Here is a 72089-nt window from a genome sequence, read left to right as displayed (position 1 = left end):
AAATACAATTTTTTAAAGTCTTAATTCGACTAATTTCAGTACCCAATGGGACTAAAGCCCTGCACTCCCAGCATTAGGCTCTGGATTTCTTCCTGAGCTGTCAGACTATTTGTTGGGGATGGAGCCTGGACCCCCACCTCTCAAGTCACATGCTTGCTCCACTGACCTATCCCGCCATCATAAAACTATCTATTCAACATGGAAACCTTGCAAGCTCACTCAGATTTGGTGACCTCATTTACAAATCAAATTGCAACAACACCAAATCCTCATGCTGTGTTTTAAGCTCTGAAATCAATTGCAGCAAGCAAGGTAAGAATTAGCTGAATGGCCCCTGGGTGGATAGGCCGAACATGTGGAGGACATCTCTGTGGTTCTCACAATCCTAACGGGTACACAGCAAACGGAAGGTCCTTCGGGAGGATCACTGAGGATCCTGACAATCCTCAAACTAATTCTTAGACTTTTGTATTTGACTAGAACTGGTGACATTTGGGAGAGTATATAGGATACTGCAGATCAAACCCTGGTCGGTCAGGGGTAAGACCAACACCCTCCCTGCTGTACTGTAGCTCCACCCAGCTAGCTTTGATATGGGCTCACTCCTTCACTTTTAAACACAAACACTGAAGGAAATCTCTTAGGAAGTCAGAGAGAGAACAGCAGGTAGGGTGACAGGGGCTGTTCCCTGAGGACCGCCCAAAGGAAGGCCTGAGGACCACCAGGAAAAACCTACAGCAACACAAGTCCCCACAACAAAATAAAAGTAATTTTTTCAGGATGCTCAAAAACCATCCTGATGATTTGAGGGAAAACACAAACGTAGAGATAGAGGGGGCAGGGTGGGAGGTGGATCTGCTGCTCCTAAATATGGAACCCCAACATTGCAGGCTGTGCAGCCAGGCTAGTAACGGATAGAGGGGGATGGGGCACGTAGGGTCCTGAACCTCACAGATGCGTGACAGATGAAAAAGAATGGAGCAAAGTGAGTAAAGCAAAGGCAGGACCATTATGATTGACAGTTTGGGTGAAGGAAGTGTAGTGTGAGCGTGACACAGAAACCTGGATCCAGGAGCCAGAGGCCTCCAGGGTCAGCAGCACCTTTCACACATTCACAGGGAATCCACACAGAGCACAGGGCCCAAGTCCAAGGAGAGTCCTCAGAAAATCATTGTGAAATGCGCTGCTGACCCTGGGGGGCTCGGGCTCCTGAATGCAGCATCTGTGCTGCGCTCATGCTGCCCTTCACTGCATGAATTGCCTGTCATGGAATGATCCTGATGTTTTCTCTCTTGGCTTTGTCTTCATTATTACTTATCTGTCAGCCATGTACAATAGTCGTGGGATTCACAGCCCTTGGCCACCCATCTGTGCTTCACCATCCTGTCTATCCAGCCTCCAGTGGTGTTGGTCCCTTTCAGGAGCTGCTAGAGTCCCCTCTGCCCTCTCTTTCATGCTTATTTTTGCCCTCAGATAATTAGCATGTTCTGTTAGTATATTGCAATTTTTTTATTTTGGTTTTTGGGCCTGGGAATTTTCAATATTTATTACTGGCCGTTTTCAGTGGTAACTTTTGTTGGTACTGAGGAATCAGCTCTTCAGCTTCATGCAAGGGAAATGCCCTACCTGCACTTCTCTCTAACCCAGAAAGAATATGTTTTGTTTTGCATTTAAAAAGTGAATGAGTGTTGGGGTCTCAGCAGCCAGTCTGAGACCCTGGCCAAATCCCCTGCCCTTAGAGACAGAAACAGGCTCTCTTCAAACAGGGCCCCAAGGCCCTGTGCCAGCACTCCACCCAGAAGGGCTCCCTGGTCGAGGAGATAGTGGGATGAAACTTGAAAGTCACCGCTTGTCTGAGCTAAGCATACCCGGCCTTGGAAAGAGGGAACATAAATCATCAATTAACATCTGTAAAGGGCCCAGCAAAATGTTTACTTCAGAGCTGATAACCAGCTGTCCATTCCACCCACTCCTCCCTAAAATTTCTTCTTTAAATATTGGTATTTGAGCTTAATAAAACGAGAGTTGTGTTGACCTCCAACTCTCCCCTCTCTGCGTGGTTCTTTCTCGATGGCGGTGGTAGGGTGGCCGCGGTGCGCAGGGGGGCAGGGCAGAGGCTTCTTCCCTTCCCACTCCCTCTCCTATAGGGAGTAAGTCCGGTGGCTGGGGGATCATACTCCAGTTTGCCGGGGTCTAATGGCCAGGATCCTGACATCTGGCGCCACGAACAGGGACGGTGTGGACGTGGACAGCAAGGACATCGCTGGAATAAGGTATGATCCCCTGACCACCCCGAATCCATGCAGTAAAATAGGCGACTGCATTGGAGATGCCAGGCTGGTAATTCTGGAAGGGGAATGCAACTGGAGCTAAAGCTCTGCCCCCTGATAGTAAGGCAGGCTATCAGAAGAGTCCTCCTCGGGACAGGACTGTTTCAGTCAATTCTCACTTTGTTTTCGCTTCTCCCCCTGCCTATGGGGTGCCTAGCATCTGTTCTGTATTGTCTCATTCTTGCTGTGTATTTTCAAAAGGCCAGCAGCAACCGCCTTTCTCCCCGCGGGCACGGGTCGAGCACTTAAATGCCACAGGGCGCTCGCCGCTAGAAAAGACACCCGTGATAGGATGAGGGGGTCACAGCCTCGGGTTCCAGATAAACTCGAGTCCCCCGCAGAAGAAAAACTGTGCAACGGGCAGGAACTCGTAAATAAGCATTCCATCCGTCACCATTTATTGCGGGCGCTGCTGAGTCTCTCTCCTCCGTATTCTTTCCTTTGCCTCGGTGGTCTCCTAGAGGGGCCATCATCTATCCTGACCTTTTTGACACTACTAGATTCCCTAACATCATGGACAACTCCATTCAGAAGGTGCATCACCTGGCTCTGAAAGCCCTTTGTTATCTGCTAAAGAGTCGGGGGCTAGAATTCTCTGAAGATAGGGCAGCTAAGATCTGGGGCACTATCCTTGAGGTGGCTCTGTGGGTTCCCACTGGGGACCTCTTCTCCTGGGACACCTGGATCAGGTCGAAAAGCTTGTTAAGGGACAGACAGAAAAAACAGGCAAAAGTCCCCCACCAGGTTTGCATGCAACAGTAGCAGATCTAAAAGCATGCTTCCAGGAGTGGCCTGGAGAGTGGGCCTCTCCAGATTCTAAACAAGCAGCTGTCTCAGGGCTGCCCCTTACTGATCAGGACATAGAAGATGAGTAGCTGAAGAAATTCTTGGGGGAGATAGACCTGAGCCTGTTCACCCCACTGCCCCTCCAGAAGGAGCTTCTACTCCCTTTTTCGACCCAAGACTGGAGAAGGACTGTTGGAAACCCCTCTGGGCCTTCCCGGTTCAACCCGGGGGGAGCCTGGCCTGCAGTTTGATATGGGGCACTTTCTTTAAGGAAGAATGCCACATGCAGGCAGACCGCAATGCTGCTGCCCAACCCCCCATCCCCATAACATACAGGCAGCAGATCAGTGGAGCGCAGGCCCCCAGCAGGCAGCCATCCCGGACCTTATCAAGATCAGGTTCGCGCCTTGGCGTTATCAGCCTGGAGGCGGCTTGAGGAAGCCCCTCTGAGGCTCCCCGGGGCGGAATGCAACAAACTACAGAGCATAGGGCCGCTTGTACGGGCATGAAAACCAGCCCCATAGATAATTGGACATGTGCTACCCAAGATTCAGGGTCCCCTAGGCAGACCCAGGTTCTAACTGCAACCTTGCAGAATCAGAATAAACTACAGAAGGGGCAACCCCCAGGCTTGTCAATAAAAGGGGGAAAAGAGACCAGTGTGCATGTTAGCATCCCCATTGTCAGCGGGGCACCACCAAAGATACCCATACTGCTGGCGGCAAGGAGTTCAAAGGACAGCTAGACTCAGCCGCAGATAGAACTATGATTAGAATTGAGGAGCCCCTTCCAGAATGGAAAGAAGTGTGTCACTAAGGCAGCCTATCCCCATGTCTGATAAGAAGATACTAGTTCCCTGCCTCAAACTAGTCTTGGCCAAGAAAGAAAAATGCTAGCATCTGACCACCTTAGGTTTCAACAACTTTGAAAAGGTTTTGCCGGCTTATATCAACAAAAGCGCTTTTTTGATCCATTTGTAACAAGCAGGAAACTGGCTGATCAGGCTGGGAAACGGGGGAGCAATGTTCCCAATCGGCCGACAGGGCTCACTTTGCCCTGGGGACTGCCCCCTCCTTTCTCAGTCTATCAGTTTTCTCCCTGCCCTTTCTGAAGGATCAGATCGATCAATCAACTGCTGATGTGTGCACATGTACATGTAGTGATTTTAGTCAGTTTATTGTTCATCTGTCTGTCTGTCTGTCTGTCTGTCTGTGGAACACTCGAGTGTTAGAGTTAGTTTAAAGTCAGCAATTCTTAGACCTGGGCAAATAAAATCAAGGGAGGTCAGAGTGATATGAAGCCCAGCAATTTAAAAGATCTAAGTATCTTTGAAACTTGTTAGATCAGGATTAAACAAAGATTTCTAATCAGAATGTGGCGCCTACAAAGAAATTAAAATTTTCAATCTAAATTTCTTATTGGAAGAACATTAATAATTGAAATTATTTTGAATTCCAGTATCTGTACTATCTAAGAAAAGCTACAGAATTAGAGCCAGAAACTAAAATGAAATAAGAGTTCAGAGAATACAAGGCTTTATCCTACAAGGTTCAGCCAATTTAATAATAATAATAATAATAATAATAGGCCATTTTATAAACAATAGAGGTACAGAAGACATTAAAATTAAGTTTTTTCATGTTTTCATAAACAGTGGCTGTTCAAGTATTTTCTTACGCTAATACCAAAGTTTGGTAAGAACCAAAGGCCTTTTTCTGTGTCTGAAAGCATGTTTGTATTATTGTAAAGTATCTGGTATAGAAAATTCATGATTTGAAATAACTAAGGCAGAAGAACTATTGTCTAAATGTGTATATTTGTTTGCATCTGAATTGGATTGTTAGAACAACTGACCCAGGGGCATCTCAGGCAGTCAACTAACCCCTGGACCATCCCTGTGTTTGTCATCCGAAAAGCCTCAGGGAAGTGGAGAATGCTTCAGGACCTTAGGAAGGTAAATGAGCGAATGAGAATCCAGGGGATCCCGTTGAGTGGAATGCCTTGGATCCCTGCCATCGATTGTAGCCTCTTCCTAACTGTTCTTGATATAAAAGACTGCTTTTTTTTCATCCCCCTACACCCAAATGATTGTGAAAAATTTGCCTTCTCAATCCCCAGCACCAATTTTTCAGGCCCAGATGAGAGATATGAATGGACAGTACTGCCCCAACGTATGGCAAATAGCCCCTCTTTTGCCAACAGTATGTAGCATCCTTATTGACACCCATACAAGAAATGACTAATGTAATTCTTTATATTTATATGAATGATGTTATAATAGGGAGCCCCAACGAGGCTGTTGTCAGTCAAGCATATCAGAAACTCCAGGAGCTCTTGAAAGAAGGTTTAGACATTTTGAAATTTTGATAAATTTCAAAAGTTGGCACCTTTTTCCATCCTTGGCACTACCCTCTGGCTCGACCATGCCACCCCTCTAAAACCCCAGCTCAGTGTACAGGAAGCCTATTCTCTCCCTGGGTTGCAAAGACTCTTAGGAGAGATTAACTGGCTCCGGGTGTGGATCCCTATCTCCTCAGGACAGCTTGCCCCCTTGTCCTCAGCACTGAGGGGACGAGAGCTGGCAGATGTTATTGAACTAGGGCCTGCGGAAAGAGCTGCACTAAAACCAGCTTTTAAAACAAAAAGGGGGAGCCAGCCCCCACCAGCAGTTAGGACTTGCACTCTTCACATTAAATATATTAAATTTTTCAAAAGTATGCCTTTTCACCGGCACTGGCAACTAAAAATTTTAGAGCTACTTAGCAAAAGGCTATTAAGGGGCTAATTTCAGATGTCAGCCCTATAGTCTGAAGCCACAGCATTGTGCATTCCCAGCTCAGCCAGCCCTGCCTCAGTTGAAGACTGTATTTCAGACCCTCCCTAACCTCAACAGTAAATTCTAATCACACTTTCACCCAGCAGATAAGACTTGCTAATTTAGTTTGTTAACTCTTCTTCCAGGTATCTGGTTCTTGCAACTTTATAAATGAGAATGGGCTTGGGAAACAATTGATTCTTATATTTGCATTAAAATCTGACAGACACACAAAAAAGAAATAGTGGGAAACCTCCTTGTAGGAGGAAAAGTCTATGCTTATATTTTGACAGATAAACACCTACTAATGTACTTTGGGTCCTGCTATGGCTTCATCTGGAGTAAACTTCATCCTCCTGGTATAGACCTCAAACCACCTGAGACTCCACAACCCTCCAAACTTCAACCTCAAACAGATCTCAGCTGGAAATCACAAGCAAATCTGAGGAAGAGTCAAAGGACCCCCATAGGGAAGGACAGGCTGAATTGGCCTGAGGACTTAGTCTGGGATTTACGGTACCAATCTAATCCTGAACCTCAGAGAATTTTGTACACAAGTGTAAAATCCTTACTGTTTCATGGTAATCTATGAGTGTTTTAATCCTTAAAAAGTGTTTTCCTAGAAATCAGAATTCTAAAAATGTCTCCAGGTTAATACATGTTGTAAGAACTTTAGTTGTGAGCATCTTTAAATCCATAAGAACTGATATAATGTTTGTGACTGCAGAGTAGTTTTGCCATGTTAAATAAGATGATTGCCAATTTGTGTCCAAACTTGTGATATCATTTTGTACCAGTTTCACTGAGTTTAAACTTGTGGGATGACTACAGATGTATGTCTTAAGTCAGAAAGATAATGTATGGAGATATCATCAGTGAAAAGTAGAAAAGCAAAGTGTAGTTGGCTTTGAAATGGAAAAGTTATAGGACATAATGGATGTAAAGGAAGTTTGAGGTTGTGTTTTGAGGAAAAGAAACTGTAATCAATTCATATTGTTGTAAAAACTCTTTAAAGTATATCTGCAGAATTGTTCTAGTATCCAGACTCCTGTTACAGTGCTCTTGGATCATTGCCCTGAATCCTTTACTATAAAGGAGACTCTTTACCCCTACAGGTAACCCATCAGCCCATTCAGAAGAGGGAGGTGATATCTACTCTAACCATAGCCACGCTGTTTGGAATTGAACTGGCAGGAGCCAGGACCGGTATCGCTTCATTCTCGACCCAGCAGAGTGGATTCTCATCCCTCAGAGCGGCCATCGATGAAGACTTGGAGAGGATCGAGACCTCCATCAGTCATCTTGAGAATCCTGACGTCCCTGTCAGAAGTGGTGTTGCAGAACAGGAGAGGACTGGACTTATTAATGTTGCAGCAGGGGGGGTTGTGCACTGCATTAGGGGAAGAGTGTTGTTTTTATGCTGACCACACTGGAGTTGTACGTGATTCTATGGCTAAGCTGAGAGATGGGATAGCTAAGCGAAAAAGGGAGCGTGAGGCACAAGAAGGAAGGTTTGAGAGATGGTTTAGAATGTCACCTTGGCTTACCACACTTGTGTCTGCCCTGGTTGGGCCGGTCATTTTGCTGTTGTTACTTCTAACTCTTGGACCATGTATTGTAAACTGCCTTGTTCAGATGATAAGAACCCGATTCGGGGCTGTGGTAATGCTTACCCACGCAATAGATAAACTTGCAGACCCTCGGCCAGGAGATGCAGCCTGGGTGCATGTGGCCATGGAAGGAGTGTGTGAGTGTGTCACCTAGCCACCACTCGGGGAACAACGCTGGGTCAGAGAGCCAGAGACGGGTAAGACCTCAGAGGAGGCAACCTAAGACAGGCCCGACCCCTAAGGCCCCAGCGTGAGGCTGTCGGATGGCCCCCGGCAGCTGGCTCTTATAAAACAAAAAGGGGGAGATGTTGGGGTCTCAGCAGCCAGTCTGAGACCCTGGCCAAATCCCCTGCCCTTAGAGACAGAAACAGGCTCTCTTCAAACAGGGCCCCAAGGCCCTGTGCCAGCACTCCACCCAGAAGGGCTCCCTGGTCGAGGAGATAGTGGGATGAAACTTGAAAGTCACCGCTTGTCTGAGCTAAGCATACCCGGCCTTGGAAAGAGGGAACATAAATCATCAATTAACATCTGTAAAGGGCCCAGCAAAATGTTTACTTCAGAGCTGATAACCAGCTGTCCATTCCACCCACTCCTCCCTAAAATTTCTTCTTTAAATATTGGTATTTGAGCTTAATAAAACGAGAGTTGTGTTGACCTCCAACTCTCCCCTCTCTGCGTGGTTCTTTCTCGATGGCGGTGGTAGGGTGGCCGCGGTGCGCAGGGGGGCAGGGCAGAGGCTTCTTCCCTTCCCACTCCCTCTCCTATAGGGAGTAAGTCCGGTGGCTGGGGGATCATACTCCAGTTTGCCGGGGTCTAATGGCCAGGATCCTGACAAATGAGTGAGCTCATAACCAAGGTAATTCAATCTGGAGAGATAGTACAGCAGGGAGGGTACTTCCCTTTCTTAAGCCTCACCAAGGTTGAATTCCTTGCATTGCATATGGTTCCCCAGGTATCACCAGGTCTGGTTATAAAAGAAAACCCAAAAAGCTATTTTGTGGATTCCCAAGCTACTCCCAGCATTCTCCACAATGGACCTCAGTGGACTACATTCCATTGCTAATTCTTCCATTGTGTGTTGTGTTTGATTTCAGAACTTCAATCGCAGCTTCAGGGTTTTTCATTGCAGCAGTTTGATTTGGGAACAGAGTCACTGAATACGAGTGAGCTGGTAAGAATTGCACATTGAATATAAATACTATGCCGTCAGGATAGTTCATTGGAACAAGAATGTGACTTGAAAGGAGGAACTTCAGGGAGGAATTTTGCAGTCTAATGCTGGTTTAGATGGTCTGTAGTTTCACTGGTGCTAAAATCAGTCGTTTTAAAATCTAAAGATATTCCTATTGTTATTATGTTTACTATTTCTTTCTTTTTCATTCATACGCAGCAATGCTGATCGGGTACTTCAAGCTCAGCACTCAGGCATTACTCCTGGAAGTGCACAGGGTATCATGTGCGATGCCAAGGGTCAAACTGCATCCACCACATGCAGTGGAAGTGCTCTCCCCACTGTGCTAGCATTCCAACCCCAATTCCTGTATCTTTAAGTTCGAAGAAATACTATCATTTTTTATTGGGTCGAAAGTAAGCACAAGATGGACTGGGGTGATAGCACAGCGGGTAGGGCGTTTGCCTTGCACGCGGTCGACCCCGGTCAAATCCCAGCATCCCATATGGTCCCCTGAGCACCGCCAGGAGTAATTCCTCAGTTCAGAGCAAGGAGTACCATAACCTGTGCATCGCTGGGTGTGTCCCAAAAGGCAAAAAAAAATAAGCACAAGAGTTCATTGTTTAAATAACTGGTTTGTTGTCACTAGTGATAGTGCTTTGGGAGTAGACTTGCCTTCCACCAGGGTGGAAACGTGGCTCCATGCCCAGCATTTCGGCTGGTCCCTTGGAACCACCGTCCATGATCCCTGGTACCGCTTGGTGTGGCCCACCTCAAAATAAATACAAACTACAAACCTAAAAAGAACAAAACAATTCATTGATCCTGGAGAGGACTCATTTGTGGTGAGGTGTTTTCAGTGGCCTTCATGGTCCATCCTCCTTGATAGGGTTGCAGCCTTGGCTTAACACATTATGCACTTCCCCCTGTGCTATAGCTTAACACATACATTATGGGCTCCATCCTGTGCTATAACAAACCCAGACTTGGGTGTGTTTTTTTGCTGGAAACTATTTCTTTAACATTCTTCAGACGGCCGTCTGTCCATTTTATGTATATGTTTCTTGAGTTGGAAAAAATTAAAACAAATTAATGATTGCGCAGCCTTCAATTTTGTGCATCCACCATGTAGAAACATTGGGTTGTTCAGTGGAACATCCATCCACTTGTCATGAATTGCATTCCCCGTGGTGGAAATGTTAGAAACCAACCTGTAGGCCTCAGTTTCTTTTGACAGAGAGACTCTTAAGGAATGGGGCAATAATTGGAATCTTCCTTTGCATTTGTCTTGTGTAATCAAGAACCTTCCCACTCTATCAGCTCTGCACTCCTTGTATTCAGATTTTTATCAGATTTACCTAAGCATTGAGGATAAATATTTCTGAAAAGTTTAGGATAATGGCCCTGTCAATGTTCTTTGATAGGGTGGATTGAAGATAGTTGAAATGGACTTGACTATGCATAGAAAGATTTCTGATGGTCTAGGAAAGGGTGGATTGGGCGTCTTGAGGAAAATGTGTTACAGATGGTGGGAACCTGGAAGAGCGCCCAAACTCCCATCTCCGCAGGCCATAGCATCAACCATGATGACTGACATAAAGGGCGGTCACGGTCCTGGATTCCACTCTCCTCATTTCAGTTATATTAGGAGAAAATATGACAAAAAGTTGCTTTTGGAATTGGCATAATCTCAATCCTACTAGCCACCAAATTGATTAAAACCGTTTTGGGTCTGTCCAAAAGACCAAGTCTACAAAATGATCCTGCAAGGTTTGGTGCTCATTAGCTCCTATGCACCTTTGTTCTTAGTGTTGGTCCATACATGGGATTTTTATAGAAGTAACTTTTATGTAATTTATGACATACTTGGCAGTTCTTAGGAGTTTGTCCTGGCATTGTTCTGGATCCCGGAATGGAAATCAGTGAAACCATGTTCAACTCAAGCATTCAGCCAAAGTACAATTCACCGGCCCCAGACTCTTGGTTGAAAACATGTTTCTAAAGCTGTGTCATGGGGTTTCCTTGTAAGTGAGAGTTCTCTGCTTGCGTGTTTTCCAGGGGTGGAGTGCTCACTGTACAGTGCTCTCTGATGTTCTTGTCAGACTTCGGTCCTGTTCATTGTCTCTCCAGCTCTCAGGGTTGCTGCTAGGCCAGTTCCTCTGCATTTTCAGGGCTGGCATAGAGTCACTGATTTTTCCCCATCTTGATGGATGACTTCCCGGAGAAACTCGTTGACCCATGAGTCCTCTGTCTGCTTTGCCTTGAATAGCCTGCTTCTGTTTTTATGATGGAGGCGTGGGTGGCAGCACTGGTTCTAAGTTTGACCAGTACAGGATAAGGGGACTCAGTCTTAACTCACTGCCCTGAACTCTGTGACCGGCCCCTCCAGCACTTGCCTCTCCTCTCCTTTATCCGAGCCCATCACCCTGGCACAGATTCACCTGGGCTGGCATAATGGTCTGTCTATACTTGGAACCTGGCACTTTAAGGCTCCTTGTGGAATGGATGACGTCACAGACAGGAGTCTTCCATGTGCACATTTATTTCCTAACGATGTCAAGTGGATCAGGCTTCTTATGGACATGGGTTTAATGGACAAAGTGATACTTCACCATCAAAGAGGGACACTGAAGACCCATTAGTGGCAGGGCGTGAGTGCCTCTCACTTCCAGTCCCTGTACTGTGACCCACAGGGCCACGCCAGCTTTGGGGGCTTTGTGGTTGTTTTTCACTCCCGCTCAACCATATCCAGTTGGTTCCTGGGGTCCGCTGTGCTCCCGAGATATTAGGAGGATGTAGAGCTTTTGTGGTTGCAGTGGGGGGAAATTTGTGCAGTACAGGGGTCTTGGGTGTGAGCGTGTGATCTTTGGGGGCATCTCCTCCTCCAGCTCTGCGATGGGGCACTGAGGCCTGGGTGCATAGCAGAGCATGGGAGGCTGTGGGTCTTAGGGTGCCGGACCTGCTGATGGCAGAATTCTTGACCATCCCAACCCTCTCAACCAGGGTTTGAGACGGAAGCTCTCCTGACGCTTTTGGTGTAGACATGCATATGTAAACTGCCAGATCTCTTTGAGGGGCAGCTCCTCAGCCCCCAGTGGCGAAGGACCCTGTTAAAGTTCGTATTTTTCTTTGGCATCCGCCATTAAGAATCCTGGGTGCCTGGTCCTAGCATGTGGCTGGGGGCTGTAAGTGAAAATTTACCTTCTATTTTAGTTTTTTTTTGGGGGGGGTCGGGCACACCTGTGGTTCCCCAGAGGTTACTCCAGGCTCTACCTTCAGAAATTGTTTCCATCAGTGATTCTGGTTTCAAGTGGGATGCCAAGGATTGATTGGTTTCACTAAGGGAAGCACTGTATTCTCTTTAATGTTTCTCCAATCTACTTTGATGTTTTTTCCTGATAAAGAATTTCTTTATTGAAATAAAAATTGAGAAGTATCTCTCAATTCTTCATAAGCTCCCTGACCCTGACAAGGTGACCCTGGCTGTTGGGGTAAATTTTGCTTGTGATGGGTTTACTTTTAAAGTAAGGTGTTATTTTTTATTTTATAATGTAGTTTACTGTATTTGATTACATAATATTCAAACACCAATCCCAGGTCATTGGGTTTTTTTGAGGAGGAGATTCTTATATAGGGATATATAGGGATCACTTCTGCTTTGTTGGAAAAAAAATTATTTTGAAAGGGACGGAGTGGCAGTAAAGCGGGGAAGACATTTACCTTGCACAAGGCCAACCCAGGTTCAATCCGTGGAATTCCAAACAGTCCCCCAAACCACAACGGGAGTCATCCCTGAGTGCCAAGTTCTAATAAGCCCTGAGTACTGCCTGTTGTGACCCAAACATCAAAACACACTCACACGGAGACATACACACTCATGATAATTTTGTGAGCAGAACGAGGATAAAGTTTTGTTCATGCTGAGTCCCTGTGGCTGCCCCCACGCAGAGCCACTTTGGGGGCTGTGGTTGCTGTGGGCAGCCCTGAAGCTCAGGCGTGCTTAATCAAAGGGGCTCCTTGCCTAGGAGGCAGCCCCTGGCTGGGCCCAAAAGGACCTTCCTTGGGATCCAGGGAGGAGTCCTGGATCTCAGGGCTGCAATATCCTCCTCTGTCCACGGAGCCCGTCACCCGTCTCCTGTCTCCTGGCTGCCCAAAAATCTGCCTACTTTACATCCTCAGGAGAGGAAGGAGCATCTGGCAGTGTCTCTCTGAGTTGGGGCTTGACTTGGTACCCCAGGTGCCTCCCACCACGACATCTCCAGGGTCAAGCAGGAACTTTCCAGATTAGGGCTAGAAGTTTGTCTTCTCTCTGCTCACCACTCTGATTTTCTCTCTGCTCACCACTCTGATTTCTCCTCCAGGTCTCTGTTTTGGAGGCTAATGCTGTTTCTTGGGAATAACAGGTAGGATAAGACCATGGTGAGGTATGGTCCAGGAGGTAGTTTGCATGTAATATTAGTGCATTTTATTCTTTTCACTGTCACTGTCATCCTGTTGCCCATCGATTTGGTCGAGCGGGCACCAGTAACATCTCCATTGTGAGACTTGTTACTGTTTTTTGCATATAGATTATGCCACGGATAGCTTGCCAGGCTCTGCTGTGCAGGTGAGATACTCTTGGTAGCTTGCCAGTCTCTCTGAGACGGTTGGAGGAATCGAACTCAGGTTGGTCGTGTGCAAGGCAAACACCCTACTCGCTGCATTATCACTCTAGCTCTTATTCTTTTCATGAAAATATAAAGACTTTTGGCATATGCCATCTGTTCAGTCCCTCACTCTCCATTTTTCCTGGACCTGGTAACCCCTAGATATACTGATCACCTGACTGAAGGCATGAAACAAGAAAAAATTACATTCCTGCCAGAAACTAGGTGGTCAGGAGTCCTTGGAGCCTGGCCCTTTAAGGCCGCGAGCGAAGATGCAGTGACGTCACAGAACCGGGCCACTTTGCTTCCCGGAAGTTCCAGTCCGGCCATTGTTGCCTGCTGAGGTGTAGAGAAGGCGCTGGCGTTGGGACGCTGGGGGTCAGGGGGCGTCCCAAGGGCCTTTTGTGTCACCAGCAGAGTGTTGCCGAGTGGGCAGTGGTTTGCCCAGTGACGGGGACGGTGGCTGTGGCCCCTCACCCGGCACCGCGCCCCCCCTTTATTCACTGACTTCTGGGAGCAGCGGGAGTTTTCCTGAGGAGACTCTCTAGAGAGACTTGGAGGGGGGCGTCAGTCTCGGGAGGGCGCTGGCCCGGTCCCCGCCACCATACAGGGTCCCCCAGCACGGTCGGAGCGATCACCTTGAAATCTCCAAAGAAACCCGGGTGTGAGAAGCAGCGTGGGGCTGGGGAGGAACATGAGCTCTGGTGAGTGAGGTTGCTCAGAAAGTTCCAGAACAACCAAAATAACGGAACAAACAAGAGAGTCATTTCTTTTTAAATTATTGTTCAGTGTGTTTCGGGCCACTCGCATGGTGCTGGGGGCGACTCCTGGCTTTGCTCAGCGATCCCTGCTGGGGTCAGGGTACACCAAGGGGTGTTGGGACACGAGTCCGGACGCGAGGCCCGCGCCCTCCCTGCTGACCTGTCGCTCAGGCCCCCATCCAAAGAGATAGTGTCAGAGCCAGAAGGAGCCTCAGCTTCCCCGGGGCATGTATGGTCGCATTAGGCATGTGTTAGCCCCTCACAGGCTGGGGGCAGGGGTCATGTGGGGAGTGTCCCTAGGACAGCCTGTTGCTGGCCGCCTTTCATTCCTGAGACTGAATCCAGAGTCATTAAGGGTCACAGACACCCTTTTCAAAGGTATCTGTGGAGGCGTTTTTTTTTTTCTTTTCCTTTAAAAAAGTATTTGTTCAGGGCTAACTCCTGGCTCTGCACTCAGGGATCTGTCCTGGGGGTACTCAGGGGATCCTAGGGGCTGCTGGCTGCAGTCACAGTAGCATACAAGGCAAATGTCCTCTCAGTGTACTAGCCTCCTGCCCTGTGGAGGTAGGGGTTACCATTCCTCACTTTTGGGGGCTCAATAGTATCTGGTGGAGCTTTTTCACTTTCACATTTTCCCCACTCACTGGTAGGTTTTGGGGTCCCACAGGAAGCTGTAAGAGGATGCTGAGACTGGTGGCAGAGGGGGCGCTGCATCAGGGCTGCGTAGGACCTCAGGGGTCATGCAACCTAGTGTGAAATCTTAGCAGGAGTAACATGCACACTTAACTGGGTGCCCTGAGCTCTCCCATAGTGCAGTATATGGTCACCGTTGGTTCCCTCGCCTTTATCGATTTATTTCAGTTAATTCATTTTTAGTAATTATTTTTAGTGTGGGACACACCTGGCTATACGTGGTTACTCCTGATAGTGCTCAGGGAAACATGCCAGTAGTCAAATCTGTTTTTTCTGTTTGCAAGAAAAGCACTTCTCCTGCTGTACTATGTCTACAACCCCTTTGCACAGAAAAAAATTTTATTTATTATTTTTTTTAATTGTAGATTTTGGTTCACAGCACTCAGTGATCAGTGCTTAGTCTAGGATCTGAGCTCAACATTGTTCCTGGCACTGCTCGGGGACCGTATCTGCTGTGGAGAATTGAATGTGGTTTCTCAGCTAGAAAGAAAAACAACCTATCAGCTGTACTGTCTCTGCTAACCCTATGTAATTTTTTATAAAGATTTTTGGCTTCATCTGTCAAGTGTCTCAGCACAGCCCTCCCCACTGTCCATCTCTCCCAGACCAGGTGTGTTAGGCAATGGTACAGCTAGTAGGGCACCTGGCTTGTGTGTAACTTGCCTCATCATTTCGTACGGTTCGATGAACACTGCTGGGTTTGGCACAAAACTCCTCCAGAGAAAAGTCACACTCCAGAATTTGTCATGACAATGAGCATTCTTTGAACATCTTTTTTGGGCTTTGTGAATATATCTCCTGCTTGTTTTTTTCCTTGATTTTATTTTTTTTGGATCAGACCTGGCTCTGCACTCAGGAATTACTCCTGTTGGTGCTTGGGAACCATATGGGGGGATGCTGGTAATTGAACCCGGGTAGTCCACATGCAAGGCAAAAACCCTACCTGCTGTACTATCGATCCAGCCCCCTGCCTGTTCTCCTCTGGTTTTTCTTTTTGCTACTGACTTGGAGATGGACAGGGACTCTGCCCCTCTGTCCAGGTGTCTCTGAAGTTCCAGTCCAGCTCCTTCAAGCACGTGCTCTGCCCTTTGAGCTCCTCTTCCTGGTTCTACCTCACTACTAGGGCAGCACATGAGGTGGGGTTTTGGGCCACACTTGCCAGTGCTTGAGGGCTGCTCCCTGCTCTCTGCTCATAGTACCAGTGGACAGTGGGTACCAGAGCAGCCCCCTCTCCCTCCCCTTGCCAGGCTTCCAGTTGGCCAGCAACAGCTCCAGGCTGGTGTGCTCTCCCCTGCCCTCTGTTGATACATTTGTTGTAAGTTCTTGGATGTGAACATTCTGGAATATTTCAATGGTTAAACCCAGAACTATGGGTTCCCAAGCAGCGAGAAGGACAGACACTAACTTGATAATGCAAAAGCAGTAGGAGTTGTATTCCAGTGTACTGGGGTCAACTATCTCACCCACAGAGTGCTTTCTTAACAGCGAACCTGACTTCAGGCAGCAAGCAGTTTATATAGGGTTTGATTATATAAGCAGTACATGTCTTACTATTTCAGAAAAAAACTTAGCTAGTTATCCAACAAAGGTATTTTGACAAGTGTATAGCATAATAGTGGTCAGACAATAGGCAAACATAAGTTTCCAGTAATAGTTCTGTTTACATAACCTACTCATTCTTTTAGGGTTATCAAAAGAAATTTCTGGGCATTTTGACTAGGGGCATAGTGATTGTTTGAGCCCACTTGCTGGGCCTAGGAGCTTTCCCAGGTGGGTTCAGATTGGCTACTTTCATTGCTGGGTATCCAAGACTGATTTTGCTGATTTCTGCCACATTAACAGGGGTCAGTTTTGCCCTTCCACAACAAAACGCTGTTAGGAAGAAAAGGAGTTCGAGGCTCTGAGAAAAATTAAAGACTTTCACCATTAAGATTTATTTTGGGGTAAATGTAATCTTTCCCCTACATTTTCTTACGCAAAAATATCTATCAAGGGAGTAAAATCACATAGTCCATTAAAGCCTGGCCTGTTAGCTCTGAGTCCTGTCAGGTGTGGCCCGCAAAGAAAGACAAAGTAAAGAACTGACTCTTAAGAATATAAGGCTGGATTCCAAACCTTTGCTGTTGGAAGACAATTTCTTCTTTGCTTTTATTTATGTGTGTAAGGAGGGATGGGATTTGGGATTGCTGCCAGACCCAGAAGTGCTCCGGGATCACTCATTGGGGATTCAGGGTGTGAAGTTAAGTCTGCCACATGCATGGCAAGTGCCATACCCACTGGTTTTCTTTCTGGCGCCTGAAATCTTTGAAACTGCAGTCTGTGCTGCATACTGGCATCATGCTGGGAGCCCCAGGTACCAGCAGCCCTGCCATGGCCTCTAACAGCTGGACCTCATCTCTGTGCACCCCCACCCCCATCGTGCCAGTCTGTGTTCCTCCCACAAGGCTCATAGAATTTACATAGAATTTGAATTCCTGGGGTCAGAGATAGGCCAGGCGTGCAGTCCCTAGCCTTGCAAGCAGCCTGCCATGGGGCAATCTCTGGCACAATGCAGGGTCCCACAAGCACTATCATGAATAATCTCAAAGTTCTGCCACTTGTGGCCCTAAAACTCAAAACTTTGTCCTATAAAACTGGCTGTGGATTGGGGTGTTGACAGAATACAATTTTTTTCCATTTGCTTTTTCTGTTTGATGCTTATGGTATTCAGTGGGGTTCCGAGAACTGAACCCAGGTCAGCTGTATGTAAGGCCAACACCCTAGCAGTCTGTAGCTCCAGCCCATAAATTCATTCTTTGTTGGTTGGAGGCTCTGCTGGGCAATGCTAAGCAATTACTCCTGGCTCTGTGCTCATTGATCCCCTCATGCACAGCTTGGGAACCTCTGGGTGATGGGGAATAAACCTGGGTTGGCTGCGTGCCAGCAAGCACCCTGTGCTCTGTGCTATCTTTTTGGCCATCATAAAAATGCTTTTACTCTGGGTAAATTTTAAAAAGTTGTGAAATTAGATCTTCTTTTTCCTCATTAGAACGCAACTTACTCTTTCATTTGCGTGGTTTTGTTTGGGGGCCAATCAGCAGTGCTACAGGCTCACTCCTGAATGTGAGCTCAGGAATCACTGTTGCTGAGCTTGGGGAGACCCTATGAGGTGGCGGGAAATCAAACCAGAGTCAGCCATGTGCATGACAAATTCCCTCCCTGATATGTTGTCACTCTGCTCCCAGACCTAATTTTCATCTGTAGTACAAGATTTCTGTTTAGATATTATAGTATTTTCAGTTAGAGTGAACCCAAGGCACCTGAGGGATGGGACAGCAGCTCAGCTGCTCCTGTCTTCACCATGGGTAGCCCAGATGCCAACCCATTTCTGCATCCCCTGGATACGTAGGAGCATCTGACAGCGTCTCACCTGGGTGGGTCTGTGAGCATGTCCCGAAGGGTGATGCCAGTCAGGACAGTTCTGGCACCAGGCAGGGACTTCTGGTTAGGGCCCTGTGGTGGTTCCCTCTCTGATGCTCACAGATCTGATTTGTCATCCAAGTCTTTGGGCAGAGCTTCATGCTGATCCTCAGGAATTAGTCGTTGGAGACAGTGGTAACATGTCACCCTGCTGACCATCCCCAGGTAGTAGGAGAGTGACAAGATGACAGAACGCAATGACAGGCTTCCAGGGCCATCGGTCTCTTGAGTTGATTCTGGAAGGAGTCCTGGGATGTGTCTCCTGGTCGGAGTGCCCCATGCTCTGGTGTTTGATGACATCTTTGTCCCTGTTTGTTTTGTTGAATTTGTATTTGGGGGCTGGAGCGATAGCACAGCAGTTGGGCATTCACCATTCACACGGCCGACACGAGTTCGATTCTTCCACCCCTCTTGGAGAGCCCGGCAAGCTACCGAGAGTATCGAGCCTGCATGGCAGAGTCTGGCAAGCTACCCGTGCATATTGGATATGCCAAAAACAAACAATAAGTCTCTCAATGAGAGATGTTACTAGTGACTGGTGCCCGCTCGAACAAATTGATGATCAACGGGATGACAGTTACAGTGACAGTGACGGTGTTTGGAGGCCATACCCAGGGATGCTCAAGGAGTACTTGCAGCTCAGTGCTCAAGCATCCCCCATGCCAGGTCTTGGGAATCTTTTGATGTACCGGAAAAATAGGCTGATTTGTTCAGGTTTGTTTTCTGAGGTAAGGTGAGGTTAGGTGCGGTAAGTTGATTGGAGGGTCACACCCTATGATTTTCAAGGGTAAATTCTGGCTTAATAATCAACATTGGACCTGCAGTGCTTGGGGGACAAGATGGGAAAGTGGGGATTACCCGCTCTACCCACTCTCCCTGAGCCTGCTGTCCTGTTTCTCCAGCCTGCTGCTCTGTTTCTTTTCTTATTTTTTGTCCCACAGGGGAGGTGCTCACAAGTTCTTCATGGCTCTGTGCTACCGATTCTCCCTGACCAGTGGTAGGGGCTTCTAGATGTGCTGACTCCATATGCACCCTAGAAACTACAGTGACTCGGGTCCCAGTACCTGTGTTTCCCCTATTTTGTCCTTCCCACTCTGGAGAGCCTCTGCCTGCGCAGTCACACAGTCTCACGTTCTCTTGCTGCTGTTGCGCAGTTCTGGGCATGTGCTGGTTCCAGGGAGCTGGAGGAAAGGGTCTCTCCAGCCTGCAGAGGGCTTCGGGACCAAGATGCTTCCCTGCTTTGAGAGGGATTGAGGGCGGCCCTGAACCCTTAGTTCAGAATCCTATGGCACACATGTCCTTGTACAGCTTTGAGTCACTCACTGGACATTGAGTGTCCTGTTCTCTCCCTAGTGATCAGGGGCTGTGGCATGCATGGTGTGTGTGCTTAGTGTTTTTGGTTTCAACCCAGCATCACATTTGGAGTCCTGCTTGGTCTGTGCTCAGATGTTCCTGTCTAAAGAGCTTACTGGAACAGTGGTGCTGGGACTGAGCCTGGGGTTTTAATGTGCAACTCTTGCTTGAAACCTTATAGTATAGCACCCTCACATTTTACCCAATCCAGCTACCTTAGCGTGATCTCTGGGCCCATCCACCGGAGTTGCACAAGTAATATCGTTTCTCCTGAGACTGTTGGCCCTGATTCCCTCTATGGCCCTGGGGGTCCCATTCTCACTACCTAGAGTGGGTTTGAACAAGCCCTTACTAATGCCCACTTTTGTACCAGACACAGAATGTTCCTTGATGTGGCCGTAAGCTTCACCCCCAAAGAAGAACGTGCCTGCACGCTGCCTTCAGAGGAAGCTCTATGGGGACTTGATGCTGTAGACCTGCCAGCACCTGCAGGCTGTCGCTGGGAACCATGTGTGGCCGACTTTCCTGGAAGATCCACTGGGGCTCCTGTGAGTTCAGAAAGGACTGGGATTCTGATGGACAGGATGTTTGACAGCTGTACAGACCACTATTTCTTGTGGTCCTCTCTTTTCTTTCTATTTTTCTTATTGGTCCAAACCTGTAGGTACTCAGGGGTTACTCCTGGCTCTGTACTCAGGGACCCCTTTTGCTGGACGTTGTGGTCCAAATGGCATTCAGGTGGGGCTAGAGTGATAGCACAGTGGATAGGGCTTTTGCCTTGCATGCAGCCAACCAGGGTTTGATTCCCAGCGTCCTATATGGTCCCAGAAGCACCGCAAGGATTAATTCCTGGTTGTAGAGTCAGGAACAACCCCTGAGCATCGCTGAGTGTGACCCAACAAGCAAAAAACATAAATCAAATGGGATTTAGGGGATTGACTCGAGTTGGACACATGCAAGGCAAGCACCCTATGTCCCATACTGTCCCTCAAGTTCCTCTAAGTAACTCCCTCCTATTCCTGAATTAGTATAGTTCTTGTGCTACCCTTCACTTGAGTGTATTCATTTTAGTTTTTCCTTTTGGTTTTGATTCAGCGCTCACATCCACATTTCTCCTAGCTCTGTGATGAAGGATCACTTCTGGCAGTGCTCAGGCATCCATGGGAGTCCTGTGGATTAACCCGGTCTGCATCTTACGAGGCTGGTGCCTTGCCCACTATACCACTGCACCAGGCTTGCAACTTCATTTATTATTTTGTTGTTTTTTTTTTCTATTTGGTTTGGGGGCTACACCTGGCAATATGCAGATTACTCCTGAGTATATGTTGGGGAATTTCTTTCTGCAGTGCTCCAGAGCCATACGGATGCCAAGGATGAAATCCATGTTTGTATATCAAGTATATACCTGCCCCATTGTACTATCATTCCAGTGAAATGTTCATTTTCTTTCCTATTTTTCTTTTTTGGCATTTTAGGTCATACCTGGCTATGCTCAGTATTGTTCCTGGCTCTGTACTTAGGAATTACACCTGGCGTTGATCAAGGGACCATATGGAATACCTGTGTTTGAACCTGTGTCAGCTACATGCAAGGCAAACACCCTACCTGCTGTACTATTGCTCTGGGTCCAAGAAGTTTTTTGCTTTTGATCTCACCCCAACAGATACCACGCTACTTCACTGCGCAGGTTCACTTCTAATGATTCTTGGGAGTCTTCAGCATGACTCAGTAGTTCTTTGAGTATTGTGTCTCTGATAGGCGCCAATCTGGGCATATAGAAAATGGAGATTTTTATATTCCCATTTTTTTGCTTTTTGGGTCACACCTGGCGATGCACACGGGTCACTCCTGGCTCTGAACTCAGGAATTACCTGTAGAGGTGCTCAGGGGACCATGTGCAATGCAGGGAATCGAACCTGGGTCAGCTGTGTGCAAGGCAAAAGCCCTACCCACTGTACTATCACTCTAGCCCTGTTCATTCCTTTTTTGTATTTTCTAGGGTTTTGTCATGGACACAAGGTGTTCACCTGTAGCCTTTTTCTTGTAACTAAACTGAGCATTCATTTCTGTGGGGTCAGGGCATTCTGGGATGAAACCTTTTCCAGTTTCTCAGACCTTTTGAATCACAGGGAAACTTATCCTTTAAAAAACATTATATATATGAGAATGCTCTATCCTCAGCCTTACTGTGCATTTGAAAACTCATTCTGGAGGGAAGTCTTATATATGTCAGGAGTGTGGGAAGGCCTTCATTCACACCTCCAGCCTTCGTCAGGATAGGACATTTCATACTGGAGTGAAACTTTTTGTATCTTAGGAATGTGGGAAGGTGTTTGGTCTTTCCTCAAGTCTTTCTAGTCATAGTAAAACACATACTGGAGAGAAACCTTATGTTTGTACACAATGTGGAAATGTCTTCTATCGATCTAGGGATCTTACTAAACAGTGGAGAGAAACTTGATCAGTGTCTGCTATGTGGAAAGGCTTTCACTCTAACCTTAGGCCTTTCTGTGCTTAAGAGGATTTGTACTGGAGAGAGCCCTTATCTATGTGAGGAGTGTGGGACAGCCTTCCTTCATTGTTTAGTCTTCTCTAGGCAGAAGAAAATGCATACTGGAGAGAAACCATTTGTTTTTAAGGAATGTCAGAAGGCCTTTTCTCAGTCTCTAAAGATTGCTAAGCTCTGGGAAATTCATTGTGGGGAGAATCCGCAGGCCGTCAGACAGGTGGGAAACCTTCAGTATGTCCTCATAATTTACTCAGCATATTCAGTGTGGATAGAAACCTCATCAATGTCAATCATGTGGGAAGGCCTTCACTCTGCAATCTCAGGCTTTACTCTGCCTCTGAGAACTTATAATGGAGAGAAGCTTTATATATGTAAGGAAATTGAAAAGGCAATTTTTCAGTCTTCATCCCTTACTAGACATGAAAATGCATACCAGTGTGAAATCTTATGAATGTTAAGAATGGGGGAAGGCCTTTTTGTTCCACTCAGGCCTTAGGAGACAATGTTAATTTCATACTGGATGACTGATGCCCTAATCCCAAGTAATAACAGGCCCCTTCAGTAATACATGGTTTGTTTGAATAAGGAGGTGGGGTGACCCATTGTGGAGATAAGGAGGATATAATCCGAGTATTGTGGGACACACTTCCCATGACGTCAGCACATAAGGGAAAGGTACTTGCTTGTTATCACTCGGGTGCAGCAATGTCAGTGTCCCAGCATTTGGACTTGATGAGTCTGTTAGCTTGTAATTAATGGGCCCTAGTGATAGAAGCCCGGAAAATGGTGATTAAATTAGAATTAAATAAACAGGCACCAAATCCTCCCCTCACTTCATGCTGTCAAGGCTCACCTCTGTCTCATTCTTTGCTCAGACTCTGGCTTGGTTCACAGGCCCTGGTTTGGTTTGTGGGGATTAATGACAGAGATTAACCATGATGCAAACCCTTTGAAATTAGAAAAATGGCAAATCTCCATTCTTCAGGCCCTCTAGTAGTATGCTCTTGGGAGATTCACTGAGCTGTGCTCAGGACATCATCCTGCCTCTGAGGTCAGCAATCCACGTTTGGGGTGGACTCAGGGAAACTTATGTGTCCCTGGGGTTGGTATCACATCAGCTGTGTGCAGGGAAGTACCTTACCTGCTGCAGCATCTCTGCACTGTCTATATTCAGGTTTCTTTAGATTTAGAAAAACATTAAGGAAAAAAATTCATAAAGTATTAAGTAAGCCGAATGGCCTTGACAAGTTTCTTTAACAGGGTGGATAGAGACACTTTGCATGGACTTTACTGTGCATAGAAAGACATTTGTCGGTTTTTGATATGATCCAGAGGCCCCTGAATCAGATGTTTTACAAATGGTGGGAACATGAGAGATTCACCAACATCCACCCCCATCTCAGTAGGAAATTCCACGTAACTATGATTACTAGTAATAAAGGGTAAACCTGGCTTCCAATGACCTCAATTCAGCAGTAGTGAGGGGAGAAAAAGAAAGGTCAGACTTTTGCTTGGAAGCAGTAAAGTTCCAGCAATCTAATATTCACCAGAATGGAAAACACCATTGGTATCTGTCCAAAATGCCAAACAAGGACACAAAATTACAAGTATGGTGTACTGACTATTAGCTTCACGTATGCGTCCATTCTGGGGTTGGTCCACGTGCCCCGTTTTATACTTCGTGTCTGTAGTAACTGATTTGCATTTCTCTTTCCACTATATATAATCTATAATCTATTACTATCGAGCTATGTTCTTTGCTTCAAAACAGAAAAGCCATTAAAGCTGTACTCTTGATATTTGAGAGTTAATTGAATCTGAAATATATATACTCCCGGGCATAATTACTTGGTCATAATTAATTTGCTCAGTCTTCAGTTGCTGTAGTTTTTAACAGCCCAGAAAGCTGAATCCACAGAGAATCTCTGGATGGACCTGTGGCAAGCAGCAAAGCTCCCCTGTCTTCAATATGCAATAGTCTAGAAATCATGAAGCACTATATTGTTACAAGCCATCATGACCTAAAAGACCCGACCCCATAGGGTAGGGGAAGCTAAACTGTTCCAAGGACTCCATGTGGAATTTATGGTAAAAGCCCATCCAGCTTTTAACCTTAGCTCCTGGACCCCAGAGAAGCAAGATTTTGAGAATATGTTTCTTTCTGTGTGTATCCAGATAACTGCAAATATTAATAAGAAGTAAACTTAATTATTTCATATGTACTAGCAGGTTAAGAGCAAAGCAAGAAAGATGCTTGTAGCCCCTGAGCGAACTTCTCAGTATAGTCTCAGACAGAACGTCTCCTAGACTTAATTCCCCAAAAAGAAATGCCTCTGTTGAAATGGTTGACCTGTAAATGGTGACTCACAACAGATGCAGTCCTGTACCTCAACACTCTCACATGTTCTATAAGTATGCTCTTCAGTTCTGAATTAAAGGGCCACTGTGCCGTGGTCCATTGTTCATCAATTGTTGTGGTTGCCGTCTCTTTGTGCCTCTGGTGAGACGGAACATTGAATGCGTCCTACCATGGGACCTACCGTCAGATGGAGGCGGGGATGGCTGTGTTCCTTTCTGACGCTCAGTTTTCTTCACATCTGGCAACCCGGGGTAGGCACCGCAGAATTCAGAATACTTGAGTACTTTTTGTCGTTGTTTTGTTTCATTAGCACAGTGGGTAGGGCTTTTGCCTTGCACATGGCCGACCCTGGTTCGATTCCTCTGCCCCTTCACAGAGTCTGGCATGCTACCCAGATATTCTCAGCTGCACAGCAGAGCGTGGCAAGCCCCTGTTTGCCAAAAAAGTAATAACGAGTCTCACAATGGAGACATTACTGGTGCCCACTCAAACAAATAGATGAGCAATGGGATGACCCTGCAGTGTTCGTGGCTTATTCCTGCCTCTGAGCTCAGGGATCACTTCTGGCAGGGGTCAGGGGCCCATATATGTGCTCGGGTACTGAACCTGGGTCAGCCAAGTGCAAGGTGAATGCCTTACCCGTTGTGGTAACCACTCTGGTCCCTAAGATACAATATTCATGACTTAAAAGTAGACTCACTCTAGAATCTCCAGTTGTCAGACACACATAACGTGGTTTAGAGTAAATTCCCTGGATGTTTATATAATTTTGTGATACAGCACACCATGGTGTGGTTTTCAGAAATATTCCTGCATGGCAGGAGCGAGTGCTAGATGAGGCCCATGCAGATGTGCTGACTTGGGATTCCAGTGAATCATGAGCAGGACAGGCCCAGGGCCAGCAGTTCAGAGCTGGGACTGCCTGGGGCTAACCTGAACCCCGAAGTGACCTTGGTCCCTGGAAAAAGTGCCCAGGCCCATGTCCCTGTCCACTCTGCAAGAGGGCAGCTGAAGGTTTACCCAAACCCACTTCTCTGTCCCCTGGAAAGGCCCTGTGAGTGCCCCCAGGGCAGAGCCCCAGTTGGGCTGTGGTCACTGGGGCCTGCAGGGGCCACATCTTCGTGGAAGCTCCTGTCCTTAGAGTTAGTCCCTGGCCTGAGGGACCTTCCTGTGGGGCCTGGGTAGAGTCCTGGGGCTCGGGCAGGGCTATGGTTTCCTCCCCTGTAGGCTGAGCTGAGGCTCCTGTCCCAGTACACTGTCGAGTCACAACCCACCTCTCTGTCCCCTGGACAGGCAGGAGTATCTGTCCGTGTCTCCCCGAGGATGGGTCTGTGAGCCGGTGTTGAGTCTCCGTCTGGTCACTACATTTCTGGCTCCAGTGCAGGGACTTCTGGTCAGGTGGGGGTGGGGCTGGCTGTGCTCCTCTATGGTGCTCACAGCTCAGTACTTTCCTCGGAGCCTCCTGATCCACAGGAAAAACAAAGGCAGGAGATGGTGACGCACCCTCTGCTACACCGTCCTCAGGCAGGAGAGTGACAAGATGACACAGTGCAGTGACAGGTCACACTGGGACGACAGTCTTGGGTAGTTTCAGGAAGGAGAGATGGGATGTGGCTCCTAGCCTGATGACCGGCTCTCTGTTTGAGGCCACTTTTTTGTTGTTTATTTTGTTGATTTGAATGAGCCACATTAGTGGTGCTCAAGGATCACTCCTGTCAGGACAGGGACTGTGTGGGGTACCAGGGGTCCAACACTGATTACACTAATTTGGGTTGTTTTGTTTTGGTAGTTTCTGAAGGGGAGGGGCCTTCCCTGTAGTTCTCAGAGGTTATTTCTGGCTCGGTATGCAGGATTCCATCTGGCAGTGTTAGAGGGACCATAGGGGACGGCGGTATCACCAGTCCTACCCGCTGTCCTTAGACCCACTGTCATGTTAACCCAAATCCTGACGCTTTGGTTTCTTTCATGTTTATTTTTTTGCCACAGTGGAGGTGCTCAGGGCTTCCTCTTGGCTCTCTGCTCCAGATTCATGCCTGAGAGGCATCTGGGGACCCCAGTGTGAGGCGTATGTATGTACGCTGATGGCTACAAATGTCTCAGGCCCCAGGACTGGCGTTTGCCCTGTTTTGTCCTTCCAGCTCTGAGAGACTCGTCTGCTCAGTCACACAGTTTCACATTTACACGCTGCTGTGTGTGCAGTTCTGGGTATGCGTCTGTCCCAGGGAGTTGGTGCAAAGGGCCTCAGGGTCGAGTCACTTTTACCTATTTTGAGATGAATTTGGGGCAACCCATATATTTGTAAGGACTGTGGGAACACATTCAGTCTTCCTTATTACATAATGTAATATTCATACTGGAAAGAAAACTTACATATATGAGCAATGAGGGAAGGCCTACATTATGCACTCATGCCTTAGAATCACAGGAAAATTCATCTTGGAGACAGACTGTACATTTGTAAGGACTGTGATAAGGCCTTCACTCAGACTTGGCGTCTTATTAAGCAAATAAAATAAAATCATACCGGAAAGAAACCATATAATTGACTTGTGGTAAGGCCTTCACTCTGCCCTCTAGCCTTACTATGCATTTAAAAAGTCATAGTGGAGAGAAATCTTACATATGTAAGGAATGTGCAAGCCTTCACTCAACCTGTAACCCTTACTAGCCACGTATACCGGAGAGAAATCTTGTGTTTGTATGTGTCCGAAGACCTTTGCATACTTGCACACTCCATGAGTTGATACCTTCAGAACAGCACCCCCAGCGTTTTGTTTGGACCAGGAGTGTTAGGGGGCTGCAAAAGTGCAGCCAAGAAACAAATAATCCAGGTAGCGTGTGACAAACTTCCAGTGACATCATTGCTATAAGGGAAAGGTACTTGCTGATTCTCACCTGGGAATCAGCAATAGCAGTGTCCCGGCGTTTGGATTTCATGTACGTTGACTTGTAAATAATGGGACTTGGTGATGGAAGTCCGGATTAAGGTGATTAAATAAAACTGCATTGTACTGCAGTGCCGTCCTGTTGTTCATTGGTTTGCTCGAGCTGCACAAGTAACGCCTCCATTGTGAGACTTGTGCTTACTAATTTTGGCATATCAAATATGACATGGGTAACTTCTCAGGGTCTGCCATGGGGGTGGGATACTCGTTAGTTTGCCAGGCTCTTCGAGAGGAATGGAGGAATCGAACCCTGGTCAGTTGTGTGCAAGGCAAAAATGCCCTACCCACTGTGATATCGCTCCAAGAAGTAAATGTAAATAGGTAATATCTCTTAAATATAAATAGATATCACTGTCATCCCATTGTCCATAGATTTGCTTGAGCTGGCGCCAGTAACTTCTCCATTCGTTCTAGCCCTGAGATTTCAGCAGCCTTCCTTTATTCCGCATTCCCAATGAAAGAGATCCATCAATGTTTCCATTTTGGGAAATTGAATAAGCCACTTGGAGCTTGCCAGGCTCTGCCATGCGGGCACAATACTCTCAGTACTATCTTTCAGATATAACAATATTCACATAAATTTATTTTCTGCACCTATTTGATATTGCACATTTGTTTTCTCATCAATTTTAATCCGAAACTTTTTAACAACAGTTTTAGCTTTTTGTCTTTAGTAAATTAAATGCATACATGCATAATCACCCCTCACTCGGGACTGCTAAGATTCACCATTGTCTTAGTGTTTGCTCTGGTTCTGTCTTGGCTCAGAGACCCTGTTTTGAAGGGGTTTATGGAAGATATCAACCACAGTGTTGCCGAGACTCATAAATCAAAAATGAGCCAAACCTTCATTGTTTAGACCTTCCTGCTTTATGCCTGAGGGACTGTGGTCAGGCCTGCACCTGGCTCTCAGCTCACGGCTCAGTCCCTGGGAGAGTTCGCGCACGTCATGGATACTGGGGTTGGAATGCAGGTTGCCCATATTTACAAGCACCTTACCCGCTTTATCTTCTCTCTGCATACATAGCATTCAAGATATTATTTCAGACTTTCATACGGATTATGGATGTATATTTCCAAAAGCTATCATCTTAGGAGAATGGCCCTGGCAATGTTCTTTAATAGGGTAGATGGATTGGAGGCCGGAGCGATGGCACAGCGGGTATGGCATTTGCCTTCCACGCAGCCAACCCAGGTTCGATTCCCAGCATCGTATAAGTTCCCTTGTAGCCTAGAATCCAGTGATGGGGCTTTCTCGAAAGACTGTGTTCTTCCAGCCTTTTCCCCTTTCCAGTGTCTGTCCAGCTCTCTGGGCTGCTGCTAGGCCAGTTCCTCTCTGCATCTCCAGGGCTGGCTTTGGAGTCACTGATATCACCCCATCTTGATAATTCGCCAGTGTCAGGTGTCTTGTACCTACCTGCCTGTTTTACCTTCAATCAACACACCCGCATTTTTATGAGGGACTGTGATAGCATTGGTTCAATGTTTAACTGACCAGTACAGGATCAGGGGTCTTCTTCCCCCTCAGCTCCCCACTCTGTGGCCCACCGCCCCATCAGCTGTCTCTCCACTCCTTTATTTAGTCTGTTCCCTTTGCACCACCAGTTCAGCTGGGTTCTCTAAATATGAGCCATGGCCCTTTAAGGCCCCTGGCAGACACGGAAGTGACATCACAGAGGGCCCTTCCGGAATCCTTTCTATTCTAGCTGTGGTTGCCTGGCTCTGTCTGCCGTTAGTGTCCTGGGTAGTGTAGGAATTGAAGCCCGGCGTGAAGGCCAATTTTGTGGCAGGACCGGAGCGGCCTTCTGGGAGTGCTCGAGCCTCCCCATCTTTGCACTGTAAAAGGCAAGGCCCCACCAGATTGGGGGGCGAGGTCGCGCTTGTTTTTCACTGGTTCCGATATCAGGGGGTTTCTGAGATGTGGCGAAGGCTTTCAGGGATCCAGAGGCTTTGGGCGGTGCAGTGGGGGCTGTGCCGGGGTTCAGGGATCGCGAGTGTGACCGAGTGATCACAGGGGCTCCCCTTGGCCAGGATCACCTCCAGTTCTGGAATGGTCTGAGGCGGGTGGGTGCGGGGCTACAGGGCCTGCAGTGGGCGGGGCTTAGCCCTTCCGAACCTGCCAGCACTGGATTGTGCTCGGCCCTGTCAGGAGCCCTTTTCCCTGGCATCACGAGTAGAACCTTCAGACTCACTTCCACGGGCAGGGCCGTCTGCAGCAGGAGACCCAGTTATCCTCTCTCCTTTATTGACTGCCGTGTTGTAGCGGGGCCACCCGTGTCTTAGTCCCTGCACGTGCTTGGGTTTGCAAGTGAAAGTTTTTCCTTATTGTTTTGGTTGGGCTTGTGTACCATATCAGGAGATGCTCAGGGTTTACATTCGGCTCTGCACTCGGGAATTCTGCTGATGGTACTCGGGGACTCCAAGGGATGCTGGGATTGATCTGGGTTGGCTGCATGCAAGGCAGATTCCCTACCCACTTTACTGTCTCTCCTCCCTACTTTTGTGTTATTTTCCACTAGGTCAAGAATTTCTGCTTTCTAAGGTTTAGTTTCAAAGAACCCCATACGGGTAATCCCTACTCTGTCTATCCGGTAGTTGGAGACCCCACAGATTCCCTGCTTACCTGATCCAAGACGAGAAACGGGGAAAAAATCAACTTTCCTGACCGGAAAGTACCCGGTCAGGAATAGTTGGAGTCTGGCCCTTTAAAACTCCGGCCGGAAGTGTGGGTGACGTCACAGAGTCCCTGCCTCAGGGTGGTGGAATTTCCGGTCGGCCTCCATTTTCAGAGCTTGGGGAGCGGGGTCTGAGGGGAAGGGGGTACCTGAGGCGGAGAGGGGTTCCTGGTGCGGTCGCTTAGTGCCCTAGCCGGCGGCCCTACCCAGGTGGCCCCCGCGTCCTGCTGAGGTACGTCCCGTTCGTTCCTGCCCTTCAGGGAGACGAGGGGGTTTCTGAGGGAACTTCCCTCAGGGCTGCGGGTGTGTGCGAGTCCCGGGGAGGCCAGGGCGCACCAGGCGGGGCGCGGGGTGACTCCAGGCTCAGCGCTCGGGATCCTCCGGGGTCAGGGGACCCCATGGATTGTCAGAAAAGGCCCCGCCCTCCCCGCTGCCCTGTCGCTCAGGCCCCAACCACAGAGAAAGAGAGACAAGAGGGAGCCTCAGTTTCCCCAGTTTCCCCGCAGGTCAGTGGGGCATGCGCGGCCGCCTCCCCATTGGTTCCTGCAGGGACACTCGGAGCTGCCGGGGGTCACAGGCTGCACTCAGTTCCCGGCATCCCATATGGTCCCCTGAGCACCACCAGGAGTAATTACTGAGTGAAGAGCCAGGAATAACCCCTGTGCATCGCCAGGTGTGACCCAAAAAGCAAAAAAAAAAAAAAAAAAAAAAAAAAAAGCCGAGCAATAGGAGAGCAGACAGGGCTCTTACCTTTCATGCGTCTGAGGGGTTTGTTCCCCAGTACTCATAGTGTTCCTTGAGCACTGCCTGGTATCTTCCAAACTTCTGTTTGGCTGTTGTGGGCTTCTCTCCTACCTCATCTTTTAGTTTCCCTCTATTTGCTACGAACTTGGAGTTGATCAGGGACACTACCTCTCTGTCCACATGTCTCTGGATATAGGGGAGCCGTCCCATGTTACCCCAAGTAAAGCAGGTGCTCAGCCCTTGAGCTCCTTTCCCTGCACTGCTTGGGGAACAGATGGGGTGGGGTTTGTCAGCACACCTGGCAGTGCTTGAGGGCTGTGCCCTGCTCTGCTCACAGGACCAGTGACATTGGGTAACGGTGAAGGTCCCCAAGCTTCCATGTGGCCAGCATGTACTCCAGCCTGGTGTGCTCCTCTCCTGCCCCTCTGTTCATACCTTCATTGTAAGTTTTTAGATGTGAACACACTGAAAAACTTCCAACAAGAGGCTGTCAGCTGGAAACGAAGGGGTTGGAGTCTCTGAATAAAATTATAGACTTTAATCATTTAGATTTCTTTTGGGCAAATGTATGTTCCATCTACTTTTCTTACAGAGCATCACATAACTAAATGAGTAAAATGACATAATCTGTGAAAACTTGACCTGTAAGTTCTGATCATCCCAGGGTGTAGCGCAAAATAAAACAAACCAAAGAATTGAGCCTTGAGATTTATTGCTGCATTTTACATATCGCTGTTCGCAGACGACTTTATGCCTTTGTCAGAGGGGAGGGGAGTGGTGATCTCAAATCCAGCAGTACTCAGGGATTCAGGGTGTAAAGTTGAGTTGGACGGATGCAAACCTCGGAAATCACAGCCTGTTTTCAGCTCAGGTTCACACCAGGAGCTGCAAGGTCACACCAGGACCTGCCATGAACTGTACCAGTTGGGCCTTGTCCTAGACTCCACCGGCCTGCCAATTTGTTCTTATCAGAGAGTTCACAGGATTCATACAGCATTTGAACTGGAGTACGAGATAGGCCAGGAGTGCAGGCCCTGTCCTTGGAAGCAGACTGCCACAGCATAATAGTTTGATTTTTCAGTTGGTCATTTCTGCGATGTTAATGGGTTACTTCTTGCTCTGCTCATTGATCACATCCTGCAAGATGAGGGGACTCCATAACCCACCACCCCACCCTGTCTCTGTGGCAGGGAATTCCGTTTTGTTTTGTGAGGTGATGGGAGGGTCACCCAGTATTTCTCCGGGATTCAGCATATGAAGTTAAGTCAGCCACATGCATGACAAGTGCCCTGCCCACTGTTTTTTCTTTCTGACACCTGAAAACCTTTGAAAGTGCTTTGAAACTGCAGTCTGTGCTGCATACTGGCATCATACTGGGAGCCCCAGCACCAGTAGACCTGCCATGGCCTCTAACTGCTGGACCTCATCTCTGTGCACCCCCACTCCCATCATGCCAGACTATGTTCCTCTCATGCGCCCAGGCCCATGCCCCATCCACTCTGCAAGAGGGCAGCTGAAGGTTTATCCAAACCCCCTTTTCTGTTCCCTGGAGAGTCCCTGTGGGTGCTCCCATGGCAGAGCCTTTAATGGGGCTGTGACCACTGGGGCCTGCAGCGGCCGCATCTGCGCAGAAGCTCCTGTCCTCAGAGTCCCTGGTTTTAGGGACCTTCCTGTGAGCCTGGGTGGAGTCCCGGGGCTTGACAGGGCTGTGGTTTCCTCCCCTGTAGGCTTAGCCGAGCGCTCCTGTCCCAGTACGCTGCCGAGTCACAACCCACTTCTCTGTCCCCTGGACAGGCAGGAGCATCTGTCCGTGTTTCCCCGAGGATGGGTCTGTGAGCCGGTGTTAAGTCTCCGTCTGGTCACTACATTTCTGCTCCAGTGCAGGGACTTCTGGTCAGGTGGGGGTGGGGCTGGCTGTGCTCCTCTATGGTGCTCACAGCTCAGTCCTTTCCTTGGAGCCTCCTCTGATCCACAGGAAAAACAAAGGCAGGAGATGGTGACACACCCTCTGCCACACCATTCGCAGGCAGGAGAGTGACAAGAGGACGCTGTGCAGTGACGGGTCACAGTGGGCCACGAGTCTCGGGTAGTTTCAGGAAGGAGAGATGGGATGTGACTCCTGGCCTGAGGACCGGCTCTCTGTTTGAGGCCACTTTTTTGTTGTTTATTTTGTTGATTTGAATGGGCCACAGTAGTGGTGCTCAAGGATCACTCTTGTCAGGATAGGGGACTATATGGGGTGCAAGGGGCCCAACGCTGATTACACTCATTTGGGTGTTTTTATTTTGGAAGTGGCTGAAGGGGAGGGGCCATACCCCATGGTTCTCAGAGGTTATTTCTGACTCAGTACGCAGGTTTCCATCTTGCAGTGTTAGAGGGGCCATATGGGAGGGCGGTATCACCAGCCCTACCCACTGTCCATGGACCCGCTGTCATGTTACTCCATCCTGCTGCTCTGGTTTCTTTCATGTTTATTTTTTTGCCACAGTGGAGTTGCTCAGGGCTTCCTCTTGGCTCTCTACTCCAGATTCACCCCTTAGGAGCATCTGGTGACCCTAGGTATGTGGGGTATGTATGTACCCTGATGGCTACAAATGTCTCAGGCCTCGGGACTGGCATTTGCCCTATATTGTCCTTCCAGCTCAGAGACTCACCTGCTCTGTCACACAGTCTCACGTTCACACGCTGCTGTGTGTGCAGTTCTGGGCATATGCCTGTCCCAGGGAGTTGGTGCAAAGGACCTCAGGGTCGAGTCATTTTTACCTACTTTGAGATGAATTAAGGATGGCTCTCATATTTATAAGGACTGTGGGAACACATTCACTCACTCCTTATTACACATAGCATATTCGTACTGGAAAGAAAACTTACATATGTGAGCAATGTGGGAAGGCATACATTATGCCCTCAAGCCTTAGAGTCACAGGAAAATTGATCTTGGAGACAGACCCTACATATGTAAGGACTGTAGGAAGGCCTTCACTCAAACTTGGCATCTTATTAAGCACAGAAAAAAATCATACCGAAAAGAAATCACATAATCAACTTCTGGGAAGGCCTTTAGTCTGCCCTCTAGCCTTACTATGCATTTGAAACATTATAGTGGAGAGAAATCTTATATATGTAAGGAATGTGCAAGGCCTTCACTCAATCTGTAACCCCTACTAGACATATGAAAACGTATAACGGAGAGAAATCTTGTGTTTGTAAATGTTGGAAGACCCATGTATAACTCTCAGGGCTTTTAGACATCATAAAATGCATAATGCATGAGTCGATCCCTTCAGAACAGCCTCCTCTATGGAAGAGAAGTTTTGTTTGGACCAGGAGTGTTAGCGGGCAGGATGAGTGCAGCCAAGAAGCGAATAATCCAGGTAGCGTGTGACAAGCTTCCAGTAACATCATTAATATATGGGAAAGGTACTTGCTGATTATGACCTGGGCGTCGTAGTGACCAGCATTTGATTTTGCGTGTATGTTAACTTGTAAATAATGGGTCTTTGCGATGGAAGTCAGGATTAAGGTGACTAAATAAAACTGCACTGTACTGTATTGTCGTCCCATTGTTCATTGTTTTGCTCGAGCAGCACAAGGAACGTCTCCATTGTGAGACTTGTGGTTACTGTTTTTCACATATCAAATAAGCCACAGGTAGCTTGCCAGACTCTGCCATTCGGGTGGCATACTCTCGGTAGCTTGCCGGTCTCCGAGAGGGACGGAGGAATCAAACCTCACGTGCAAGGGAAACGTCCTACCCGCTGTGCTATTGCTCCAAGAAATAAACATAAATAGATAATACCTCTTGAAGCAACAAAAAGATTCAAAAATTCTTAGAGAGTCTTAAAAATCCTGTAATCAGATATAACAATCTCTGTATCACTGTCATTCCATTGTTCATGGATTTGCTTGGGCGGGCGCAAGTAACGTCTCCATTAGTCTTGGCCTGAGATTTTAGCAGCTAGCTTTACCTGTCATCCCCAACAGTGCTGCATTGGAGGTTCTTTCAGGGTCAGGGGATAGAGACCCATCAATGTTACTGTTCTGGCATATTAAATACTCCATGAGGAGTTTGCCAGGCTCTGCCGTGTGGGCAGGATACTCTCAGCACTATCTGTCAGATATAACAATATTCACATAAATTTGTTTCTACACATATTTGATATTGCAAGCTTGTTTTCTCATCAATTTTAATCCGAGACATTTTAAAAAGTTTGTGCTTTTTGTCTTTTGTAAATTAAATACATACATGTATAAATGCCCCTCACTCAGGACTGCCAAGTTTCACCATTCTCTTTTTTTTGTTGTTGCTTTTTTTTTTTTTTTTGCTTTTTGGGTCACACCCAGCAATGCACAGGGGTCACTCCTGGCTCATGCACTCAGGAATCATCCCTGGCGGTGCTCAGGGGACCATATGGGATGCTGGGATTTGAACCCGGGTCGGCCGCGTGCAAGGCAAATGCCCTACCCGCTGTGCTATCACTCCAGCCCCATCACCATTCTCTTAATCTTTGCCCTGATTCTGTCTTGGCTCAGAGGCTCCCTTTTGAAGGGATATATGGTAGACATCTATCACAATGTTGCCGAGATCATAAATCAAAAATGAGCCAAACCTTTATTGTTCAGGCCTTCCTGTTTTATGCCTGAGGGACTGTGGTCAGGCCTACACCTGGCTCTCCGCTCAGGGCTTCGTCCCTGGGAGAGATCAACGACATCACAGATGCTGGGGTTGGAGTACAGGTTGCCCAAATTTACAAGCACCTTACCCGCTTTATCATCTCTGCATACATAGCGTTCAAGATATTATTTTAGACTTTGATATGGATTAAGGCTATATATTTCCAAAAGCTATCATCTTAGGAGAATGGCCCTGGCAATGTTCTTTAATAGGGTAGATGGGTTGGGGGCTGGAGCGATAGCACAGCGGGTATGGCATTTGCCTTTCATGCAGCCAACCTGGGTTTGATTCCCAGCATCCCATATGGTCCCTGAGCACTGCCAATGTGGCTTTCACAAGGGGCTGGGGTTTGCCAAAGAAAATTTACATTTTACCCTATTTTTGGTTTGCTGTTAATATTTTTTCCAAAGGCGTTCCACCCAGAGATGCTCAGGTTTGACTCCTCTCTCTGGACTCAGGAATTATTCCCTCGGTGCTCAAAGGGTTGTATCGGATGCGGAAGATTGGTTCGGGCCAGCAAGGCAAGCATCCTACCTGATTATCTGTTTTACCCCAAAATTGGTGTTTCGTTTAGGTCAGGAATTTCTATTCTCACACGTCAAGAAGCAAAGCCTCCGTCACTTCAAATCTCCCTGATCTGGTGACTCCCGGAGACTGCCCACTGGGTGAGTACATGGGTCATTTTGTTTCTCTGGGTTGTGTGTTTGGAGCAGATAGGGTTTTGTGGAGCTTTACTTAGGATCACTTGTAGTGTGCTTGGGAAGATTCTACTCAGCAATGCCAGGAGCCGTAGTACAGAGATTAGGACACTCACCTCGCACCTGCCAAGCAAAAGCTGCGCCCTGCACCTCAGGATTCCTCATACCTGCTGAGACTGATCCCTGAGTGCAGAGCTAGAAATCACTCCTGAGCACTGCCGATTCTGGCCAAAACACACACACACACACACACACACACACACACACACACACACACACACAAATATGTGAGAGCAAAGACAGAGAAGAATGAGGATTCAAGAGAAACCATAGGCTTCTACAGCATAGAAAAAGCCATTAAACAGGGTTTTAAGGACATGCTCTATCACTGTTTAAATGTTTCATGTGACAATTTGTCTTTGCATGTGAACTTTTATTTTTTTCCCACTCCTTTGTTAATTTCCATTTAGTTGTCGCTGTACTTCTGGGCCACACCCTACAGTGCTCAGGCCTTACTCCTGACTCTAAACTCAGGGATCACTGCTGCCAGTTGCTCATAAGGTTTGCGCGGTTATTGGCCTTGGGTAAGCTATTAATACATGCTGTACTATCATTCTGTCCCCCAGAATAGAAGATTTCTAGTTAAATAATAGAAATAGTTCATATCATTGTCCTTCGTAAACAGCCAGATATGGGATACTTATACTCAACAGCCAACCTTGGTTTGGTTCCTCTGTCGCTCTCGGAGAGCCCGTCAAGCTACCGAGAGTATCCGCCTGCATGGCAGAGCCTGTCAGGCTGACTGTGGTGTATTTGATATGCCAAAAACCAGTAACAAATCTCACAATGGAGACAATACTGGTGCTCGCTTGAGAAAATAAATGAAAAACCAAATGACAGTGCTACAATTCACCCATTCAGGGGTTACTCCTGGCTTTGCACTCAGGAATTATTCCTGGCGGTGCTTCTGGGACCATCTAGGATGCCGGGGATCGAACCTGGGTTGGCCGAATGCAAGGTCAGCACTCTTCCCTCTGTACTATCGAGCAAATTGATGTACCACTGGACCACAGTGCTACAGTGCAATTCACCCACTGCTAAACTACTATATGACTACTCATTAGAGAGCAGGGAAGGGACCTTCTGTTCATGTGGCTGATCCATTTTTTTTTTTTTTTTTTTTTGCTTTTTGGGTCACACCTGGCGATACACAGGGGTCACTCTTGGCTCTGCACTCAGGAATTACCCCTGGTGGTGCTCAGGCAGGGGACCATATGGGATGCTGGGAATCGAACCAGGGTTGGGCGCATGCAAGGCAAACGCCCTACCCACTGTGCTATCTCTCCAGCCCAATGGCTGATCCATTTTAGATCCCAGTTCAATTTAGTGCATAGTCGAACTTGAGCACTGTTTGAAGAGTTGCTGAGCACAGAGCTAGGAGCAGCATGAGAACACCAATGGCTATGAGCACACACAGTCACATATAAAGGAATATTGATTATAGATATAATACTTAAACATTCCCCAATTCCTAAGCCTGATTCTGGGTCACCCACAAAATTAGTTTAACTAATTCTGGGCATGTGATTCACTTAGTTTCTAGCTCACTCCTGTAACTGAATACATGAACAGTTGGAGCTCCTGCAGCAATTGGAAGTTCAGTGCAATGTAAACAACAATCAAGGCTAGGAGAGTCCAGCTGGGAGGTGCTGACCCAGGATCCATGGTTGAAACCCCAGAAGGTTCCCCGAGCCCAGTGTGGAGTGATCCCTGAGCAGTCACGGAAAAGTGCTCAGCACTACAGAACATGCCCCCTCAAAACGGTTTAAATGAACGGAAAACATTGTGATTGTGATATCTGGATATTAACGCCCAGTGATTTCTGAGCATTATTTTTTTGTTGTGTTGGTTGGGGGTCAGGGTTGGGGTGCTTACTGGTGGGTATTTGCAATCTTTGTGCATTTTATTCACTTTGTGAAAATATAAAATCTTTGACTTCATACTCTGTCTATCCGGTAGTTGGAGACCCCACAGATTTCCTGCTGACCTGATCCAAGACGAAAAACAGGAAAAAAATCAACTTTCCTGACCAGAAAGTACTTGGTCAGGATTAGTTGCAGTCTGGCCCTTTAAAACTCCGGCCGGAAGTGTGGTGACGTCACAGAGTCCCTGTCTGAAGTGGGTGGAATTTCCAGTAGGCCGCCATTGTCCGAGCATGAGGAGCGGTTTGAGAGGAAGGTGGTGCCCAGAGCGGACAGGGGATCCCTGCGGGGTCGATCACTGCCATGGCCTGGGGTGGCAGCCCCACCCGGGTGGCCCCCTCGCCCTGCCGAGGTTTGTCCAGTTCGTTCCTGCCCTTCAGGGAGACGAGGGGGATTCTGAGGGAACTTACCTCAGGGCTGCCGGCGGGCGCGAGTCCCAGGGAGGCCTGGCCGCGCCCAGCGGGGCTCGGGGCAACTCCGGGCTCTGCACTCGGGATCCTCCGGGGGTCAGAGGACCCTGTGGGGTGTCGACAAGGCCCCGCCCTCCCCGCTGCCCTGTCGCTCAGGCCCGGCCACAGAGAGAGACAAGAGGGAGCCTCAGTTCCCCAGTTTCCCGCACGTCGGCGGGGCGTGCGCGGCCGCCTCCCCATTGGTTCCTGCGGGGACACTCGGAGCCCCCGGGGGTCTCGGGCTGGGGCTGGGGGTCACCCGGGAATGTTCCCGGGCCGTTCCTTGGGGGGCCTCTTCAGTCATTGGGCTGATTATGTTTTCGGGGCAGGTAGCATATCACTGTCATTCCATTGTTCATGGATTTGCTTGGGCGGGCACCAGTAACGTCTCCATTAGTCCTAGCCCTGAGATCTTAGCAGCCTCTCTTTACCTGTCGTTCCCAACGGTGCTACATTGGAGGCTCTTTCAGAGTCAGGGGAATGAGACCCATCAGTGTTACTGTTTTGGCATATTGAATACGCCACGAGGAGTTTGCCAGGCTCTGCCGTGCGGGCAGGATACTCTCAGCACTATCTTTTAGATATAACAATATTCACATAAGTTTATTTTCTACACCTATTTGATATTGCAACTTAGTTTTCTCATCAATTTTAATCCTAGACATTTTATTTTATTTTTTTTTTGCTTTTTGGGTCACACCCGGCGATGCACAGGGGTTACTCCTGGTTCTGCACTCAGGAATTACTCCTGGCAGTGCTCAGGAGACCATATGGGATGCTGGGATTCGAACCCGGGTCAGTTGCCTGCAAGGCAAACACCCTACCCGCTGTGCTATCGCTCCAGCCCCAATCCTAGACATTTTAACAACAGTTTGCGCTTTTTGTCTTTAGTAAATTAAAGACATACATGCATAAATGCCCCTCACTCAGGACTGCCAAGGTTCACCATTCTCTTAATCTTTGCCCTGATTCTGTCTTGGCTAAGAGGCTGTGTTTTGAAGGGACATCAACCACAATGTTGCCGAGAATCATAAATCAAAAATGAGCCAAACCTTCATTGTTCAGGCCTTCCTGTTTTATGCCTGAGGGACTGTGGTCAGGCCTACACCTGGTCAGGGCTTCGTCCCTGAGAGCGTTCACACATTCATGGATGCTGGGGTTGGAATACAGGTCGCCCATATTTACAAGCATCTTACCTGCTTTATCATCTTTTTGCATACATCGCATTCAAGATATTATTTTAGACTTTGATATGGATTAAGCTATATATTTCGAAAAGATACCATCTTAATAAAATGGCCCTGGAAATGTTCTTTAATAGGGTAAATGGGTTGGGGGCTGGAGCGACAGCACAGCGAGTATGGCATTTGCCTTCCATGCAGCCAACCTGGGTTTGATTCCCAGCATCCCATATGGTCCCCTGAGCACCTTCCGGATGTGGGTATCAAAAGGGACTGGGGTTTGCCAAAGAAAATTTACGTTTTACCCTATTTTGGTTTGCTGTTTATAATTTTTTCAAAGGCATTACACCCAGAGATGCTCAGGTTTTACTCCTTTCTCTGGGCTCAGGAATTATTCCCTCGGTGCTCAGGGGGTCGTATCAGATGTGGAAGATTGGTTGGGGCCAGCTAGGCAAACATCTTACCTGATTATCTGTCTTACCCCAAAATTTTTTTTTTGTTTAGGTCAGGAATTTGAATTTTTATTCTCACACGTCAAGAAGCGAAGCCCCTCTCATTTCAGATCTCCCTGATCTGGTGACTCCCGGAGACTGCCCACTGGGTGAGTACAGTGAGTAGTTTTGTTTTTCTGGGTTCTGTGTTTGGAGGCAGATAGTGTTTTGTGGACAGGGGAGCTTTACTCAGGGATTACTTCTAGTGTTCTGGGGAAGATTTTACTCAGCAATGCCAGGAGTCGTATTACAGAGATTAGGGTGCATGCCTCGCACCTGCCAAGCAAAGGCTGAGCCCTGCACCTCAGGATTCCTCATACCTGCCGAGAATGATCCCTGAGTGCAGAGCTAGGGATCACTCCTGAGCACTGCCTTTTCTGGTCCAACATACACACACACATGAAATATATGAGAGCAGAGACAGAGAAGAATGAGGATTCAGGAGAAACCATAGGCTTCTGCTGCATAGAAAAAGCCGTTAAACAAGCTTTTAAGGACACGCTCTTTGACTGTTTAAATGTTCATGTGAGAATTTGTCTTTGCATGTGAATTTTTCTTTTTTTCCCCCTCCTTTGTTAGTTCCCATTTTGTTGTTGCCGTACTTCTGCGCCACACCCTAAAGTGCTCAGGCCTTACTCCTGACTCTGAACTCAGGAATCACTGCTGCCAGTCGCCCATAAGCTTTGCATGGGTACTGGTCTTGGGTAAGCTGATAGTTTATGCTGTACTACCTCTCTGTGCCCCGGAATAAAAGATTTGTAGTTAAATAATAGAAATAGTTCATATCATGGTTCTTAATCAACACCCAGATATAGGATACTTATACGCTACAACACGCTGTTTGTACAGTTCTCAAATATATTGCTGCAAGACAGGAGCGAGTGCTGGGTGAGGCCTATGCAGTTGTGCTGATTGGGATTAGCGTAAGTCAGGACCCAGAAGAGATGGGTACTAACTGAACAGACCTGGGGCTGTACCTTGGGCTGACCTGGACATAGAAGTGACCCTGGGCTCCAGTAGAAATGTCCCATGCACGTTTCCCTGTCCACCCTGCCAGAGGGTGACTGAATGTTCATCCCTGCTGAATTCCTTTAGCTGCCCCATGGCAGAGCCACTTTCAGGGCTGTGTTCACTGGGGGCCGGACAAGGGGCAGCCCTGGTGCGGGCCTGTACGGACCTTCTTGTAGGATTCAGGGAAGGTCCCAGGGCTCAGTTTCCTCTCCTGTAGCCGAGCCCAACACTCTGGTCTGGTCAGACAGCCCGGATACCAACCCACTTGTGTCTGCAGGAGAGGAAGGAGCTTCTGGCAGTGTCTTCCAGGTGGGTCAGAGATCTGGTGCCGGATTGTTTTTGCTGGTCAGAGAGTTTCCAGTTGCAGTGCTGGGACTTCTGGGCAAGGTTGGTAGATTGTGCTGCTCTGTGGTGCTCATGGCTCTGACTTCTCCTCCAGGTCTTGCACAGAGCTTATTTCAGATCCTCAGGAATTAGAGATGGGAAGATGGTGACACGCTTTCTGATTCACTGTCCACAGGTAGGAGAAGAGTGACAGGAGGACACGGATGTGAACAAGCTTCCTGGCCGATCTGTCTTGAGCTATTTTATGAGGGAGCCCTGGGACAGGGTTCCTGGCAGGGGTGACTGAGTGATCTCTGAGGCCACTTTTGTCCCTATTTGTTTTGTTATATTTAGACTTAATTGTGGTCAAGAAGTACTCCCAACTCTGTGCTCCTGGGTCACTGGTGTCAGACTCGGATCTTATTGGGTACTAGTGGTATAAGGCTAACTACTTGATGGGGGTTGTTTTGTTGGGGAGGTGATGGGGGGCCACACCCTGTGATTCTTGGGAGTATTCCTGGCTCTGCACTCCAACATTGCACCTCAGGGTTCTTGCTGGACCATATGGACAGCAGGGATCGCCAGCCCTACCCGGGTTTCCTGGACTCACTGTCCTGTTACTCCATCCTGCTACTTTGTGTTCTTTCATTTTTGATTTTGTGCCACAGTGCAGCTGCTCATGGTTTCCTCTTAGCTCTTTGCTCCGGATTCACCCCGGACTGTCAGCAGGACCCAGGAGTACAGGCCTGTCTGCACCCTGGCTGCTCCAGTGACTGGCCCCGGGACATGCATTTCCCCTGTTTTGTTCTTCCTGCTGAGAGAGCCTCGCCTGTTTAGTCACTGTCTCTTGTTCACTCGCTGCTGTGTATGTGCAGTTCTGAGGGAGCAAAAGATCTAGGGCCAGCAGAGGTATTGGGGGTCAAGTCACTTACACATTCCATGGGAAGGATTTGGGGTGGCCCTGAAAGAGGACTTCTGAGTCCTACGGGCCCACATGTCCTCACACAGCTTTGAGTCACTTGCTGGACATTGTGTGTCCCTTCTCATCCCTGGAACACAGAACAGGGACTGTGGGATGTGGCATTGGCGGGGGAGGGGTGTCTCGTGTGTTGGTCCAACTCAGTGTTGCTTTATTTGGTCCTGCTAAGTCTATACTCAGGTGTTACCCTCTGCAGTGCTCATCAGATTTAATCCTGGGGTGGCTGCTGGCAAGCCCAGAACCTGCAGGAACCTTCTGGTATAGTGTCATTGTAGCACATCTGGTTTCCTGTGAGGGATTTCTGGGCTCATCAGCCTGAAATGTGGGTGGAGGCTGGTTCCTCCTGACTGAAGTGGGGAACCCTGAGCTATGGAATGCTGGAATTCAAACCACGTGGATTGCGTGCAAGGCAAATGCCCTGCCACTATGTTGTCATTGCAGCCCCTAAGATCATTTATTTAGAAGAGTCTCATCCCCTCAGTTGCTGTTTTTTTTTTTTTTTTTTTTTTTTATTGAATCACCAAGTGGAGGGTTACAAAGTTCTCAGGATTATGTCAGTTATACAATATTCAAACACCCCTCCCTTCACCAGTGCCCATCTTCCATCCCCAACCCCCCCAGTCTATCTGCCGCCCCCTCCCACCTCCCTAGTCCCCACCCTTATACGTGATAAGTTTCACTTCATTTGCGCTTATCTCGATTACATTCCATGTTTCAACACACAACTCACTACCGTTGCTGGGGTTTCCCCCCAAAAAGAAAAAGACAGTCCTATTGCCAATGAGGCATTTGATAATTCTCCATTACTAAGCATATAGAGATATTAAGTCCTGCTGTTTGTTACATAACTTTTCTTTTTCCCCCTTGCCCCGCGCCACCGAGTTCACGCCTGTTTAGTAATCGCCACGCTGTCTGACAAAGGGAAAAAAAACCGAAGAGGATGGTTATTTCCCGTCATCAGCCGGCGTGGGGCTCTGGCTTAGTTGATAGTCTAGTAGAGTGTCTGGAAGCAGTTTCTGGAACCAAAGCTCTTGCGCTGATAGCGGCTCCGGCTCGAGATACCACCAGCGTCCCGCTGGTCCATGTACCTAATTTTTCCCCTTATTTCCCATTCCCACGCCACCAGGTCTGTTTGCTTAATGGACATCACACTATGTTTGACACCATGCCACGTTTCTTCCCGAGAAAGAAGGATATTTCTTCTCAGCCAGCGTGAGGATATAGCTTAGTTCAGTCTAGAGAGATGGCTACCATTTTGATTGCCTTCAATATTTCAACAAAATACTTACTATTCTTGTTAGGATCACCCACAAAAGTCCGACCCATTAAGAAGGAACCATTACATACTGCTGATACTAAGATGACATTAGGTCGCGCGGCAGCGGCCGCGCGGTTTTGGGTTTCTGTCTAAAGTCCAGGGGAAAAGTTGAAGGAGAGAGAGAGAGAGATTTCCGCACGGGGGACCTGGCGGAAACTCTCAAGTCACATACTGCAGGTTGCTGGTGGGCTGCCGGTGTCCCAAGCAGCTCCATCCTCTTCGTCAGTCATTCTGGGGGTGCGGGCGCGGAGAAATGGGGTCAGTTGCTGTTTGACTCAGTGCTTGGGGTCACTTCAAGTGATCTTCAGAGACCAGATGGCGCCTGGCATCAAATCAGAGGTCCCTGCGTGCAAAGCATGTTCCCCAATCCGGTGCATTGCCTCCATTGGACTCTTTTTGGTCTTTGAAATTTGCTTTGGGACAAACCTGCAGGACTCAGGGTTTTTTCCTGGGCTCTGCACTCAGGGATCATGCCTGGCTGGTGGGGGACCGTATGGGGTTGTCAGGGATGGAACCTGGATTGATGGGCAAGACCTTTGCCCACCTGCTGTACTATCTCCCTACCCCCATCTTCCCTTTTTTGTGGGGGGTTACACCAGGTGTTGCACAGGGGTTACTCCTGGCTCAGGCACTCAGAATTACTCCTGGATGTCCTCTGAGGGCCATATGGGATGCTGGGCATTGAACCCGGGTCGGCCGTGTGTATGTCCATCACCTTACCCACTGTGCTATCAGTCCACACTCTCCCCTTTGTTTTTTATTTTAATACACATTTGGTGGGCTTGTGAACTTTGTCCTTGCTTGGGTGCTTGGGTTTACTCCTGCCTCTGTACCCAGGGAGATTGAACTCAGTGCCTCCAGTGGCTGGTATCCTGGAAACATTATAAAGGGCACATGGATAAAGGAGAATATAGGGTCTCTCGGAAAACTGACTGTGAAGGCCAATTTTGTGACAGGACACGAGAACCCACGTGAGAGCCTTGCTCATCCCCGTCACCACACTGTGAGTGATGGGGACGCGGTAGTGTGAGGGGCACTTTCATGCTTGTTGTTCACTTGTTTCCCGATACCCCGGCAGTTCTGGAGTCTCGGTGGAGGCTTAAGGGGGATGCATTTTTTTGCAGGATGTGGTGAGGTTGTACTGAGACACAGGGGTTGTGTGTGTTAGTATGTGATCCTGGGGGAACCCTTTGGCCACCATTGCCACCTCCTCAGATCAGGCAGTGGCGGGAGGGTGCGGGGCTGAGCTCTGGGTCTACTGTGAGGGGGGGCGGGGCTTGGTCTTCCTGACCCTGACACCACAGGACTGTGCTGGACCCTGTCCAGGAACCTTTTATTTTGTTGTGGGGCCTTGTGTTGCTGTAGGTTTTTCCTCGTGGTCCTCAAGCCTTCCTTTGTGCGGTACTCAGGGAACAGCCCCTGACACCCTGTACACCAACCTGCTGTTCTCTCTCTGACCCACTAAGAGATTTTCTTCCACATTTATGTTTAACAGTGAAGGATTGCACCCATAACAAAGCTAGTTGGGAGGAGCGACAGTACAACGGGGAGGGGAGGGTGTTGGTCTTACCCATGCCCGACTGGGATTTGATCACCAGTATCCTTTATGCTCCACCAATTGTCACCGTTCTAGTCAAATACAAAAGCCCAAGAACTAGTTTGAGGATAGTCAGGCTCCTCACAGCGATCCTCCCGAAGGACTTTCCATTTGCTGGGTGCCTGTTTGACTGTGAGAACCAGAGATGCCCTCCACCTGCCCGGCCTATCCACCCAGGGATTATTCGACTAATTCTTACCTTGATTGCTGTGATTGATTTTAGAACTCAAACCACAGCATGAGGATTTGTTATTGCTGCAATTTGACTTGAGAATGTGGTCACCAAATAGGAGTGAATGACAAGATTCTCCTGTGGAATATTTTTATGCTGGCGGGATAGTTCAGTGGAGCGACAATGTGACTTGAAAGGTGGTTGTCAGCGTGAGAAGTGCAGCGTGAGAACACCAATGGCTATGAGCACACACAGACCCATATAAAGGAATATTGATTACACATATAATACTTTTCCATTCACCAATTCCTAACCCTGATTCTGGGTCACCCACGAAATTAGTTTAACTAATTCTGGGCATGTGATTCACTTAGTTTCTAGCCCACTCCTGTAACTGAATACATGAACAGTTGGAGCTACTCCAGCAATTGGAAGTTCAGTGCAATGTAAACAACAATCAGGACAGTTCAGTTGGGAGGTGCTGACCCAGGATCCATGGTTAGAACCCCAGAGGGTTCCCCGAGCCCAGTGTGGAGTGATCCCTGAGCAGTCAGGGAAAAGTGCTCGGCACAACAGAACGTGCCCCCCAAAAATGGTCATTGAACAGAAAACATTATGATATCTGTATATTAACGCTCAGTGATTTCTGAGCATTGTTTTTTGTGGTGTTGGTTAGGGGTCAGGGTTGGGGCACTTACTAGTGGTTACTTGCAAGGAAATCCTTGTGGATTTTATTTGCTTAGTGAAAACATATACACTTTGGCTTCATACTTTGTGTATCTGGTAGTTGTTGACCCCACAGATTTCCTGCTGACCTGATCCAAGATGAGAAACGGAAAAAAATCCAACTTTCCTTAGAGAAAGTACCCGGTCAGGAATAGTTGGAGTCTGGCCCTTTAAAACTCTGGCCGGAAGTGAGGGTGGCAGCATTTCCTATTGGCCGCCATTGTCAGAGCTTTGGGAGCGGAGTTGGAGGGAAAGGGGGTGCCCTGGGCTGACAGGGGGTACCCCGCGGGGTCACTCCATGCAATGGAGGGGGCGACGGCCCCACCCTGGCGGCCCCAGCGTCCTACCGAGGTTTGTCCCTTTCTGCCATTCAGGGAAATGAGGGGGTTTCTGAGGGAACTTGCCTCAGTGCTGCCAGCAGGCCCGAGTCCCAAGGAGGCCTGGCCGCACACAGTGGGGATGGGGCGACCCCCGGCTCTGTGCTTGGGATGCTATAGGGGTCTGCGGACCCCATGGGTTGTCAGTCAAGGCCCCACCCTCCCCTCTTGCCCTGTTGCTTAAGCCCCAACCAAAGAGAAAGACAAGAGGGAGTCTCAGTTTCCCCAGTTTCCCCGCAGGTCAGCGGAGTGTGCGAGGCCGCCTCGCCATTGGTTCCTGCGGGGACACTCGGAGCCCCCGGGGTCATGGGCTGGGACTGGGGGGTCACCCGGGAATGTTCCCGGGCCGGTCCTTTGTGGGCCACATCCGTCATTGTGGTGATTATGGAGTCAGGGCCAAAGGGACGGTTCCCCAGGAAAGGGAGGGGGCGAGTCTCTCTTTTAAATAAAACCTATGTTGTGTTCTGTAATTTTTGACCGACATCCTGCAGAATTCAGTGTCCGTCCTGGCTCTGCACCAGGGGACTCTCCTGGCGGGTCTCAGGGTCCTGTGAATGTCAGGGTCAATCCTGTCAGCCCCGTGCACGGCAGGTGCTCTCCCAGTGCACTGCCCTCTGCACTGGCCGGGGACTCAGGAATGTGTGGATTAACGTTTGATTTTCCCGGGTTCCCTGCGCCTGCGGTAGGTTTTGGGATCCTGGGAGATGCAGAGCTGTAAGAGACCCTGGTGGATGCGGGTGTAGCATCTGGGCTGTGTTGTACCAGAGGGGTTCGTGCAACCAAATGTTGCAGGTAATAGTCTGGTCACTTCCAGAATGTACCCCTAGATGTACCATAATAAAATCTAGGATGACCATTGGTCACCAAGCATTTATTTCTTTGTTTTACATAATATTTATAGTGAGGGAACACATGAAAATTTTCAGGGGTGATTCCTACCTCTGCACTGAGGGATCACTCTTGGTGATGCTCAGGGCAACACAGCATTCCGACAATCAAACCTGGGTAGACACGTGCAAGAAATAACCCCACACAGTATATTTTTATTATTAATAATTATAGTTTTTGGTCCACAGGTGGCAGGTGCTCAGGGTTAGCTCAGGTGTGGCTCCTGGCAGTGCTGGGTTGGGGAAACCTATGTGCTCTTGCATATTAACCCGGGCTCAGCTGCTTGAACGAAAAGCATCCTATCCATTTACTATCTCTGCTAACTCTCTTATTTTATTTTTCCCCAGAAAAATAATTTCTGCTTCACCTGTCAGGTTTCAGAGCAATCTCTCATTGACGGAGGTATTTCTCCCGGACCAGAGGCTGCCCCTTCTGTTCTGGTGAGTACTTGTAGAAACGGGCTTTGCAGGGACTTGTTGCACTAGGTTATAAATGTCTCACTCTAGGGGCAGGAGCCTTAGTACAGCCAGGACAGTGTTGGTCTTGCTCAGGACGGACCTGGGTTCAATCCTTTCATTCCGCATAGGAGTGTCTGAACATCGAGAGATGTGGCCTAAAAGACCAAAAAGAAAGAAAAGCCGATGGGATTGCAGCGATAGCACAGCTGGTAGGGCATTTGCTTTGCATGCGGCTGACCTGCACTCAATTCCCGGCATCCCATAGGTCCCCTGAGCACCGCCCGTAGTAATTTCTCAGTGAAGACCAAGGAATAACTCCTGTGCATTGCCAGGTTTGCCCCGAAAAGCAAAAAAAAAAAAAAAAAAAGAAAGAAAGAAAAGCCAAGCAATAGTAGAGCATACAGGGCACTTGCCTGTCATGTGGCTGAGAGGTTTGTTCCCCAGTATTCCATAGGGTTCCCTGAACACTGCCGGGCATCTCTCAAACTTTTTTTTGGCTGCTGTGGGCTTCTATCCAACCTCATCTTTTAGTTTCACTCTTTTTGCTAAAAACTTGGTGTTGATCAGGGACTCTTCCCCTCTGTCCGTATGTCTCTCCATATAGGGGAGCCGTGCCATGTTCCCCACCAGTAAAGCAGGTGCTCAGCCCTTGAGCTCCTTTCCCTAGGTCTATCTCACTACTTTGGGAGCAGACGCGCTGGGATTTGAGGAAACAACTGGCCTTGCTTGAGGATTGTGCCCTGCTCTGTTCACATTAGCAGTGCCAGTTGGTACCGGTGAAGGTCCCCAAGCTTTCATGTGGCCAGTGTGTGCTCCAGCCTGGTGTGCTCTCTCCTGCCCCTCGGTTCATACCTTCATTGGAAGTTCTTAGAGGTGAACATGCTGGAAAACTTCCAAGAAGAGGCTGTCAGAAGGAAACTAAGGGGTTGGAGTGTCTGAGCAAATTTATAGACATTCATGATTTAGACTTCTTTTGGGCCAAATGCATGTTCCGCCTACTTTTCTTACATAGGGTCACATAACTGAATGAGTAAAATGACATAATCTGTGTAAACTCTACCTATAAGTTCTGAGCATCCCAAGGTGTGGCCCAAAAATAAACAAACCAAAGATTTGAGCCCTGAGATTTATGGCTGGATTTCACACATCACTGTTGGCAGATGACTTTCTCTGTGCCTTTGTCAGAGGGGAGGGGTGTGGCGATCTCAAATCCAGCAGTTCTCAAGATTTCAGGATGTAAAGTTGAGTCGGACGGATGCAAACCTTGGAAATCACAGCTTGTTTTCAGCTCAGCTTCACACCAGAAGCTGCCAGGTGTCCGCAGCCCTGCCATGAACTGTACCAGTTGGGCCTTGTCCTAGCCTCCACCGCCATGCCAGTCTGTTCTTATCAGAGGGTTCACGGGATTTATATAGAATTTGAATTCTGGGGTAAGAGATAGGCCAGGAGTGCAAGCCCTGGCCTTCGAAACAGACCGCCACAGTATAATAGTTTCATTTTCAGTTGGTCCTGCCTGCGATGCTAATGGGTCACTTCTTGTTCTGCTCATTGGTCATCCCCTGCAAGACGTGGGAACACTTTCCATCTGATAGAGATTGACTTGATTGAAGTGCATGTCAGGGAGGCACCCTATGCTCTGTGCTATCAGTGAGGCCATCATAAAAATGTTTTTACTCTGGATAAATTCCAGGAAGTTGTGATAGTAAATGTATTTTTTCCTACTAAGTACACAACTCCCATTTCTTGAGTGTGTGTTTGTCTTTGGGATCACATCCACCAGTAGTCTGCCCAGTCTTTCTTCTCACTCTGCACTCAGGAATCCCTCCTGTTGGGCCTTCTGGACTGTAGGGATGAGGGAGGTCAAGCCCGGGTAGCTGTGTGCAAGGCCAGTGCCCACCTTTTCCTGTTTTATTGACCTGACTCCGGGATCTGATTTTTACCTATTCAGCTACATATGTTTGTTCAGAAATTATAGACTTTTCAGTTAGGGTAGACCCAAGAGCCCTAAGAACAGGACAGCAGGTCAGCTGCTTGTTTTACCTTCCCTAAGAGCGAAGGGCATCGTGGATTACAGCACACTTTTTTGTCCCCTGGAGAGTAAGGGACATCTAGCAATGTTTTTCTGGTTGTGTCTCTGAGCTGTGCCTGAGGGTGATGCTGGTCAGGGCCTTTCTGGATCCAGTGTGGGGACTTCCAGTCAGGGCCATGAGTTGTGCTCCGTTCTGGAGTTCATGGGTCTGACTTCTCTTCTAGGTGATTCCCTGGACCCACGTGCTGATCCTTGGGAATTACAGAAGCTGCAGACAATGTTGAAGAGCCATCTGATACACTGTTCCCAGGTTGGAGGAGAACAATGTGGTGACATGATGCAGTGACAGGCAGGTATCGGTTTCTAGGGTCTCTGAATCTTGAGTTTCAGGAAGGAGTCCTGGGATATAATTCCTGGCCTGAGTGCTCCAACTCTCCCTATTTGATGCTACTGTGTCCTTGTCTGTTGGTTTCCTTTTATTTGGATTTAGCCACAACCAGCAGTGCTCAGTGAGTACTTCTAACTCAGTCCTCAATTATTCCTACCAGATCTCAGGGACCCTATCGGGTGGCATGGATTTAAGACTTTCTTCGGGGCTGGAGAAATAGAAAAGCGGATAGGGCATTTGCCTTGCACACGGCCAACACGGGTTCGATTCCAGCATCCCATATGGTCCCCTGAGCACCGTCAGGAGTAATTCCTGCAAAGCCAGGAGTGACCCCTGAACATTGCTGGCTGTGACCCAAAAAGCAAAAAAAAAAAATAAAAAGGCTCTTCAGTTTCATTTTTTTTTCTTTTCAGAAACATTTAGTGATCATTATATTTTAGGACAGGAATGACTGCGTGCTTTATATCTGTTTCACTTACAGTACTTGTCTTTGCAAAGTAACTGTAGTTTGATCTATGCAACATTTTTCTTTTTTAAAAAAATTTTTTTTCAATTAGTGAATCACCGTGAGGATACAGTTAACATATTTGCATATTTTCGTGCTTGTGTTTCAGTCATACAATGCTCGAGTACCCATCCCTCCACCAGTACCCATTCTCCACCACCGATGATCCCTGTATCCCTCCCAACCCCCCACTCCATACCCCACCACCCCACCCCATCTCTGGTATGGTATTCCCTTATGTTTTGTGAGGTAATGGGAGGGTCACAACGAGTGATTCTTTTGGGTTACTTCTGGCTCTGTAGCTGGCAGTGCTTGCTGGACCATATGGGACAGTGGGGATTGACAGTCATGCCCACTGTCCCTGGACTCGCTGTAGTTTAACTCCATCTGCCGCTTTGTTTTCTATTGTATTTGTTGTTATCCCACAGTGGATGTGCTCAGGGCCACTGGAGACCTACCATCAGCTGCGGGCCTTCGGTGAGAGCAGCCTGGGAGCAGGGCTGCGCTTTGTGTTCCCCAGGGACAGTGGTTCTGATGGGCCAGGATTATTGACAGCAATGCTGATAACTTTCATATGTTCATTTCTCTTTGTTTGTTTTTGTTATTTGGCCACACTTGGCAATCGTCAGGCTTGCTTCTGGGATGCAGGGTGTCTACCCAGGCCAGTCAAGAGCATGGGAAAGCCCCCCACGTGATGTACTATCGATAAACTTCCTGTGAATATTTCCTTCCATTGCTAGATGAATCTACTTCTTGTACGACCACAGGGGCCCATGGGGGTGCTGTGGACTAAACCGGGTCAGCAACTATATGGCAGGTGTTCTATTGTACCTGGCCTGTAACATCATTTGTTATTATTTGTTTTCAGTTTTGATTGTGTGAGGGGCCTATACCCAGCAGTGCTCAGGGGTCACTCTGGCTGTATATTCAGGAATTTCTCGTGGCAGTGCTCCTGGCCTGTATGGTTGCTAGGGATCAAACCTCTCTCTGTATGTCATCAGGTGCCCACCTTGCTGGACTATCGCTCTGAGCATGAGTTCATTTTTTTTTTTTTAGGGACTCATGTCATCAGTTGCTGTTGTATTTCAGTGCTTGGAGTCACTTTCTGTGCTTTTTGGGGGGCTTCAGCATAAGAATTTCAGACTGAAATTGAAACTTCGGAATTCTGTGACTGATAACTACTAATTTGGGGTATATCAAAAGTGGAGTTTCTGTTCAAGCTCTTTTAGGAATTAGTTTAATATTGTTTGGGACACATTGGGTTGGCTTGTCACCAATATCATTTCTTTACCGGGACAGGAGTTCCTGGGCTTTAAGGAGGAGCCCTGAGCCCAGGAAGAAGAGGCATGTGTGCAGGTAAATGTCTGAGGACCCTCCGTGGCTCAGGCTCTGGGAAGTGTGTGGATGCCTGAGTTCATGTGAGTCACGCTGCTGACCCTAGAGGCCTCGGGCTCCTGGATACAGGTGTCTGTGCCACGCTCACTGTGCCCTTAATTTCATGAACTGCTTGTCATAGAAAGATCCTGTTCTTTCCTTTCTTGGCTTTGTTCTCATTTTCCCTTACCTGTCAGGTATGTAGAATATTCATGGGATTCACAGCCATTGGGCAACTGTCTGTGCTTCACCATTCTGTTGTTCAGCCTGCACTGATGGTGTGCCCTTTCAGGGGAATCTAGTTACCACTCTACTCTTTCTTTCATGCTTATTTTTGCCCTCAGATCATTAGCATGTTCTGTCAGTATATTAAATTTATTTTTGACTTTGAGACTCGGAATTTTCAGTGTTTATTCCTGGAAGTTTTAAGAGGTTACTTTTGGTGGTACTCAGGGATCAGACCCTGTCAGCTTCATGTGAGGGAAGTGCCTCCCTGCTATTCTATCTAATCCACTAAGAAATATCATTTGTGGGGCTGGAGCCATAATACAGCAGGTAGGGCGTTTGCCTTGCACGTGGCCAACACGGGTTCAATTCCCAGCATCCCATATGGTCCCCTGAGCACCACCATGAGCTTTTCCTAAGTGCAGAGCCTGGAGTAACACCTGTGAGTCACCAGGTGTGAACCAAAAAGCAAAAAAAAAAATAAGAAGTAAAAAAGAAGTGTCTTTTACTTTTCTGTTTACAGAGTGAATGCATGAGCCTATGAAAAATTGCTGATTTGAGACAAAGAGCTATTACAGCCGGGAGTGTAGTTGTCCTGTACATGGCAGACATAGGTTAAAACCCTGACATCTTATATGCTCCTAGGTATCACCAGGCCTGTTTAAAAAACATAACCCAAAACACTACTTCGTGGATTCGCAAGCTGCTCCCAGCATTCCCCACAATGGATGTCCTTCGAATACTTTCCATTACCGATTCTTTTTTTTTAACTCTTGTTGGATAACACCAAGCAATGTTCAAGGGTTATTCTTGGATCATTCCCTCAGGAATTCCCGCTGGCAGTGCTTGGGGAACTATATGGGATTCTGAGAATCGAACCTGGGTTGGTCTTGTGCAAGGAAAATGCCCTAACCACAGTGCTATCACTCCAGCCCCAACACTACTAACTCTTTCATTGTGTTTTATGTTTGATTTCAGAAAGGAAATCGTAGCTTCAGGGGTTTTCACTGCAACAATTTGATTTGGGAATTGAGTCACCAAAAACGAGTGAATTGGTAAGATTAGCATGTTGAATATAAATATTTTGACAGGATAGTTCCTTGGATCTAGAATGTGACTTGAAAGTGGAGTTCTGGCCACTGCAGGGTGGAACTTTGTAGCCTACTGTTGTGAGTAGAGGGACCCTAGTCTTACTGGGTGCTAAAATCAGTCCTTTTAAAATCTAAGGATATTATTATTGTTGCTGTTATTATTATTATTATTATTATTATTTCTTGGTTTTGTTTTTCATTCACTCACGGCGATGCTGATTAGTTACTTCAGGCTCAGCACTGAGGAATAACGCGGGAAAGTACTAATGGCACCATCTGGGATGCCAGAATTCAAACCGAGTCCACCATATGCAGTGGAAATACCCTCCCCACTGTTCTAGCATTCTTATCCCAATTCCTACTACCTTTAATTTCGAAGAAATATTCTGATTTTTCAATGAATTGAAAGAAGGCAGGAGAGTTAATTGTTTAAATGAATTATTTTGTTGCCACGAGTGATAGAGTATTGGGGCGGACTTGCCTTCCACAGGATGGAAATCTGGGTTCTATTCCCAGCAATGTTCCATGGGACCCACCATCAGTGATCCGTGGTACCTCTTGGTGTGGTCCACCTCAAATAAATACAACCTACAAACCAAAAAAGAACAAAAAACCTCATTGGTCGTGGAGAGGATTTATTTGTGGTGAAATGTTTACAGTAGCTCCCATGGTCCATCTTGCTGTGTTGCGTTTCAGCCTTGCCTTAACACACGGATCCGGGGCTCCACACTGTGCTACAAACAAACCAGGACTCGGGTGTATTTTATTTTGTTGGAAACTACGGCTTTGAAATTCTGCAGATAGTATTATTTCCATTTTATGTCTGTGTTTATCGAATTGAAAAAATTTAAACAAATTAATGATGGTGCAGCCTTCAATTAAGTGCAGTCACTATGTGGAAACATTGGGTCATCCCATAGAACATCCATCCACCTATCAGAAATTGCATTCCTCGTCGTGGTAATGTTGGTCTCAGTTTCTTTTGACAGGGAGACTATGAAGGAATGGAGCAGTCATTGGAATTCTCTTCTGCTTTTTACAGGGAAGCAGCCAGCCCTAGTGGAATGTTTCTGATCCTGCACTGTGTGACAGTGTCTCAGAGTGAGCAATCTCGCCCTCTGCCCCATGGGGATGCCGAGACAGGCCTAATTTCTTCTGAGGGTGATCAGAGTGGAGAGATCAACCTCACAGTGAAGAAGCTTTCCCCTGGGAAAAACTCCTCACAGTCTGTTCTCCTCAGTTTCTGGACACAAACCCCTCAAGGCAGAAGCCCCAGGACAGTGGGAGAGGAGCACCGTTTATGGTGAGTCCCGCATGCTGACATTTGCATAAGTAAAGTCATCATGGACTGACCCCGTCTAAGAATAATGTTCCCTTTGAAACCCCCAATAGACAGAATCCCCAGGATTGTTACCAGGGAGAACAAACTTTGATTCAGGTGTCATCGCAGTGTTTCAGTGCAAAGATTGCAAACTGCAGAAAAACCGTTTATGTATATGGACTGTGGGGAAGCTTTCACTTCCCCCTCAAATCTTATTATACATCATAGAGATAACACTGCAGACAAACCTCATGCATATGAGCAATGTGGAGAGGCCATTACCTTGTGCTCACAACTTGGTGTCTTCAGGGAAATTCATACAGGAATGAAAACTTACTCATGTCAGGATGGGAAGGTCTAAACTTGCTCCTCTGATCTTTTTCATCACAGAAAGAGTCATTCTGGAGAGAAACCATATTCATGTCAGGACTGTGGAAACGTCTTTGCTTATCACTCAAGCCTTTCTGTGCACAAGGATAATCACACTGGAGAGAAACAGTGACTGTAAGACATGTTGAAAGGCCTTCACTTGATTGGCAGCCCTTAAAGGGCACATGGATACTCATACTGGAGAGAAGGCTTATATATGTCAGGAGTGGGGGCAGAACTTTAGCAGATCCTCAGTGCTTACAGTACATAGGAGAATTCATACTGGGAGAAACCTTATAAATGTAAGGTATGCAGAAAGGCCTTCACTGATTTATAGGTTTCAATAGGCATATGAATACTCATACTGGAGAGAAGCCCTTTGTATGTCAGGAGTGTGGGAAGACCTTTACCAGTTCCACGTATCTTATTGTACATAGTAGAAATCCCAGCCTTATGTATGTCAGGAGTGTGGGAAGACCTTTACCAGTTCCACGTATCTTATTATACATAGTAGAAATCCCTGCCTTATGTATGTCAGGAGTGTGGGAAGGCCTTCAGCTTTCCTCCTATCTTACAGTACATAGGAGAATTCACAATGGAGAGAATCCTCATAATTGTAAACTTTGTGGAAGGGTCTTTACTCAACATATGAGAAGTCATACTGGAGAGATGCCTTATTAGTGTCAGGAATGTGGGAAGGCATTTAGCTCATCCTCAATGCTCACTGTACATAGGAGAACTCATTTGGGAGAGAAGCCTTTTGTATGTCAGGAGTGTGCGTAGACCTTTCTCAAATACTCAGCTGACTAGACATAACAGAATGCACACTGTCGAGAAACCTTAGAAATGTAAGGCATGTAGAAAGGCCTTCATTTGATCATCTGCCCTGAAAACACATATGGGTACTCACAGTGCAGAGAAGCCTTATGTATGTCAGGCGTCTGGGAAGGCCTGACATACATAAGGCATTATACAGTAGTAGTATAACCTTAGTATTATACTTACTACTCATAGGAGAATTCACACTTGAGAGAAACCATATTAATGTAAGGACTGTGAGACAGCCTTAATCAGCACAAGCGATTTCATACTAGAGAGAAATTGAATGTGAGAAATGTGGAAAGCGTGTCATTTCTCATGCCTTTGTAGTCATAGGAAAATAAATGGAGATGTTTTTCTTTATTTGCTTTTTGGGTCACACCCGTCTATGCACAGGGGTTACTCCTGGCTCATGCACTCAGGAATCACCCCTGGCGTTGCTCAGAGGACCATAGGGGATGCTGAGATTGGAACCCGGGCAAGGCAAACACCCTACCCGCTGTGCTATCACTCCAGCCCCTCTGTGAGTCCTTTTGGTGGATGTATGTTTTGCAATCTGGAGAATCGTGATATCCCCCAGAAATTTTGCAGGGATGTGATTCGGATCTAGTAGAGTCATGGCTGTGAAATTATTTTGTAAGTTATAAAGTGAGAGCCTGGCAAGCGACCCGTGGCGTACTTGATATGCCAAAAATAGTAACAATGACGGTCTTCATTCTCCTGACCCTGAAAGAGCCCTCATTACGCCATCAGCCTACACTGGCATACGACAGGGACAAATGGAGACATTACTGGCGCCCGCTCGAGCAAATTGATGAACAACAGGATGACAGTGATACAGTGAAGTTATAAAGTGCCTTTTGAACATTAGGCACACGGATGTGGCGTATAAATATAAGGCATTATTTCTGGCTTCAATCTTGATTTTAAAGTTGGCTTATTAGTATAAAGTAGCAGATAATGTTATTTGGGGGAGAAATGAAGTATTGATAAAGTTTTGGGGAAAGGGTGTTTGATTAATTAATAAAGTTTCTGATCACTGTTAGTTCATAGAAAACAATAAGACTTGGGGCCGGAGCAATAGCACAGCGGGTAGGGCGTTTGCCTTGCACGCGGCAGACCTGGGTTCGATCCTCGGCATCCCATATGGTCCCCCAAGCACCGCTAGGAGTGATTCCTGAGTGCAGAACCAGGAGTGCAGAACCTGAGCATCACTGGGTGTGACCCAAAAAGCAAAAAAAAAAAAAATTCAATAAAAAGAAAACAATAAGACTTGCAGTGTATCTGGGCCATTTGTATTAGGGATAATTAAGTGGGTAATCCCCTCTGGTCACTTTGTCTTCTGATGTATTCTTGCTGTCTGCTGGCCTCTTCTTACCACTTCATCAGTCCTAACTTCTCCAGGAAGTGACCTTCACAGTGCAGCCATTTTTTCATTCATTATTAGTGGGCTTATATGTTGGGCCTGTCATTAGATTGGACTGTGTGAAGTCATCATTTTTTTTGGTTAAAAACAGTCATTTCAGCTTGCTCAGACTAATACAATAGGTACTTAATAAAGTGTTGCTAATTCTTTCATTGGATCAATTAACCAAACAGGGTGTTTTGCTCTGTAGCTCCTTGGATCTTGGGTTCTTATGATTTTTTTTATGCTTTGAATCCCTTATCAGAACAACAGTTTTTGGTGCATAAAGTACATATCTACAAATAATGCCAGTTACACTGAAATACAGTTATCAAAATGAAAAGAATCCAAACTTGTCATATAGTAATGTTTACTTTTAAAATTAACACATTAAACAGCAAGATCATTGAATTAAAACTTGGGAATAGTTAATGTATTTTTTTTTTCAATGATAGCTGCTTGAAACTCTTTTTTGCACTGTGCACAGGAAATCATCAGTATGGAGTGGCCTCTGAAGATCACTTAGAAGTATGGAATGCTGAGAAAGAGCTGTCTGGACCTGATGCTAGACTTTGGTAGCTGAATGATGCTGGGGAGAGTTACCAGATCCTCATTTAGATAGGAAGGCTGTGAGCAGAGGTGATCTAAATGGCAAGTTTAAGATACATGAAACTTAAAAGTGGTGATAAAATTGAGTGATGTTCAGTAACATCTCTGTAATATGAATAAAAATATTGTGATACGATGCAAAGTCAAGGCAGAGATAATGCTAATACTATTGTTGTGCTTTGTTGCCTGTCTTCTTTTTTGGGGTCACATGTTGATGCTCAGGGGTTACTCCTGGCTTTACACTCAGAAATCACTCCTGTTGGTACTCGGGGGACCATATGTGATGGCAGGGATAAAACCCAGGTCATTTGCATGCAAGGCAAATGCCCTACCAGCTGTACTATTGCTGTGGCCCAAGGCAGTCTTGTTCATATCTAGGGCAGTAGTCTTACATTTCAAAGACTTTGGAAGTTAGAGGGCCATAAGTCATCTAACAAGTGTTGCAAAGATGTGTACATTTGTGGACGTCTGTTAGGCTTGATCCAATCCCTTGGCAGTATTAATGTATTAAGGCCTTATACTCGTAGACTTGAGGACTAGAATCTGTCCAGACAGTCCTTGTTTACCTACCAGTATTTAAGAAATTAAAGTAGACCCACTCTTTTTGTAGATTCCAAATATAAATTGACATATAGATGTGTAAATTTTTTTCTGTGTGTGTAGGGGTGCACAGCTGGAGATGCTCAGGCGTTACTCCAGTCTCTGCACTCAGGAACTAGTTCTAGCAGTAAACCGGGGACCATGTGAGATGCTGGGGATCAAAGCTTATTTGGCTCTGGACAAGGCAAGTTCCTACTCATTGTACTATCTCTTCAGCCCCAGACATGGAAACTTTTATAAGATAATTTCATTGAAGTTTTCTGTAGTTACTAAAAAATAAATATTATAAAGGTCTTTGTGAAAATGACTCACAAAAACTGACTATGTCTGTTTAAAAAGTTTGCTAGTGTTTACATGGGAAGATCATGGACAAACAATACAGTGAGTACTCCAGCGATTCATAGAAAGAAGGCCGCCGTGTGGATGGTAAGGCAGGGCGAGCTGGGCCTTGAAGACGGGTTCAGTGGATAGACATGAGTGCGGGAGAAGGCATTTGCAGCAGGTAGGAGCCGTAGGAACTTTGGGTTTACTCCTGGGAGTATATGTTCCTTTAGAGAGTGCTGTGTGAGTGTGGAGATGTGGTACGGTGGGTAGGGTGCTTGCCTTGCAAGGGGATGGCCTTAGTTCAATACCATGTGCACATATGGTCCCTGGAGTCCCACTAGGAGTGGTTCCTGAGCACAGAGCCAGGAGTATGCACCGAGTGCCGTTGACTGTAGTCTAAAAACAAACAAACCAAAACAATAAAAAAGAGATTGCTTCTTATTTTGTTTTGGCTTTTTGGATCACACCCAGTGATTCTCAGCGGTCACTCATATCTCTGCACTCATGAATTACTACTGGCGGTACTTGGGGCATCAAATGGGATGCAGGGATCAAACCCGGACTGGTCATGTGCAAGGCAAACACCTTACCCCATGTTCTATCTCTCTGGCCAAAGAGATTGCTTCTTCAGCTCCCAAATTTGCAGAGATTTTCAGTAAATAGTATCATAAAAACGGTCAACTTTGGTCACTAATCATCAGTGTAAATTCTTTGTTCTTTCTTGCCTGTAATATAATTATTTTCCTAATGTATACTGATTTCTGGCTTCCTCCATCCCTCTCAGAGATCCCAATAAGCTACGGACCATATCTCACAAGAACGGCAGAGCCTGGCCAGCTACATGTGCCATATTCCATATGCCAAAAACAGTTACAACAAATCTCACAATGGAGATGTTACTGGTGCCCACTTGAGCAAATCGATGAACAACGGGACGACAGTGGTACAGTGCTGTTTCTTGCAGTTCGGTGATGCTCAGGGGACCATTCGGAATTCTGAGGTGTGAACCCAGATTGCCCACGTGCACCTCTTGCCCCATCCTCTGGATGTGAAATTGTGTTTCTGAAACTGCCTCATGTGGTTTCCCTTGTAGGCAAGCGTCCATTGGTTGGGCTTTTTCCAAAGACTGTGTTCTTCCAGCATTTTCCCCTTTCCAGTGTCTGTCCAGCTCTCTGGACTGCTGCTAGGCTAGTTCCTGTCTGCATCTCCAGGGCTGGCTTCAGAGTCACTGCTCTCATCCCATCTTAATTCCCAGCATCAGGTGCCTTGTACCTACCTGCCTGTTTTACCTTCAATCAACCCACCCACATTTTTCCTGAGGGACTGTGATAGCACTCTAAATCTTAGCCATGGCCCTTTAAGGCCCCTGGCAGAAGCGGAAATGATGTCACAGAGGGCCCTTCAGGGATCCTTTCTATTCTAGCTGTGGTTGCCTGGCTCGGGCCACCATTGGTCTTGTGGGTAGAGGAGGAATTGGTGCCCGGCGGCAGGGTGGCTGTGAAGGCAGATTTTGTGGCAGGACCGAAGTGCCCTCCTGAGTGCCCTGCGCCTCCCCATGTGTTTGGTAGTTGAAATATTGCTTTTCTCCTTCTCCTCTCCTTTTTGCATAGTTTACTTCATAGCAATGTCTTTTCTGTAGGAAAAGACAGGAAGACAGTTAAGTCTATGCTTTTGGAACTTTGAAGTCCTTTAACTCCTTTGACTCCTTTAAATCCTTTAACTTCGATGAATATTAACTCCTGGGCATCTGTTTTCTCGAGACACTAAATCCTCAGTTGTCCATAGTTCTTGGCACCTCAAATGCAGGGTCCTGATGGACCCAGGGCAAACTATGAGCTACCCTGGCATGGAATCAGGATAGGCCAAGTACTATCATACGGAACTGTAAGTTAAGAGCATTATAAGTTAAGAGCATGGACAAATTCACTTATGATCCAAAAGTAACAACTGGATTAGGATCCTGCTAGGGTTAGGAAAGACTACAGTGGCTTGAGAACTGTGGTCTTAGATCTATACTCTGGGATCTTTAGCAAGATGTCCCGAGGACAGCGACCCTACAAGCTTCATGTAGTTTGTGTCCACACAAATTGATGAGAACGATTATTTAGAAGTAAATCTAAAATAGTGTGGAGAGACTAGTTTGGAGGACAGGAGGAGATGGGAATGAGGGCTAGGGTGAGACTGGAATGGGTAGCTTTGTGAGACTAGAAAAGACACGTGGGGAGAACGGAATAAACTGCATCTGATCACCAGGTCAGGTGGGGTATAGTGCACCCTTTCAAACTCCTCAACTACAGGAGGTCCCCTGCAGTTAAGGGCTCTCAGCTGCATAATACTTTTGCTACGTCCAGCTAGACCTGATTGTTCTAAGCGAGATTATTGTTTCCAAGTTGCAAGCCAAAGCTGCGGGGATTGCTGTGCCTCCAGGGCCACGAATACCTGTAAATACCAAGCCTTTGTAAATAGTTGTTCTTGCTGCATTTTGTATAGACACCAGGCAAAAAACCAAAGCAGCGAGAAGCAATAAGGATAGTACTACTCCCACCTCCACCCACTCTTTGATAAAATAGAGGGGACTTCTACTCTGGTCTTATTAAGGTGGGTAAGGAAGGGATAAAAGCAGGCCATGGTGTGCAATGGCCCAAAAAGCTGCTTCTTCACCTCGTATCATCACAGGAACCAGGTTGAACAGGAGCACCAGTTTCCACCTCTTGATCTACTGGAGGCGTGGTCTTCCGTGTCAGACGTTCAGGAATCCACACTGGTTCTGCCCTGTCCTGTGGAAAAACACAAACAGAACCCCTGGCCCAGGTTAACACGGGGTCCGGGCCATGCCATACACCAGAAAGGATATCCTTCCATTTAACATATCCTTGGCACACAGGGATCTTTGAAGAATGCCTGTCTGCAGAGGAGGCGCCCTTATCATCAATAATAAAAAAATTTAGAGTAAAAAGTGCAATAGAGATTCTTTCTCGAGGGGGCCGTCCCAGGCCAACTCCCCCTTTTTGTTTTATTAGGCATGCTTTAAGGGTGGAATGGGCACGCTCAACGATGCCCTGTCCTTGTGGGTTATATGGGAGGCCATGAGTAAAGAGACTCCCATCTGGGCACAAAATGCGGTGAATTTAGCAGAGGTGTATGCCGGACCGTTATCTGTTTTCAGTTGGGCTGGGATGCCCCCGGCTGCCCATGCTTCAAGGCAATGAGAGATAACATTTGTGGAGCGCTCTCCAGGAAGGGGAGTGGCATGAATGATACCGGAGCACGTGTCCACGGATACATGGAGATATTTGAGCCTGCCAAATTCCGAGAAATGTGTAACATCCATTTGCCAAATGCGTAAAGGCACAAGACCACGAGGGTTTATGCCCATGGAGGGGGCAGGAAGAAAAGGGACACAGTGTGGACAATGTAAAACAATTGCCCGAGCTTCGGCTCGAGGTATTTGAAATCTATGTTGAAGGGTCCGAGAAGAAACATGGAAACGGTCATGAAAATTTTTTGCTAATTGTAAAGGAGACTGAATAACAAAACAAGATGGTCTAGTGAGTGCATCAACACAAGCATTGCCTTCTGCTAAGGGACCCGGAAGGCCTGTGTGAGAGCGGATATGTGTGACAAAAAATGGTTTTTCATGGGTCCAAAGAATTTGCTGTAAAGCAGATAACAAGGAGGCTATCGAGCTGGAGGCCTTTATGAGTCCTGCTACCTCAAGTGAGCAAAGAGCATTTACGACATATCGTGAATCAGAGATCAAATTGAAAGCAAAGGGGCAATGCTCAAACACTGTCAAGACAATGCGGAGTTCCACAACTTGAGGAGACGTAGTTGGAAATTGCATACGAATAGGATCTTGACCCTCTATCATATAAGCCCCCCAGCCTGTACTTGAACCATCAGTATAAATGTTTGGAACATCCTGAAGGGGTACATAAGAGGTGACTTTGGGGAAAATTACAGGATGGGTTTTAAAGAAGGTCATTAGTGGATGTTTGGGATAATGATTATCAATAACATTGGGAAAAGAAAATCGGAGAATCGCCCAATCATCATGTAAGTTACACAAAGAAACTATTTGAGTGGAATTATAGGGGGTAATAAGAGTATCTGGAAGTTTTCCAAAGTATTGCAAGCAGTCCTGAATACCAATCATAGCCAAACGGGCTACAGCTGCAGGGTATAATTCCACGGCTTTTGCCGGAGAGACCCTAGGATGAATCCACAGAAGGGGTCCCTCCTGCCATAGGACTGCAGTAGGTTGCCCATATGTTGAAAGCACACAAAGTAAAATAGGAAATTCAGGCTGCACGCGTGTATTGCCAGCAGCAGTAAGAGCTTGCTCAATTTTGCAAATTCCATTAAGAAGGTACGCCAGTCTAAGTATTGTCTGGGCGTCAACACCGCTCTAGCCACCTGTTGCCAATCATTTGGGGTCATACAATATCTGAATAAGCCTTCTACTTGAGTTAAGGTAAATGCCGTGTTGGCTCCATACATCTTTACTGATTCTGCCAAGGACTTAATTATTTTAAAATCTAGGGGCCCGTGATATCGCTGTTGATTGTTATCTTCAAAAACAGGATAAGTTAACTGTAGCTCTCGCCTAATTTCTGCCCAGAGCCTGGGTTTTGCAAAAGAAAGTCCGCCTCCCGCTTTGTTAAGATAAGGGGGCAGATCATCCTCAGAGCCCTTTAGCGGTAAGTATCGGTCACTATCATGTATCACAGCTTCCTCTTCAATAGGGGGGTCAGAATCCCCGTTAGCCCGTCCCTGCTGAAATTGACGTAGCGAGGGATAAAGAGACGGACAGGTCATGGATGGTTCTTGGGGCCTTCCTTTCTTTTTTGGGGCGCGTCCCTCCATCAGCGGGGTTCCCCTAGAGGCCTCGCTTTCCACGTCTGAACCCTCCTCTGGCTCAGAGGCTATAATGCCATGACGGCTGCCTTTGTCCTTCTTTGTCTCTTCTAACACTACTTGTCCTGGTTGTACGGCCTTATCGCACTTTTGATCCTTAGAGTAAGCATAGAAAGCAAAAATGAAAAAAAAGGGAAAGACAAACAAACATCCAACCAACAAACGAAACATACACATCCATGGATATTATTGTCCTGACTCACCACAGGAACTTGATCGTCACGACTTCTCGTGAACCTTAGTCCTGACTTACCACAGGAACCTCATCGTCACGATTTCTCGTGAACCTTAGTCCTGAATAAATCGCAGCAAGTTCTGAATCCACCGGGGGGTACTGGAGGTCGGGTTCCCCGTACGGGCCACCAGCTGCCACGCGCCGCTTCGTCCAGCGAAGAAACACGCAACTCGGAGGTCCTTTTGGCTGTGATTTATTCAGGAACTTTCTCATGCGTTAGAGAAGAAATCAGGAACGGGGACGTGGAGTAAGGAGGAAAAGGGGACGCATGAGGGAGACCCGACTAGCTAGGGGACCTCCCCACTTATATACCTCTCGCTGCCTGCTTACGCCCACGTGTCTGCATCTGATAGGTTAGTGACAGCTTATGGGCGTGGCAAGACATCCTGTTTCCTTATTAGGAGTTGTTTACGAAGCACGGTGCAATTAACAAGAAACAGGTGTTGTTTACGAAGCATGGCCCCGTGGAGGCTCTCCACAAGCATCTGTCTTCAATCTTGATTTTAAAGTTGGCTGATTAGTATAATGTAGCAGATTATGTTAGTAATTTGGGGGAGAAATGAAGTATTAATAAAGTTTTGGGGAAAGGGTGCTGATCACTGTTAGTTCATAGAAAACAATAAGACTTGCAGTGTATCTGGGTCATTTGTATTCGGGATAATTAAGTGGGTAATCCACTCTGGTCACTTTGTCTTCTGACGTCTTCTTGCTGTGTGCTGGCCTCCTCTTACCACTTCACCAGTCCTAACTTCTCCAGGAAGTGACCTTCAGAGTGCACCAATTTTTTCATTATTAGTGGGCTTATATGTTGGGCCTGTCATTAGATTGGACTGTGTGAAACCATGAGTTTAGTTGGTTAAAACAGTCATTTCAGCTTGCTCAGACTAATAAAATAGGTACTCAATAAAGTATTGCTAATTCTCTCATTGGATCAATAAACCAAGCAGGGTGCTTTACTGGCTCTGCACTCAGGAACTTCTTCTAGCAGTGAACCGGGGACCATGTGGGATGCTGGGGATCAAACCTTAGTTGGCTGTGGACAACGCAAGGTCCTACACATTGTGTTATCTCTTCAGCCTCAGACATGGAAACTTTTATAAGATAATTTCATTGAAGTTTCTGTAGTTATTAAAAAATAAAACTTAAATAGGTCTTTGTGAAAATGACTCACAGAAACTGACTATGTCTGTTTAAAAAGTTTGCTAGTGTTTACATGGGAAGATCATGGACAAACAATACAGTGAGTACTCTAGCGATTCATAGAAAGAAGGCCGCCGTGTGGATGGTAAGGCAGGGCGAGCTGGGCCTTGGAGAGGAGCTCAGTGGATAGACACGAGTGCGGGAGAAGGCATTTGCAGCAGGTAGGAGCCGTAGGAACTTTGGGTTTACTCCTGGGAGTATATGTTCCTTTAGAGAGTGCTGTGTGAGTGTGGAGATGTGGTACGGTGGGTAGGGTGCTTGCCTTGCAAGGGGATGGCCTCAGTTCAATACCATGTGCACATATGGTCCCTGGAGTCCCACTAGGAGTGGTTCCTGAGCACAGAGCCAGGAGTATGCACCGAGTGCCGTTGACTGTAGTCTAAAAACAAACAAACCAAAACAATAAAAAAGAGATTGCTGGGGCTGGAGCGATAGCTCAGCGGGGAGGGCGTTTGCCTTGCACGCGGCCGACCCGGGTTCGAGTCCCAGCATCCCATATGGTCTCCTGAGCTCAGCCAGGGGTAATTCCTGAGTGCAGAGCCAGGAGTAACCCCTGTGCATCGCCGGGTGTGACCCAAAAGCAAAAAAAAAAAAAAAAAAAAAAAAAAAAAAGAGATTGCTTCTTATTTTGTTTTGGCTTTTTGGATCACACCCAGTGATTCTCAGCGGTCACTCATATCTCTGCACTCATGAATTACTACTGGCGGTACTTGGGGCATCAAATGGGATGCAGGGATCAAACCCGGACTGGTCATGTGCAAGGCAAACACCTTACCCACTGTTCTATCACTCTGGCCAAAGCTCTGAAACATACAGATAGTTTCAATAAATAAAATCATAAAAACGGTCAACTTTGGTAACTAATCATCAGTGCAAATACTTTGTTCTTTCGTGCCTGTAAAATAATAAGTTTCCTAATGTATACTGATTTCTGTCTTCCTCCACCCCTCTCAGAGAGCCCGGCAACCTACTGAGGGTATCTCACCTCAATGGCAGAGCCTGGCAAGCTACATGTGGCACACTCGATATTCCAAAAACAGTAACAACAAATCTCACAATGGAGATGTTACTGGTGCCCACTCAAGCAAATCGATGAACAATGGGACGACAGCACTACAGTGCTGTTTCTTTTTTTTTTTTAATTTAAATTTTATTGAATCACCATGTGGAGGGTTACATAGTTCTCAGGATTATGTCAGTTATACAATACTCAAACACCCTTCCCTTCACCCATGCCCATATTCCATCACCAACCACCCCATTAAACCTCCCGCCCCCTCCCGCCCCCCCAGTCCCCGCCCTTGTAAATGATAAGTTTCACTTCGTTTACGCTTTATCTTGGTTACAGTCCATGTTTCAACACATAACTCACTATTGTTGCTAGGGTTTCCCCCAAAAAAGAAAAGACAGTCCCACTGTCAAGGAAGCATTTGATGGCTCTCCATTGCTGAGAATTTAGAGATATTAAGTCCCGCTGTTTGTTACATAACTTTTCTATTTTTTTCCCCCCTCGTCCCGTGCCACCGAGATCACGCCTGTTTAGTAATCACCACGCTGCCTGACAAAGGGAAAACAAACCAAAAAAGATGGTTATTTCTCGTCATCAGCCAGCGTGGGGCTCTGGCTTAGTTGATAGCCTGGTAGAATGTCTGCAAGCAGTTTCTGGAATCAAAGGTAATATGCTGGTATCGGCCCCGGCTCGAGATTCCACCAGCGTCCCGCTGTTCCAAGTACATAATAATTTATTCCCTTGTATCCCATTCCCACGCCACCAGGTCCATGTCAGCTTAATGGACATCATACTATGGTTAACGCCACGCCGCGTTTCTTCCCGAGAAAGAAGGATATTTCTTCTCAGCCAGCGTGGGGATATGGCTTAGTTCAGTCTATAGAGATGGCTACCACTTTGATAGCCTTCAATATTTCAGCAAAAGACTTAGTATTCTTGTTAGGATTTCCCACCAAAGTCCGACCCGCTAAGAAGGAACCATTTCATATTGGTGATGATAAAATGACAATAGGTTGCACGGCCATGGCAGCGGCCTCGCGGCTTTGAATTTCTGTATAAAGTCCAGGGAAAGTACAGCCAGAAATTACACGTCGCTACAAACTTTAACCCTATTATGGTCCCCCCAAAGTCCAACCCATTACAAAGGAACCATTTCATATTGCTGATGATTAGATGACATTAGGCTGCTGAGGCCACGCGGTTTTGGGTTTCTATATAAAGTCCAGGGAAAATTCTGCCTAAAATTCTATCGTTACAATTTTTTACCCTTCAACAAAAAACTCAGTACTATTGTTTGGAGTTTCCCCCCCACGGTAAGCCCTGCCAAAAAGGAACATTTACACATTGCTGACAATCAAAAGATAGTAGGTCGCGTGGCTGCTATCGCAGCCTCGAGGTTTTGGATTTCTATATGAAGTCCAGGGAAAATTCTTTTGGTAATTGCATCACTCGCTGGCAGCGCCTGGGCCAGAAGCTCCGGGCACACAGTTTGGAGGCATTTTGGGGGCGCCGCTCGTGTCCACAGTGATTCAGTTGCCTCCGGGGTCAATCTCGAGCAGGGCCGGAAAGGAGCGTCCCCACATGGCTCTGTGCTTAAATGTCGGCCGGCACAGGGCGGATTCGGAAGTCCCACCCCATCGGCTTTCCCTGACTTCTTGCATAGTCTAAAAACCGGCTATTGCCTCGCTGCATTCAAAAAGAAAAGAGTTGAGAGAGAAAAGAGCATACCCCGCTGGCAGCGCCTGGGCCAGAAGCTCCGGGCACACAGTTTGGAGGCATTTTGGGGGCGCCACTCGTGTCCAAAGTGATTCAGTGTGCTGTTTCTTTCTTGCTCTTCGGTGATGCTCAGGGAACCATTTGGAATTCTGAGGTGTGAACCCAGATTGCCCGCATGCAAGGTAAGTAAGTGCCCAGCCCGCTGTACTACCCCTCTTACCCATCCTCTGTATTTGTTTCTGAAACTGCCTTGATGTGGTTTACCTTGTAGGCAAGAGTCCAGTGGTTGGGCTTTTTCCAAAGACTGTGTTCTTCCAGCATTTTCCCCTTTCCAGTGTCTGTCCAGCTCTCTGGGCTGCTGCCAGGCCAGTTCCTCTCTGCATCTCCAGGGCTGGCTTCGGAGTCACTGCTCTCACCCCATCTTAATTCCCCAGCATCAGGTGACTTGCACCTACCTGCCTGTTTTACTTTCAATCAACCCACCCGCGTTTTTCCTGGGGGACTCTGATAGCATTGGTTGAATTTTTGACTGATCAGTACATGATCAGGTCTCTTCTCCTTCCCCCCGCAGCTCCTCACTCTGTGGCTCACCGCCCCATCAGCTGCCTCTCCACTCCTTTGTTTAGTCCATTCCCCTTACACCACCAGTTCACCTGGGTTCTCTAAATCTTAGCGATGGCTCTTTAAGGCCCCTGGCAGAAGCGGAAGTGATGCCACAGACGGCCCTTCAGGAATCCTTTCTAATCTAGCTGCGGTTGCCTGGCTCGGGCCGCCATTGGTCTTGTGGGTAGAGGAGGAATTGGTGCCCTGAGGCAGGGCGGCTGTGAAGGCAGACTTTGTGGCAGGACCAAAGTGCCCTCTGGAGTGCCCCGCGCCTCCCCATGTGTTTGATAAGTGAAATATTGCTTTTCTCCTTCTCCTCTCCTTTTTGCATAGTTTACTTCATAGCAATGTCTTTTCTGTAGGAAAAGACAGGAAGACAGTTAAGTCTATGCTTTTGGAACTTTGAAGTCCTTTAAATCCGATGAATATTAACTCCTGGGCATCTGTTTTCTCGAGACACTAAATCCTCAGTTGTCCATAGTTCTTGGCACCTCAAATGCAGGGTCCTGATGGACCCAGGGCAAACTATGAGCTACCCTGGCATGGAATCAGGATAGGCCAAGTACTATCATACGGAACTGTAAGTTAAGAGCATTATAAGTTAAGAGCATGGACAAATTCACTTATGATCCAAAAGTAACAACTGGATTAGGATCCTGCTAGGGTTAGGAAAGACTACAGTGGCCTGAGAACTGTGGTCTCGGATCTATACTCTGGGATCTTTAGCAAGATGTCCCGAGGACAGCGACCCTACAAGCTTCATGTAGTTTGTGTCCACACAAATTGATGAGAACGATTATTTAGAAGTAAATCTAAAATAGTTGTGGGACTAAGTAAAGGAGAAACACAACTCTAGGTGGTATTCTGCCCTTGAGAGGATCTTCTGGCTGCAGAAGATCTTTCTCTTAACTTAAACTATGTTGATTGTGTGGCCTCACATGGGTATAGTTGCTACCAAGGATGCTTGGAAGTTGGGTTCAAGACCTAGGCTATAAGACGGAGTGCGGAGAGACTAGTTCGGAGGACAAGAGGAGATAGGAATGAGGGTCAGTGTGAGACTGGAATGGGGAGCTTTGTGAGACTGGAACAAATACGTGGGGAGAATGGAATAAACAGTAACTGATCACCAAACCGCCTGGCGGCCCTGTTCATTCCTTCATGTGTCTGTTGTCGGTGGCTGCAGCCCGTGTTGGGGGAAGCAGATCATGGCCACCAAAAGCATGTGGTGGATGAGAGACCACGCCATTGCCACCGCAGCTCACTCTTTTATTTTGTGAACTTACACAACTCACCAGCACACACGCCTCTGTTCCCTGGCCTTAGGACTCCTTCCAGCCAGAACACTGCAGATTTCACTCTGGAATGCCCTAAACCCCAAAGACACATCTACATAGGCCTGCATCCAGCATTCACTACTGTTGTGCAGGAATGTATTTGGATAAGAAAATTATCCTCATGTCCCAGTGTTTACTATACAACAGGATGTAAAAAACTGTCTCACAGTTGGAGCATCTGGAGTGAGTCTGCTTTTTAAAGATGAGCATTATAGTTGGGGCCAAGGTAGTGATACAGTAGAGAAGGTGCTTGCCTTGCTCTTGGCTGACCCAGGTTTGATACCCAGCACCCGAGATGGGTTCCTGACCCTTGGGAGAAATGATCACTGAGAGTAGAGAAAGGAGTTAGCCATGAACACTGCAGGGTGTGGCCCCCAAATACTGCAACAAAAAAGGTAACTAATGAAGAAAAGAAACCCAAAAGTAAATTCATGTGCAAAGACAATTTCTACAGTAAAACACTTAAAGAACTGAACAGTGGATCCTTAAATCCACTGTGTCTGGACTTATATTATGCTGCAGAAGCCCATGTTTTATCCTGAATACTTATTCTTTGTTCTCTACTCTCACATCCTCTGTGTGTGTCTTTGGTTTGGGGCAAAAACCAACAGTATTCAGGGATTATTCCTACTCTGGATGAGGTAGTCCTGGTGGGGTTCGGGGAAAAGATAAGATGCCACAGATAGAACCTGGGTTGGTCGCTAGCAAGGCAAGTACCATACTTGCTATATTCTGGCCCTTTTAAATAAATTATTTCCAGCACACCAGGAGTGAGCCCTAGGCAAAGGTTCTATTCACCCCGGACCCCCATAAAAAATTAATTTCTTTCTTCAAATATCTTATTTACCAGCACTACTCAAAACAACACTGTGGGTAGCCTGCTAAGGGAAAGATGAAACAAAGGGGGTGCTTTGCTCTGTGACTTTAAGAAGCACATAGTCCTACACATTCTTTTTGCCCTTTTTGGGTCACACCTGATGGATGCTTAGGATTTCCTCCTGGCTCTGCACTCAGAAATTACTACTGCACCAAGCTCCACATTGTCGGCCGAACACACAAACCCAAGGTCTGACTACTTAAAAAAAAAAAAAACTTAACCACAGTACTCACCCCAATAGCCTGGGTCGCCTGATCACGGCGAGATGAGAAGTGCGGAGGCTTTGCAACTTGCTGTGAGAGAGCAGAAATTCCTGATGTACAAAAACACCAACATTGAAATCAGACAGACAGTAAAGGGCTAATGTGCTTGCCTTGCTCACCCTGATCAATCCTCGGCATCTCTTATGGAGCCCAGATCCAGGAGTAAGCCCTGAGCATCTACAGGCATGGACAGACCCCCTCGCACTCATAAAAACACCAAAAATAGCCCCCAAAAGCAAATTTTCATTTGCAAACACTAAGCATCTATGACGACCACGCCTCCTGGATGGTCCCAGACATCATGGTAATTAATACATCAGCAACAACAGCATGGTCTTGATTTTCGGGAGCTGCCGCTCTGCCCCTCAAAATAAATCTGTCTTCTATTACATTTTCTCGAAGACCACTCAGCCAATACTAAGTGGTTATTCCTGGCTCTGCACTCAGGAATCAGTTCTGGTCATGCTCATGGAATGGAACCTGGGTCTGAAACATGGAAAGCAAAGGCTCTAAGTGCTCTGATATTGTTCCCATCTAAGTAAAACAGTAGCCATGTCGGGGTCAAATTTTCCTGGACAGGGTCCAAAGAAGTCCCGTCCCCGGAGGGTTGGCACAGCCACGCCCCCTTGTTCCTGGCAGTTCCCGCACCCCCAAGGCCCACAGGCCCCGTACCAGGCCCTGCACTCACCCGCCA

General features: G+C 47.2%; 1 long non-coding RNA gene across 10 annotated transcripts; it reads left to right on the top strand.

The window, feature by feature from the left end:
• The first annotated feature begins 13691 nt into the window (after nucleotides 1–13691).
• LOC129404825 (uncharacterized) lies at nucleotides 13692–58459 on the top strand. 10 transcript variants are annotated; one of them, XR_008630156.1, is made up of 12 exons: nucleotides 13692–14062; nucleotides 19998–20172; nucleotides 36106–36196; nucleotides 40346–40442; nucleotides 40912–41036; nucleotides 41783–41863; nucleotides 48072–48164; nucleotides 50436–50564; nucleotides 53682–53758; nucleotides 54837–55097; nucleotides 55506–55619; nucleotides 58196–58459. It is a non-coding gene; the product is annotated as an uncharacterized LOC129404825 (long non-coding RNA). The 10 variants fall into 10 exon arrangements; XR_008630151.1 differs by lacking the exon at nucleotides 55506–55619 and adding an exon at nucleotides 52404–52460 and having other exon boundaries at nucleotides 13693–14062; XR_008630158.1 differs by lacking the exon at nucleotides 55506–55619 and having other exon boundaries at nucleotides 13694–14062; nucleotides 40404–40442.
• Nucleotides 58460–72089: the final 13630 nt, after the last annotated feature.

The sequence above is a fragment of the Sorex araneus genome, chromosome 5 (genome assembly GCF_027595985.1).
Source record: "Sorex araneus isolate mSorAra2 chromosome 5, mSorAra2.pri, whole genome shotgun sequence".
NCBI classification, from domain to species: Eukaryota; Metazoa; Chordata; class Mammalia; order Eulipotyphla; family Soricidae; genus Sorex; species Sorex araneus.
Note: the sequence above shows the minus strand (reverse complement) of the source record. Positions and strands in the feature narration are given on the sequence as shown.